Source organism: Stegodyphus dumicola, chromosome 10 (genome assembly GCF_044657685.1).
Source record: "Stegodyphus dumicola isolate Sdum_Otavi_A_Nest chromosome 10, ASM4465768v1".
NCBI classification, from domain to species: Eukaryota; Metazoa; Arthropoda; class Arachnida; order Araneae; family Eresidae; genus Stegodyphus; species Stegodyphus dumicola.
The window spans coordinates 42779364-42851452 of record NC_140777.1 but is presented as its reverse complement, the minus strand read 5'-3'; positions in this window follow the sequence as shown (position 1 = coordinate 42851452).

The following is a 72089-nucleotide window of genomic DNA, read 5'->3' as shown; positions in this document are numbered from 1 at the left end:
CAACACTCTACGGCGGGGGAAAAAACTTTTTATCTCCAGCGGGCGTGGAACTGTGTATCGGAAATTCTAAAGATACGCTCATTTTAAAATTATTTTACGACATTGTTACTGAACTGAATTTTATCGTTTAAGTGCAAAGAACATGATATTTAATAAATAAAAGTAACACACAAAACTTTAAAAAAACGCCCCTTTGGACGTAATTTAAAATCTGAAACCTTTCAGATATTTTGGGGGGCTTGTATTATTATTATTTTTATGTTGTGTTGTTGTTGTGATTTGTCTTACTTGTCTGACTGCACCTGTCATTGGCAAGAGCTCTGAGCACCATACAGGTTGTAAGGTTTTAATTTAAACTAACCAAATTTCTTTTTATTTTAAGTTACCCTTTCCTGTAAACTCTTATTTCAACTTCCCTTCAGAATGAGCGCGCGGTTCAGCTTTATGCTAATTTGTGTTGGAGCCAAGTTTTGTATTTAAAGGTTAGTGAGAAACTTCTCTAGTGTGAGAGAGCTTCTAATCTCAGACCCCTTCGGCTCGGTGGACGTTCGCTAGATTAGTTAGTATTTAACTTCTTACGCCTTAGCGCTATTACTCTAATACTTATTGAAGTGATTTAAGTGCGTTAGTACTTAGCTAAGGCTTCCATAGATAGGCCAATCTCGCGTTTAAGCTCTGAGAACTGCGGCTGTTTGAATTTCTGCTTAAGCTTTACTTTAAATTGTTTGATTGTTCAGTTTAGACCCAAGCGGGGTCATTATTTTTCTGTTATAACTCCCGAGCTGGGAGTAGCTGTAAATAGTGATTTAACCCCTTCGCGCCGACTGTCACGTATACGTGCCAGCAACGAACGCACTTATCTACCGGCCGACACGCAGGCGTGCCAGACCATTGTTGCGTTTTCTACCGAATGTCACGTATTTGTGCCAGTACCTTGGAACGTTTTTCAAACTATAATTTCTGCCATAAGATGGCACTGTATGCCCATATGGTTTCAGATACATGTACATTAGACTTTCTACTCGAAATGAGAGAAGCATGACTCACATACACGTGTTTTTGATTATATAAACAAACGGGGAACTAAATGTTTCCGAATGGCATGATTTATGACGTCTCTTTAAATCGCACTTTATTCGCACGTGTTAGTTGTTTATTGTAAGTAGAAGTTTTATATACGCTAAAGCGTTGAGTATTTCGGTTTACAGTTCAGTTTTTAGAAAATAATTAGATCTTGTTAGACGTGAATTCTTTCTGTTTTTACCGTTTCAATGTCGAAGCGTCGAAAATGTTTAACAGAGCATGAAATAGCAGAAATGATGCAAAATATTTCAGATATTGATTCTGAAATTCTGATATTCTGATATTGATTCTGAAAGATTAACTGAAAGACATTTTCCAAAACTTTGTTCAGAACAGACTGATAAGAAAATGAGACGACGATGCTTCGTTTGTTCACATTCCCGGAAAAATCCTCCAAAACGGCAAATGAGTTATTACGAGTTCAAGGAATGTAACGTAGGACTGTGTGTAGATCCCTGTCTTCAAATTTTTCATACGAAAAGAGAATTTTAAGTAATATATTTAGTTTTCAGATGTATAATGTTAAAAGTCATAAAATGGTGAGTAATTAAAATAAAATGTGTAAAATATGCATTTAGACAAGAAATAAGGTAATTAAAGTATATATATATATCTATATATCTATAAAGCATAAGCCGTTTAAATACTCTATAGCGCATTATTAAACAATGCGTTGATACTTCGGAAATTTCATGGATTTAGTTAGTAGCAAAAAAGCCCCCGGCCCTGGAGAGACGCTCGCGGAAGACACTGCCGGCCTCCGCGATAAGCGCGCGTTTTCGCTACCCAGCTCGAAGGGGTTTTTAATAAAAGGGTCTTTTACACCCTTCTTACGTTGTAGTTCTTCTAGCACTCACAAGAACATAGCTGCATTCAGCTCACTGTTCAAGATCAGAACCTTGATACTGCCACCATTATGTTTGCCAAGAGTATGCATAGAACACTTAGTCCTGACAAGGGGACAATAGGATTTCTCTCAGGTCCGCCCCAATTTTGATAGACAGCATCCCGGGGGACGTGGCCGAGGGTCTCCTACCCCTCTTCCCCTCGGGGGTTGAATCTGGGTTATTACTAGGCAGTACTGGCTAGGATCTGTACTTAGGCATTCTCAAGTACATGGATATACAATCAGTTTTTACAGGACTAGAACCTCCGTTCATTCGGGGAATGGGTCAGGGACCATACTGGTACTGTCTTGTCTGTCCCTTGGCTATGCGGTCTCAAAATTATTAGATATTGTGGCTGTTCTTGGGGGTTTGGCCCCCTTAGGTCCCTTCGGGGGTACCGGCATTTTGGAGGGAACAACTTCATCATTTATTTAAGTAGCGGCCAGGGTAGTGCCCAGTGGCAGTGTCGTCGTTGCACATTGGGGACCACGGGGGCTGAGCCCGCTTAGATAGCCTTCGAAGTCTGGACCCTAATTCCCGAAAAGTAAAAATGCTGGGGCGGTAGTTCGTCTCTGGTGTTCTCTCCCATCTTCCCCTACCACCAACCTCTCGAGAGGACCTTCGACTCGCCATGTATTTAGAAAGATCCCATGCCGCAAAGACACTATACATGTGCAAACTCCATGCCTTCTCCGGGAATCCAGCCCGGGCCGTTTGATATCGCGGTATGCTTCCCTGACCACTATACATTATTATTATTATGCGTCATTATTATTATTATTGCTGTTGTTGTTGTGGTTACTATTAATTTGTTATTATTATTAATTTTAAGTAGTTTCACTGTAAATGAATATACATATAAAGAGAGTGAGAGAAATGTATGTATGTAACATAAGCGTTAATATACAAGTGACTTTAAATAATGAAAAATGAAAAGTGATATGTACAGCATTTTAAAAGTAAAAATATTGATTATGGGAAAGAAAGATATAAACTTATTTTAGACTAGGAAATAGAATGTGGTCCTATAATTTCATGTAATTTGTGTCATAGTAGATAGCATCTCTAAAAGATATCATGCCTAAATATCTCTTGAACGATTCGTCGCGAACCCATGGTTCCATTTACGAAGTGAATTAAACATTATACGCTTTCAAACTAGGACAATTTTGGTTGCATGACGCCTTGAGATCAAAAAAGAAATATTAAACTTAAAATTTTACATATGTCTCATCAAAAAATTTTCAACAACAAAACTTAATAATCTTGGCATCGAGTATGATATCTCGCGTACCTTTACCTTCAAGCGATCAAGGTTAGTTTAGGTTATTTGAAATAGCAAAGAAACTAGGACTATCTACATATCATGTGATCTAAATTAACAGATATATCGATAATTATCATTTTGGGAACTGTATCAAATATTGCTTATGTTAATGATAGCTCCAATACCATTTTGTATTAACAATAACTCAGGTAATTTTGATCCTTTTGCTATAAAAGCCACCCAAGATAACATCAGTTAATCTGGGAGACTATATGCAAATACTACTCAAAAAAGATGCGCATAATAAGTTTTCTAACACAAATTTCTAAGAATTACCTTTTCCATCATAAAAAATTTATAAATGCGTGGGGTGAGATCTATTCATAAAAAATAAGTAACAGAACTCGTAATTTTTCGCCTTAAATTCAAATAAGCTATCAGTGTTGACTCCTAAATCAAATTATAAATTTTTTATTGCTTTTACAAAGTAACAACTTTTATGGCTCTTAAAGGCGAGTTTTTTGCCATTTTTTACGGTACATTAATGTAGTCTAAACCATTTTTGTTTAATTTGAAGTCCAATTTTGCATTTTTAATGCATTTTCTTCTTTTCCTTCCTTGTTAAAATATCTTTAGTTGGATAAGAAGCAGTTAACTAACTACAATTTTCTTTTTACGTTCCATGTAAATGTTTAAATTCCATATATTTTTTATTAAAAATTGCCAGTGTTTTCAAATTTTTATAATTTGAAAGCTTGCATTATTAGTATGTGACTTAAGCTACATCCATGTAGCTTAAGTTGGTTCACGACCAACTTTTCAAGAAATATTTAGTTATGCAGCCTTTAGCACAAACTAAGTACAAACAAAGTGTACAAACTGACATTCTGGTTACTAATGCATAAGAAATTCAAATTTGAAAAACAACGATGAATGGTGAGAGAACGCATCAGTTCAGTGATGCGAATTTAACTTCCTTTAGCCTATACAAGACAAAGCAAGCATACCGTAAAACTGTAAATTAAAGCATCAAGCAAATTTTCAGTAGCTAGAAAAGGATTTTATTTATCATATCAAAGTTTGTAAAATGTTTTCATGATTGACGCAAAAGAATTGGCTAATATTTATAATAAACGCAGAAAATACATTTGTAAATAGTATGTAATCACATCTTTTAATTTAGGGTTATGTAACAGGACAAATATGAAAATAATTATGTAAGTTTAGCTACTGATGCAAAAGAAAAAATTACTTTGTCATCGAATTACACTAATATAAAAATTAATTTTAAGAGAAATCATGGCATTTTTCTTAACTTAGCTTCCTTTATAATGTTTAACCTTATCGTGCTCAGAAGAACTGCCTTCCTCATCGGCTAACTAAATTTATAGACCGAATTTCAGTTAATATACTCACAGTGGGTGTGAGAAAACAAAGTGGGTTAGAGTCTTTTAAAGTCAATTCCACTTTGTTTTCCAAAACGAATATTATCGCAAAGCTGAGGGATTAGCTACACACAGTCGTCTCAATCTTATACTTGCTGATATTTACTAGGACTATTTTGAGGTATCTTTATGAGTAACTATATTTTCGGCTCTGGATTCACTACGTAAGCGAAACTTGTGCGCTTTTGATTGTAATAAGAAAGTTTTATCCTAAATATTATCTGTTATAAATTCGATTGATCAAGCCATTCAGTTCACTTTTGAAAATGAGTCTGACAATACCCTTATCTTCCTGTATTTTCTAATAATCGAAATAAATCTTATTTTAGTACTACTGTTTACCGTAAACCATTTTATGTTTGTTTTCCTTTTCACGCTTTGTCATGTCACTCGGTTAAGCCAAAAAACATTTGAAAAGACCTATTCTTAACTATTATATATTATGCGCTGTCCTCAGAATCTTCGCTTGCTAAATGAACTCAATTATTTGAGATCAGTTGTCATTGACCGAGGATGTTTCTTCTGGTGGTCATTGATAAAGCCATTAGAAAAATTTCATGCTGCCCTTAAAGAAGGCATTTCGCTGTTGTGCTTCCATTTCATCCTTCTATCAGGTTTAAAATTTCACGGATTTTCCAGAAGTTCAATTTTCAATGCATTTTCTCGCCTATTAATAAAATCCATGATTCGATTCTTAAAGATTCCATTTCTGACAAGGTAATTTATAGCATATCGTGTCAGTGTGCTTTGAGATATACTGGTGTGCAAAAATTAAGGAGGAGACGGTTTTTTTCAATATAACTTTGTATAAAAGCTTTCCAAATCAACACATTTAATACCGTAAGATCCCCAATACGTAAGGAAATGAGTAATGTAAGCAACACTTACTAAAAGAGAAATCAGAGGGATAAAAAGAAGCTTTATTGAAAACGTAGCACGGAGCGCAATGCGACTGAAGGCCGAAACATCCCTGTGATGGGTGTCCAGCAAGAAACATCCGGTCTTTAATAGGGGATATGATCTCCCCTGACTGCTAGGCAGGTTTCACAGCGTCTGCCCATGCTGAGAATGAGGGTGCCAATGAGTTGTTGAGGCACTGCTGCCCATTCGTCTTGCAGCGCCAATCGAAGCTCCGGAATCGTTACTGGTGGTAAGGTACGAGCTGCCAAGCGTCTGCCTAGAAAATCCCATACATGCTCGATGGGATGAGATCCGGAGATCGTGCCGGCCAATCCATACGTTCAATATCCTCACTCTCTAAGAGCTGTTCGGCAGCTACTGTGCGATGACATGGTGCATTGTCGTCCATGAAAAGGAACTGCGGACCCATAGCGCCTCTAAAAAGACGCACATATATAAGAAGAATCTCGTTACAATAACGGGTCCCGTTGACTGAACCTGCGTCGAAGATGTGAAGGTCTGTACGACTACCAAGCATGGTGCCTCCCCAAACGAGAACACCGCCACCTCCATACCTGTCCCTTTCAATGATGTTCGAGGGATGATTAGGACTTCCCCGCTCTCTCCAGATGAGTATCCGATGAGAATCGCTACTCAGACTGAATCTGCTCTCATCTGTAAAGAGTACTCGTCCCCATTCATTGTCTCTCCAATTCCGGTGTTCCCAGCACCACAGAGAACGCCTTCTCCGATGGGCAGGCGTTAGAGATACACACCGTACAGGGCGTCGTGCAAACAGACCACCACCGTGCAGTCTTCTGGCCACGGTAAAACGCGATATCGGTCGTCCAGTCGCCTGTGTCGTGTGTCTAGCGATTTCTCCCGCTGTCTGCCGTCTGTTTCTTCTGGCCTGTAAAACAATATACCGGTCATCTGCGGGTGTGGTTCCTCGTGGACGACCACTGCTAAACCCCCGGATAGCTGTTCCTGTAGTTTGAAATTGTCTCCAAAGTCGTGAAACGATGCTGTGAGCAATTCCGAACTCTGGAGCCACACTTGTCAAACTGCGGCCTTCCTCCAACTTCCGAATGATTCGACCTCGGGTAAAAGCATCCAGATGTCGTCTAACAGATTGATTATTCGCCATTTCTCGCTGAGGCAGCAACTCGGTGTGATTTTAACTGCTATACGGCGTGCAATCTCTTTGCCAGAAATACTGATCTTACATCGACAACATGCTTTATACTACTCATACACTCCCCCATTACGTCTACCTGCATATCTACCGTACATCACCTTACTTGATCTCCTGATTGGTCTTTCTGTCCGCTCTGCCTCTTCGTTCAGCTGATATGCTAATTTTTCGACTTCGTCCTTAATTTTTGCACACCAGTCTATATCGGCCATTCTAAAAGAACGTTAAAGTTTCTCGTCAAGGAGCACAAATGTTATATCCGAAAAGGCGAAATTAACAAATCTTCAATAGCTAATCATAGTTGGAAATTTAATCGCAATTTTGACTTTAGATCTGCAAAACAAATTGTCTAAAAAGCTTCTTCCTTCAGTGAACTGGATTTTCCTGAAGCGTTTTACATTTATAAAAATTTACCTTCTTTAGTTAATGACTTTAATTACAATCCAATTCTTCCTAGCTGCTTTCAAATTCTATTAACTTAGTTTTTCAATTTTAATTACTTTGTTTGCCAATAGATGAAGTTACCTTCTCGTTCGCTTTACTACGTTTGGTTATAAAATACAACCGTAGTTTTCTCTTCGTTGCAAATTTCTTTGTTCTTGATAAAGATGAACCTATTTTTGTTTGCCCTTTGAGCTCGATAGAGTTATGACTAAAATGTGGGTCAAATATAAGGTTGCTGCTTTGCCTAGTGTTATGTTTTATTCTGGCATGTTTCTCTTCTCTCTTAAAAAATGATGTACAAGACAACAAAGATGTTTTAAATGTGGTAAAAGAGGACACCTTAACAAAGAATGCAATTTTCCGCAAGAAAAATGTGTCAACTGCAAGCATGCTAATAAGCATTATCATTTGAATTTGGATATCAATCATAGTAGTATAAGTAAAAAATGTGCAAGTAAGCAAAGAGAAATGGATCTGTTAATTAAAAAGATTAATTATGGATATAGTTAAAATAACACAGTTAAATTTACTGCACTCACGGAGTGCAAGTGCACAATTAAATGTTGACATTGAAAATATTCCAAATTTAAAAATAGCTTGCATACAAGAACCTTACCTTATTAAAAATGCGGTAAGTGGATTTCCACAAAAATATAGGATCTATTCTCACTAAATACAAGCAAAAGCTGCAATAATTGTGAAAGAGGGCTCTTTTTCAATCATTCAGATTTTCACAACGGAGGAAATAACAGTAATCAAAGTAGAACGATCGCCCGCTTTTATATTAATCTCGGTCTACTGTCCACCAAGCACAGAAATTGATCTAATATTAATTACATTAGAAGGAATAATAAATGATGCAGGTGATCTTCCAATAGTTATCTGCGGGGACTTTAATTCGAAACATAGTATGTGGGGTCCAGTACCAACAAACCGTCGTGGAACAAGAGTGGGAGACTTTCTAGCAACAACTAATCTCACAGTTATTAATGAACAAAATAGCAACCCGACATTTGTAGGTCCTCTGGGAAATTCATGGATTGACTTAACTCTCCTCAAAGGGCTACAAAGTTTAAAAATAGAAAATTGGGAAGTTGATCCGAGAGACACGTTAAGTGACCATAAAGCAATTAATTTTGAAATTCACATGGATATGAGGCCTTCTCAAAAACTCAAACTGAGAATTGAAAACTCTCAATGGCTTACATTAAGGCAGGAGATAACAGATCTTTCTTGTTCAGAATTTAATTTGAATTCTGATGCAGAAATTAATTCTACAATTAAAGAAATTTCAGAAAAATTAAAGACACTCTTTAAACAACATTTAAGGCATTTACCATCTAATAAAACACACAAAACTACAAAAACTTGGTGGAGCCATGCTCTCACACAGGAAAGAAGACAAGTAAAGAAATTGCGCAAAAACTATCAAAATGCAAGGAATCAAGATAGGAAAGATAAACGTCAAATCTACAATAAAGCAGCGGCGGTTTATAAAAGAAATATATATAATGCCAAATTACAGGCTTGGGAGAATTATTGGGAGAATTTAAAACTGAAATCTCCCTTTAATACTTACTACGATATAGTTAAAGGAAAAGGATATAAAGCCCTTAAACTCTGTAAAATTAAAATGAGAGATGGTAGTTGGACAAACGCAGTTGAAGATACTCTACGCTATATCATTTGTGTTCACTTCCCTCAGGACAATATTGACGATGATAAGGAAGAATACAGAGAGATAAGAAATCGTTCTATGATAACTCCAGACACAGATGATGATCTCCCAATAACTACCCAAGAAATAAAAAATATCATAAAATTTACAAAAAGAGAAAAAGCGCCGGGGGACGATGAACTTTCCATAGATATCGTAGAAGAAGTCTTTATTCCTAATCCAAATCTAATGACTTGAATTATGAACAGATGTTTGGCAACTGGTTACTTTCCAGAAGAATGGAAAATTGCTAATTTAGTCCTTTTTCAAAAAGAAGGGAAAGATGTTACAAATCCAAATGCCTACAGACCCATTTGCCTTTTATCGGCTTGGGGGAAGATTTTAGATAAGCTTATTGCACGACGACTAACTCATTTTTTGATTGCAAAGAAAATACTCAATAGCCAACAATATGGTTTCACAACGGGTCGTAGTACAATTGATGCAGTAAATAACCTAGTTAATGAAATTCATAACAATAGAATAAACAATCTTCATACTTGTGTTATTTCTTTAGACGTTGCATCAGCGTTCAATAACCTTTGGTGGCCTGGATTGCTATCAAGGTTAAATGAAGTCAAATGTCCAAGAAATCTTTTTCGCATAATTCGAAGTTATTTGAGTAACCGAAAAATACAATATAAAAGAGATGGAGTCAATATCTCACATTCTTATCAGAAAGGGGCACCTCAAGGTTCCAACCTAGGACCCACTTTATGGAATATTTTGGCTGATACAGCTTTAAATTTAAAATTTGACACAGGCGTAAAAATTCAAGCATATGCTGATGATTTCTTAGTCATCATTTCTGGTAGCAACAGACTGCGAATTAAAGAAAAGGCTCATAGAGCTTTAGAAAAACTTAAGCACTGGAACAATAAATATCAACTTAAATTTAGTATTGATAAAACCAAATTAATTTTGTTTCCTAAAAGCACTAAATTACATAGATCGCCTCCACGTATTAAGTGGGAGAACATTACCATCTCAAGAAGTTTTACATTAAAATATTTGGGTTTTATTCTTGATCAGAAACTCACATGGATTCCACACTTAGTACATTTAAAGGAGAAAACACAAAATTTAATTCATAAACTAAATCGGATCATTTCTCAAAACTGGAGCAAGAAAGGAAAATTACTTAAAATACTTTATCTCAGAGCTATCGAGCGATTAATACTTTATGGGTGTCCCGTGTGGTTCACGGGAACCGTACGCCAAAAGCAAAAACTTTCACAAATACAAAGGTCAGTTCTTTTATGTATTACCAAGTGTTATTCAACATCTCCCACATCAGCTCTGCAAGTTCTCTCGGGCCTTATGCCTTTAGACATAAAAGCTGAGATGGAGAGAAAATTCTTTAGATTAATTCATTATAAGGAAACCTTGGAAATAAGCAATCTTGTTATATGGTACAATACCTTACAAGAAAGAGTCCCGCACTTTCTCACGCACCCTGCTCATCAAGACATACTTCCCTGGCATAAAAATACTCCAACACAGAAAAATATCGAAATCTTTACAGATGGATCTAAGATTGGTAAACATATAGGTGCGGCTTTCGTTATGTACAACAATGGGCACGAAGTTCATTCAGAAATTTATAGGTTAAATGATACGGCTTCCGTGTTCCAAGCAGAGGTTCTTGCTTTAAAAAAAGCACTCATCTGGATAGGTTCCACAATAACTGACAACATTCCTATTGGTATTTTTACAGATAGTCGTAGTTCCCTTCAAAGTTTAAATAGTGATAAAATTACGAAAAGAAGCATTTTTAGCTTAAAGGAAATCATAAAAACTCTTTTAGATTCCCATTCTCTAGAGCTTAATTGGATTAAAGCTCACACTGGAATCGCAGGGAACGAAAGAGCAGATTCCGAAGCAAAAAGAGCAACACAACAAGATCAGATAGATGTTGAAGTGCCACTTTCAGAGATTTCGGCCAAACATCAAATCTTGCAAGAATCGCTTAAAACATGGCAGCAAATATGGGATGAGGACTCTACAGGCCGTTCGACTTATGCCTTTTTTCCACAAATTTCTCTCTCTCGTATACATTCAGATCACATTTTAAATCAAGTCTTGACAAATCATGGTAAATTTCCGCAATATATGCAAAGATTTCATAAAAAGAACACAAGATGTGGCTGCGGGACATGTGGAGAGCTTGCAGGAGCTCTCCATTACATCACGTCTTGTCCAATAACAGCAAAAGAAAGAACAACTCTTTTTCCATCGCCATTGCCTTCACTGGAAATTTTGGCAAAATGCAATTCTACTCTTAATGCCATGAAGTCAATTATGCAACATATACATGCAAATGACTCAGACTTTATTGTTTATCGTTAATCCTACAATGTTTATGTCATTCTGATTGTTATTTTTCTTCCCTTCACTTCAATGTAATGCTCATTTATTTAGTCACTGTAGTGTTTACTGTAGTGCAGTGTTTACTATAGTGGTGTAGTGTATACACCTGCAGGAAATTGTATATCTGTTTATAAGTTTCTTTGAATTTTTCTCTTATTTTGTTATTATTGTTATTTATTATTTATTTTTGTTATTATTATTATTTATTTGTTATGATTATGCTTATTATTTTATCTGTTATGATTATTATTTTGTTTGTATATATGTTTATTTTAAATTTTACTCTGTAATTAATTGTTCATTTATGTAAAAAGTTTTTTTTTCTTTTTTTTTTCCCTAAATTACGCTAGCATTGTAACTTTACTGGCTGTCCTTCATTTCCTGTTTTAGCCGTCATGACTTCCCCCCCTTTTTTGTTTTAAGTTTACAAAGCTTTCTCTAAGTTTAGCCTTTCCTCTCAGCCCCTTTTAGTGGATAGGCTTTGCTTCATTTCGCCTGTTCCCCTTCTTTTTAGCCGTAATAGCTCTCCCCTTCTTAGACTAGTTTTTGGCTTTTTGTTTCTTTCCTTTTAGCCGAAAGGCACCCCTGCTCTATTAGCCGCTTAGCTTTTTTTTTTTTTTTTTTTTTTTTTTAAGCTCTTTTGCTTAGTTAACGTGCTCTGCTAAGTGTTAGCCTATTGGCTTTTGCCCACTTTGGTAGTTAGCACCTGTCTCCTCCTGCCTAATCCGGAGTGAGATAACGGAGTGGTTAGAAACGTGGATTCCAATCGTTACACTTTAACAATCGTTTTGTAACAATTAGAATAGTTACAAAACACCGCAGTTGCTTTCAGTAGCAGGAGCGGTTATAAGAGTTTGTTGTTGTTCTCTCTTAACACAAAATACTTAAATTTGAAAGAAAGGAAGTAAATTACCTCTTCAAAGCTTGGGATTCAGTACTATCTCTTGGGCTTAGCACTAGCTTTTAACCGATTTAACAAATGATATGCTATTTCTCTCCACACCATACCTACCTAAACCCTTATTTCAAAGACTGGCTGAATACCTTGTAAGCAGGATCTTATGTTGTATCTAAATATTAGATACACTTGTGTAGTATTCATGAGGTTTGTCGAAGTAGGAAACATGAAAAATGTACGGTGCCCTCACCATAGTTCGAACTCCAGCCCCCGTCCGCATCTGCTAACCGGACGGGCTTCCAGTTACACCACAAAAGAACGTGGTAAGGAAAATGAAAATTCCTTATATTCTCCCCCCACTTAAAGTGCCACTTAGAAAGAAGGGACCTAATCGCCAAATCCCCATATTGACGAATTATCGTCACCAAATTTTAGTTCGGACGTCACTATAGACGCAATAAATTCTTGGAAACTCAGAAAAATGAAAAATCGAAAATGACCTCGTCTGACTGCTGGCCAGACTTCCTTTTAATTACACTTTAGAGACATTAGATATTTTGATGCTGGAGACGTGAAAAATGAGCAATGCCTTCGTCGGGATTCGAATCACGGACCTCTCGAATACGCGCTAAGTATGCTGGCCCTTACACTACGAAGGCATGCTAAGAAGGCGGGAGAAATACCTTATAACACCTGAAAGGCAAACGGTGAGGAGGGTAAAAATATCTTACACACTCGCTATTAAAATTACATCATTTGCATTCTATTAAAAACCGGTGGAAAAATATAAAGGACTGAACAGAATTATTGTAAAAACAACTGGTTTATTAAATAAGCATTACGTAATGCCTATTCCTTTAATACATTAAATACTTAAATCAACAATTCCATGCTATATTCAGAAATCTGATTTTAACCTCGAAGAATAAGTGAATTTGTGTACAAGCATTAGCAAATAAAACCGATTTGCCAGAAATTCTTGTTCCATTTTTACATCATTCTTAAAACTTCATCCCAAATGCGCCTACTTTAGGAGATTTATCAGACCCTTACTATTATTATTAAAAATTCAAGCAAAAGTCGCATATCCATCTGTTTGCATGCAGTTAGGGTTTTCGCAGTCACTTTACTTTCTTTGAAAATGATGGCTCGATATAAAAAAAAAACGTTTCCATCTTACTTGGAGAATACTGAGTTCGCTTTTTATGAATATTTGACGCAAATAAGTTTTTTCTATTATGTATATTCAATAAGATATTATTCGAAAGCGAAAACAGATAGGATTCGAAATAGAAAATAGAGTCAAAATCTTAACATGCTGCAAGCTGGAAGTCACTTGAAATTCAAGTCATTCCTTGCCAGAAGATTGGAAACTAAAACAAAGGAAGCATCATAATAAATTTTTTGACGGGTGGTCAGCATCTGACCAAACTGACAAAAACACTGATTCTTTTTCATCTTTTGTGACTGTTTTGAGCAGAAATGGTAAAAGAATATTCAGACTTCGGTTATTCTGCAAAGAAAATAGAATTCCTGGCAACATTTCCTGATATTCTTGGCGTACATCAGTTAAAGACAGTCTGTTAAAAAGTCTGACCATTCGTAACTGTAGTTGAAAATTTGTAAAAATATTAAACTTTAGCTATGTTCTGAAGCATTAATAACTGGCTAGAACAGCACATTACTTTGCTCAACTTCTCATGCTGAAAGACTTTAAATAAAAATATTATTTAGGCCTTAGTTTTAAGCATAAGTATTTGGGACAGAATATAGGTAACTTAATTTGTATTTTGCTAAGTAAATACAACTAACTTTCATTCTTTCACCCTCATTGTTAGATTTCATTATTTTAAAAAGCATGAAAATATAATCCATTTACAGCTTTTTCATTCATGTAGAATTGCATATAAAATTAATTTTCCTCTTGGACCTCTTGCTCCGTAGAGCAATTCCTCAAAGGGGAACAACAACGACATGAAAAAAAACTTCTTTTATAAATAAAGCTCTTACTTTTAACTAAACTTCTACCCTAATAATATAGCAAGTTCTATCTTTCTAGAAAGTGGCTCACCAGGGGCAGAGCGGGAAAGTCGCTGAACACTGGTAGCTCGATTCGAGGTTCAAATCCCGCGAACGGCCTGGCTGCGTGGGCATTTTCGTGGTTTTCCTCGTGTGTAACGTGTATACAAGCTAGTTTGCCTTAGAAAGTCCTCCACGAAGACCTGCCTTCCCTTACGCAGATAACTCTCGAGTCTTTGAAACTTCATTTTTGAAGTTATGAAGTTTTTTGAAGTATTCCAGGTACTAAATATAAAAGACTAATACTTTTAAGTTTAATCTGAAAAACATTCAATAGAACCGAATTATAAAAAGTTCCGAATTCAGTTGCTGATCCAAGCAAATTATCTACATTTTAATACTCCTCGTAAAGTCGATTAATGTGGTACACAATCTGAAACAAAGTAATGCAAATTAGACGAGTTAGGACACGCAGTTCGCTGTGAGTATATAGAAAAGTTATTATCAAATTTTCATTGTTCAATGCATTTAGTTTTCTGCATGAAGTTTTACTCCAAACGCTAAAGGTTACTATTATTTTACATTAAATACTTACCTTATGATATAGATCTTTATTGACTTTCTCCTTTCCGTTTGCTTACCAGAATGTAAATTCAGGTTAAGGCTATTTAAGCTGAGGTTTTGTAAGACAAACAGTGTTTTTGCCTCTCGAGGTTACGTTACTAGGTTTCACTAGTTCTGACATGACTATAATTCTTCGGAATTCAGTTATAACAGCCACGCCAGTGAGAAAATTTGAGCCAGTTTCGCGTTAAATCAATGTGTGTAGTCTTTAACTACCAGACATAATTTCTAAATTTAACTGTTACTTGAAGCTACCTTGCCACAAGTGGTGGTGAGCTTTTTAAGCACGATTCGTGCATTGGTATTCACGTTCTGATTTAATAAAACAGTTTGTTAAAACTTCTTAAGATTTTACACTTATTTTCAGACACAGCGTTCTCTCTCTAAGTCTGATAGAAGTTTGAACCTTAGCTAATGCTGCCAAAATACACGAAATTCTGTATGCTAAGTAATAAAACATTCAAGAAATGTATCCAGAATTGAATTCAGCGAAGAACTGGAATGAAATAAAACCCAGAAAAACAATAAAGAACGCAACTTTATAGTAAATGGAGGCTTGCAAATTTTTGGTCTTAAGATGGCAATGCTTTAACGTACTTTAATGTTAGTTAACCAGTTATTATGATTTTTAATGTTTACTATGCCTTCTTCCTTTCGTATTCCTCACCGGAATGTAAATTAGCTTTTAGTATAAAAAAGGTGAAAGTTCTGAATGATGGTGACAGAAGTTTCTGGCACTCGTGCCGCACTGTTAGAATTTCGCCAGTTCTATCTGAAAAGTGATTATCTTGGCATTTGCATTCTCATTTCGATCCCGGAATGTTGTCCCCGCGGGGGGTGGCTCGACGTAGCGAAGCTACTGGCTAGGATCTGTATACCTAGGCAGTCTCGGCCACGGGGGTAGAAAATTTATGAACTTGGTGGTTTTGAAGGTCACGGAAAGGTCACCTATTGGCCAACCCGGTGGTTTAACAAGTCCTAGAGCGGTGTGGCTCTAGTAGCCCGGGAGGTAGCAACCCTTGGATTCCCTGGGTAATGTCCCACTGCAACGGGCAGCCTGAGCGACTGGCAGGTCGCAAATCGATGACCAGTGTCGTCTGGCCTTGTCCCAGGTGGTGCGTCTCTCTCTCCAAGGTACGAGCAATGAATTTCTAAGGACGGTGGATGGATTGCCCCTTTAAAATAAGCTTCAGGGAGATACATTATGTGTCTCTTCGATCTGACGGAGCATATTTGCCTTGGGGAACCTTTACTTCTCTTTAGAGGTTCTTTGGTACGAGGGCGGAGGTTGAACCTCTGCGCCTGGTTCTGAGGGTGAGGGAAACTGTGATGCGGTTAAGTCTGCGAGGCAGGGAAGCTCTAAATTGCTATTGATTGTTGACTACGTTATCAAAGTAATGAATGTTGACTACGTTATCAATTTTTTTTCTGTTTTTGTTTAATTTATATTGCTACGAGAAGTGGATTTTTGCCCATAGCTCAAGTGGTGCCTGTTACGTTAAAATTTCATATTAAATATAAAGATTATTAAACATTTGCAAGTCCTTTATTACAATATTCCTGAGACAGCGATACCTCACTAGCCTGTCTGGTATAGTTAAATGACTTCAATTCACCTTCCAGCGCAATTGCAAGATTACAAGAATTAATATTAACAATTGGATATTTACGAATGCATAACAAAATCTACTTCAGACTGATACATAAACATTATTTTGAATATTAAAAAAATCATTTTCACTACATATAAAACAATCTTAGAAACTAAAAACTGAACGTCGTTCAGAGAATTAAGAAATCGCTTTGAATATTCAGTTTCAGACATTGAATGTAATATCTGTATTACTTAATAAGCAATTTACTTGAATTTGATTGAGAAAAAGGAATATCGCCAATTAGTCATTAAGTTCGCCAAGATGGCAACTTCAAAACGCGCTTTTCCCCGGTCTGCTTCAGATTGCAACGCATTTAAAAGAAAATGTAAAAAATTGCCCAGTTAATATTTCTTTATCATTTTTATTTTTAAGGTGGGCTAAAAGTTTGTTTCATAATATATGAAAATACCAAAACTTTATATCAGACTATTTAGTAACTAAAATTTTAAAATCTTAAGCGTTAAATAGTCTAAAATATCAAAAGCAAGTTTCAAAAATTCAGAAAACAGGTTAAAACTTTCACACAAGTTTCATTGAAAACATTTTTTCCACTTTTGCAAACAGTACTTTTTCTGATGTTTTATGTAAATGAGGCAGAAACAAGTATTTAAATTAAAGTCTAGATCACTTCGCTAGAAGAGCTTAGAAGCGTGTGTCGGCCTTCCAACTACGTTGTTGTTAAAGGCCTAAACTTCTATGATTCAGTCATATTGTTAGGTTCCTGCCAGTATTTGCCTGTAATCTTCAATAAGGGCCAACTCTGTCAGTTATTTATGTGCAGCTTCAGCTAGTTTTAATTTAGTTAGTATTAGATTAGTTTCTTATTTTATACCCTAAATTAAAGCTCAAGTGGAGGTTTCTTGTAAGCCCGAGAAGGGACCATCTGTGCAATTATTATGAGTTGGAATAAAAAGTGAATTTAACCCTTCTTTGCACTCGCCATTTGGGTACGAGAACGCTGCTGTAAGTCGCTACATATACTTAAGTATACTTAGAATACTTAAGTATTCTAGCTTACAAAGACTACTAATTTAGCAAGGATATTACAAATAAGTAATATTTAACAAAGTAGCGAAAGATCGTATACAACAAATAAACAGAACCATAAGAACAGATACATGAACAACGAAATAAATAACATCAAAGGAACTTAATATATTAATTTAGTTAAATTAAAACTCATTTAATAAACTCCACGTAATAAATTACAAATATGCTATAATAATGTGCTTGCAAAAGAAAACAAAGAACATATTTTTTCCTCTGTTTGCAGTAAATAGCACAAAACAAAGGAAAATTTGAGACTATAGAAGAATGGTTTTAAAGACACATGTTCAATTTCTTGCATAATTAAGTTTCATTTATTTGTTAATTTCCTAAAATGGTAACTCTCGTTTAATTCTGAAAGAGCACTTGACATTTCCTAGTACTTGACATTAACCATTTTGTTTTTCTGTCCCATGTTTTTTTAATTTATCCCAGTTTTTTGCTTTAGAAATATGTGAATTTAAGGTTTAATATAATCGCATTTAAGAAGACTCCAAAATAGGATTTATTCGACTAGAAGAAGAATAGCTTAGATCTTATTGTATCTTGGAGAACTCTTCAAGTCTTCACCTATCGATAGTTAGTTGAATGGTGAGTAGTAGTCTTATTATGACTTGTAATTCTTCTATACGTATAATCTTCCTTTATAAGCAGAGCTGTTTGAAATTATTTACTTTAGTTCAGAAAACACTACACCAGTCAGGTAGGTTGTTTGCTTCCGGGGTTTAGTTTATTAATATTATATTTGTACTTTTATTTTTTAATTTATGATTGCCTTTTATTACTGAGTTAAATCTAGCTACTTATTCTCTTTATGTTTTCAGTCTGCAAGTATTTTTTTGTGTTTCTGTATTTATTTTCAATTATATAATTCGCATAAAACATTTGAGAAATGACACCCATTTGAATAGCTAGTCAAACAGATTTCCAAAATGGCATTACCTTGATGATTTACCCCATAATGATGTAATACCACCCTATTATAAATAGCTATAATCTGTTACTTTAAAATAAGCATTTTAAAACCCTCTCATGGGCCGTGGGAAGATTACTTCCCACCTACATGATCCTGGGAAATACACATGTGGGAAGCGCAAAACCCACTATAATATATTGGCTTTGGTATTATAACGTTGGGAACTCTAATTCCCACTTCAGTATTGTGCTGCCATCTGTGTTCAATCGATTGAAAACTGAATTACCACATTTGTTTTGAAAGTTCGAACGCGTTGTGTGAGATCTGTTCCACTGAGACACCTGTTTTGATTTGACATTTGCATTGCTATACGATTCTGCTAGAAATGTAAGCAAAACACTATTTTTATTATAATAACGTTCTCTTATTTTGCATATTTCTGCAAGAACTATCTAATATTGAATAATAAATAATGGGTGAAAAGTGAAAACGCTATTGCATCGTGTATAAAAGCCACGTGCAATAGGTATGTTGGAAAAATTAGAATATTTTTGAAAATACATTTTAAAATAACATTCAATTCTACTGAGAAAGAAAAGGATTATTTTGGCATGATTTTTACGGAGGAAATTTTACAGAATATTGTTGACGAAACTCATATGCAAAGCAGTCTGAGAAAAGGAAGAGATTGGGTAATACCACAAAAGACATTATCCTGAACTGGAAAGAAATCACATCAGAAGAATTGAAAGCATGGGTAGGTATGCATATACTCATGGGTATACATCAATTGCCTGAACTGAAAAACTACTGGAGCACAGACCCTATTCTCAGTGTTCAATCAGTAGCAAGAATAATAATTGCAAAGCGGTTCAAAAAAGTAACTGATATTTTACATGTAAACGATAACAGCACAAATCCATGTGGGCAACTTGGGCATGATAAACTAGATAAAATCAGAGCAATCCTCTCACAGCTCAATGATTCCATACCTAAAGTCTACGAACCTTCGTCAGCATTAGGAATAGATGAATGTATGATAGCTTTCAAAGGGAGAACTTCATTGAAGCAATATATGCCAATGAAGCCTATAAAAAGAGGTTACAAGATGTGGTGTTTAGCAGACTCTAAGAGTGGATATATTCAAAAATTTGAAATTTATTGTGGAAAAGAAACTTCTGATAATAAGGGTAAAATATTGAGCTTAGGGGAAACAAACTAAACTAATGGAAGATGTGAAACAGGCAGGACATCTCTTATAGCCTATGATAACTATTTGACATCTTTTAGGCTTGCAAAAAGTCTACTTATAAGTGGTCTGTTTTCTGTGAGGACTGTGAGGCCGCAAAGGAAAGATCTTCCACCAATGCTGAAGGCTAATAACAAACTACAAAGAGGGAAATCAATGTTCCTAACTAAGGAAGGTGTTGTTGCAATAAAGTGGATGGACAAAAAGGCTGTTACATTGTTGACTACTGCGCACAATTCAGGGATTATTACATCTGTAAATCGTACATAAAAGGATGGTACTATAACAGAAGTACCTTGCCCTAACAGCTGTTGCCGTATAGCTGTTGCCCTAAAGCTGTTGCCATATATAACGATATCATGGGAGGGGTTGATTGCTTCGATCAAAGAAAAGAAAGATACCAAATAGGAAGAAGATCTGTAGAATGGTGGCATCGTATTTTTGATTTTCTTATTGATCTTGGCATCGTAAATAGTTTTATACTGTGGCAAGTAAACAAGAGAAACAAAAGTTTAGACCGCTTAAATATTCCGTATAGCATTAGCTCGTCAACTAATAGACGGACATTCCTCGAAAAAGGAAAGGCCGTCCTGCTAGCTTCCAAGCAAAAAGGTGTGCAGTTCCGGATGATATACGCTTATCCAATGTGGGAAATCATATGCCAAAGATGGTTTCCAACTATAGACGATGTAGGAAATGCAGCACAAAGGCCCAAGAAAAGAGGACCCACTATATGTGTGCAGTATGGGATGTACCCTTGTGCATTGCAATATGTTTCTCATTTTTCACAGCAAATAATCGCCTTTAAATTGAATTTTCTCTATGACCATAAAAGGTCTCGTGGAAAGTATACTTCCCACCCCTAGAATTTAAATGTAAAAAAAAAATTTGGCAAAATAAAATATATTTCCTTAAATGCTATTGTTTAGTTGATAATAAAACATAAAAAAACGGGAGAAATTCAAAAGAGAAATAAATGGCCCACGAAAGGGTTAATGTCGTAGCGACCCTCTCCTCGTTTACGATCGCAACATGTGTCATTATTATGTCACAGAGGGAATTAGGTGATTTTAACAAATTAAAGAATTCAAGATTTTTTTTCCGCAACAGTCATTGCCATGATTATTAGTCATGGTTTGTGGGGAAAGAGATTGCCTTGAAATGTCTATTCTAAAGTAACAATCTACAGTAGAAGCTGACTGCTAATCCGAAACAAAGGCTGTGGCTCGACTGTTGCATAAGGCTTGGAAGTATTGTAGAGACATTAGGATATTTTTTGGAGGCCGGAGATATTAAAACTTAACAATGCCTTCTCCGGGAATCGAACCACGGACCTCTGGAATACCGGCTCAGCGTGTTGAACCACTACACCACGAAGGACGCTTGGAAAGTGGGATAAATACCTTATATACTCCCCTTTTTAAAGGGCGACTAGGGTTTTAGGGAACCTAGTCGCCAAATCCTGGGTGTGGAGAATCATCATCCACAACCCTTTTAGTTTGGGCGCCACTTGTAGAGACATTAGGATTTTTAGAAGCCAGAGAGATGAAAAATATGCAACCGCCTTCGCCGGGAATCGAACCACGGACCTCTGGAATACCGGCCCAGCGTGCTACCGTTACACCACGAAGGCACGCTAGGGAATTGGGAGAAATACCTTATAGTATATGCAGGTTGTTTTTTTCCTTTCCACTAGTGTGATATCTGTTTCCTTTTGTGGTGTACCCTCGACAAATCTTTCAATGAGGAGAGGGCTAAATGTTCGAGTAATTTGACTTTTCAGGCATTTATGCTTAATTTCCAAAGGTTCGATCATTAGAGATGAAAAATAATACTAATAGTGTAACGACGTTTGCATGCATACAATAATTAGTAAGTCAAATTTATAATTTATATGCTTTAAAAACATATAAACTTAAGAGTAGAAAGATCATCTAAACGTTAATAAAAGTATTACATCCAATAGTGATTCATTGTTGTGAAGATAATATAATAAAAATAATGACACATAACAATAAGCATTCACTGATAATCATGTGCAAGATAAATGAATTGGAATTTAAGTATCCTAGAGAATACTTATCAAACAATCCGCTATCATTTCATTCAGGACAATAATAAACCATACTATTATCTTTCCTATATGTTTACGTACACGCACTTTCATTCGTTCTTGCAATGGCTACTGAAAAATGATCGACTTCACACTTCGCAGCCCACAGACCACCTCAGTACCATCACGAGCCCACTGGCGGCACGCTCAAAGCCGCCATTAGACCCTCCTCGCGTGCTAGAAAGAGGTTAGACTTTGGACAGGCAAATGGTGACAAACGACAGCTCCCTCGTCCCAGGCAGGGACTACAAATGTTTCCCGAGATCCAATTCAAACTCAGAGAATGTGCTACTCCAGACCAGTTGAGTCATGACGCAGGCTAAGCACGTAACCCAGATGATATCCCATCATCCCTCTTTACACTGAACAGAATTTTATTCAGGAAATTCTTTTTCATGCTTGGTATCTTTACCTGCCCCTCCCACCCTTTCTTTAGCGGTGCCATTTTTTATAGTCACTATCTTTTTCTCTTCGCGGATTGGTCGTGGATCGAAAAATAAAACATTAAATATGGTCGCAGATGGTTATCGATAGAGGAAAAAATAAGCGATTTCTCTTCCATCTCTTAATCTGTTGATAGTTGTGCATGAAAAGCAGATTTAGGCTGTAAAAACAAGGACAGGATCATATTACAAGATTCTGTAAAATTTAACTTTCGTTGGATATTTAAATATGTAACTGATAAATCGTTTTACTATTTTAATTTATTTTGCATGATTTAGAGAAATAAGAATTTTTCTGATTGCTCTGAACAAAATAGAAAGAGGAGCAACACAAATGTAAAGAACAATCATATGCGACTGATTTCGTTAAAAACAAAATATGATTTCTGCGTAAAGTCCTGTCTACATGAGAAAATATATCTCCGAATAAGTAAGTACTTCTCGTCTGCACCAGTCAGACTAGATGATGAAACATATCACCGGCGTGTCAGAAATACGTCTGCAGCGCCTGCGTGCTCATTGACTATATTACGAAGCAATGTTAATGGATATTTATTTGGCAACAACCAATGAAATTTCGTATGAAAAATCACTTGTTCGAAGAATGATGGGGACTATTTAATCTTGCTCACTGAATAACATATGCAGCGAAGGGCTTGGAGATTTTGTTTTTATTTTAACAAATTAAATTTTGTATGCCAAATTTCTTTCCGGTCCTAATTTCCTGTGGATTTCTTTTATAAAAGATAAAATGATATTTTTCCATCTTGATACAAGCGATTTTTTATTTGTAGGCTATACAGCGATGTTAGTCTTTACCCTCATTTGTTTGCGTTAACTGAAGTTGCTAGACTATGTTTTTCTGTTTAAGGAGATTACTGTACTTTTACATTTTGAGAAACTTACCAAATAAGAAAAGCTTAATTTACCATCTATTTGAATTTGATCACATTTCTGTTCTTTCTTCTGTTCTTTCTTTTTATTTGCGCTTTCTTTTCTTTATGTTGCACTTCGCAGCTTTAGGTCTGCATTTGCCACAAAGTGACTGTGAGTTCAATCAAACTGTGAGTTCGAATCTAAATGTGTTGTTTTCTGATTTTTACACTGAAAATACGCCTGTTATCACTACTATAACAGAATTCTATTAATAAAAAGTTATTAAAATTTTTATATATAACGTATGATAATTTTATATTATTTTATTGTTATACACAAAAATAGGATTTGTATACTAATTAACTAATTATTTACGTGAATATTTTATATTAGTTTTATTAATATAATTATTAGATTTTTACATTATTTATAAATTAATAAAATTTATTTTTCCTTTTTCGTGTATTTAAAGTATAGGCTTTATAAAAAATCTAATTATCAGCAATGTATGATATAATATTTCATGCCATATATAAAGTAATCGATTTATTTTTCTTCTTTTATGAAAATAAATGATTATATATATGTAATAGGTTTGGTATATATGACTATAATGGATTGGAGATGGTTTATCGTGTAAATGTAGGTTGGCAAGGCTTTATTGAGTTGCAGACAGACGTGGCCGCATTCAACATAATTTTAATATTGGATAAAGCAATTCCGTAAACATAATATTTAGATCATACATCATTTTGTGTGCAATATGCATCCACATTTTCTGATAGCTTAGCACATCTTCAGACAATGGACGATACATAGAAGCGAGAAGCCAAGTGTGGTAGCCAAACGGAAGCAAAAGCTAAAAAAAATTCTACGGATTCAGATGAAGAGCGAGAAAAAATTTCAAAAGTTTTGGTTCTTGGTTGAAATCTTCAACCTAATTAGAGAAACGATATTTGCTTTGCTATGTTATGTAAGCTAGTATGACGGGGATTGATTTTGAAATATTGTAGTTTAGATTCATAAAATATTACCAATTACCATATTTAGGGCCAAATCATCCAAATTTAAATAAAGACGGAAGACTATTATAACCTTAATTTTACAAAATTAAGGTTATAATAGGTTTCTTTCATATTTTATATCTTACATATACATACACATGTATATTCGTATATGCATATATAATGAGATATTTCAAATTTTCAAACTAAGTAGATATATATTACTAAAGTCGCGCAGTATGCTGCGAATTTAATTAACCAATCAAGAGATAAAAATTAAATTATAAAAGTTAAATAACAAAAGATGTGCTGTTATCCAAAAGGAAATACACAAAACAAAATATATATATATATATATAAAACATCCCAAAAATCTTTAAAAATTATAAAATATAAATTATATAAAACTGAAAAATGTAAAATGTAGATTTAAAGTCTTTGATTTAAAGCCAAACGTGTTGGCTCCTGTAAGCACAAGTTTGGTGTCGTCTGTTAACTTTATTTGGATTAATAAAATGGTCCATTGCACCCTTTCTCTGTCTCTGTGGTATTTGCAACACAGCGTGAAAAGTCACTAGTTGTCTTTCAGATTTCTGTTCTAATTTTATGCTATATATCTTATACCTTTAAGCAAGTCTATTTCGTCACCAGCTAGAAACCTGTGTTCTTATCCGGAATTGTGATTTCAATTTTAAAAAGAAATGTGTTGTTTCCATTCATTAGATCAAATAGAAAGCCTCCATAAAATATCTTAAAAAATCATCATCAAACCGCTTTGAGCTTAACGCTGTAATATCTGATTCGCTGAACGAACGCTAATTTATGGACAGTCTTCATGCGTCATGCTTATCTATATTAACTTGCTAATGAAAATTTATTGCCTTTGTCGTCAGTTTTGGAAATATGTCTAAAATGCATACTTAACAATAGAATTCCAGCTCATTCGCTTCTTTCTTTGGCTTCAAATGTTCACCAGAATAAAGTCGATAAAAGTCGGAAGTCTATTACCAAAGACAAGTAAAAAATATCTATAGCATAAAAAGGATTATTTTCACAAGTCATTGAGAAACTTAAAAATGGACGCGAACGCTAGCTTATATACCGCGTGTCTCAAAATAAAACTGCCAGAGACCGATAGTGCATTTTATAACCGAAGGAAAGAAAAACGTGTCTTTTGAACATATAAGCAGGAAGACATAGTTTATAAGTTGCGAAACACTGAACATCACTAACAAACAGTGAGAGGACTGACTGCAGATCCTTTGAACAACGTTCTGGATATATGCTGCTGATATTTGAGAAAGAAAGTTTATGGATAGTTAAGAGGTGACATTTCACCATAGAATACCTCCTCGTAATAAAAGTTTTAGAAGTTCCACTATAATTCCACTAACTATTTTTGGTTTCTTCCCCAAAGAAAAACATGTTAATTTTCTTTCAGACAATCCACCGAGAATTTGGTAAAATCTAACACAAGTTAGTTATCCTACTTGGAAAATAAAGAATGAAATTAAAATAGGAACTGCTACAGAACTTGAGAAACCTACCTCCCTCGGAATGATCAAAGAAATATATAGTTCATGTTTATTTGTTTTCGTGATTGACAGATGTGAACTAATTTGACGGTTTCTAAAGCTAGCAGAAATATAATTACGGGTTATTAAGAGCAAATGAAATGTTTTTGTTTTGATGAATAAATATTATTGTTTACATCACGTGTTTCAATGCGCATGTAATGGTACAACATGAATTAATTATGATGCATTAATTAATTGTGCCTGTAATGGTATAACATTAATTGACTTGTGATTTTATATTTATTTTACCGGCTCATCTGTAACTTAAGGAATTGCATCAGATTTCTTGGCAGTAGATTTTTATCGCGACGTGATTTTAGTGACAAGAAGTTACGACTGTTCAGAGACTTGATGAATTGACCTTCGTCACTGCTCTGGAAGAAATTTGATTGTTATAATTTCCAAAATTGCAAATCTTTACTTTATATACTGTGTATCATGGATTTATAAACTTCAGCAACTAAACTCGTTGTTGCGTGGGCAATATTACGGCCCTGATTTTCAGTGCTCGTTTGGTTATACTTGTTATTGATAATCACTGATCAAAAGCAAAAAAAAAAAAAAAAAGAAAAACTGACCTCATATTAGATCACTTATAAAAGAAATATGACATTAGTAACATGTCCTTAATATAAATATATGTTCATTCCCAATTTTTATTCTTATAATTGATAACTCGGTAAGTCTCCTAAGCTCATTACCTATCTTTGTCTAATAAGTATTGCTGCATATTTCAGTACGCTTTTCTTGGTATGTTGCCTATTCTTTCCATTATAACAATAGCTAATCTTAATAATAAATATAAAAACGAATTAATTAAATTTAATGTGCATGAGATTTAAATACATATGAGAAACTAAAACTTATGAGACTAAAGCAAGTTCAAATACTCATCTCTTTGATGGATATTTGGTTTAATTTTGGTTCATTAACTCTTAAGGATCTAACTCATATGGGGAGACTTCGTGCGATTCCTTATGATACGTAGAGATGTAGGTATTAGAATCTCTCAAGTACTTACCTACCGTCAAATGGACTAATTATATGTAATGCATGAATATAATGGAAATAATTCCTTTAAAAGCACATGAAATAGAATTTCGTTCCTCGTTACTTCGTTGTGAAATTAGGAAGTAAATATCAATTCGCTTTGTGTAAATAGTAGCATTAGCATTAACATCATAAGGTGGGAATTTATAGTCAGAATTAATATTTTAAGTTATGATATCAAAGGTATCTTTAAGATAATAATTAAAACCACCAAACAAGAAATGCATCAATACATTATTCGATGATATATTTGTTGAACTCTAGCTAACATGCATAAAACAATAAAACTTTGCTGAAACCTTTTAATATACCATAGTAACTCTCATAATAAACCTGATCTTAAATCAATTTAATCCTATGTTTCTTCTCATGTAATAAGGTAAGGCATATACATTTCACTATTTAGACTCTTAGACTCGTTGTAAAGTACACCTTTGAATTATCCCGTCGAAAGTGTAACTAACTCTCTCCAAGCAGCCCGATTTAGCGCCAGTAAATAGATAAGCGTGGCGTAACAACGCAACCATATTTTGTCCGCGCTTTCGTTTGATGTAACCGCGACTGATCTTGATAATCTAGCTTTTGTTTATATGAACAAGGATATTAATCTATTTTTCTTGCCTTTTGAAAAATAAGAATAAAATTTAGGACCTACGTTCTGCAGAACAGCAAGCAGTGGATAATTTTCAAAGTTATGGGATCTTACCTCCAAGAAACGCGCGTATTAATTCGCCCGAGAAGATTCGCTAAATATGGACGCCAAAACAATAACAGTTTGGAACAATACCCTGTGGGAAGGAAGTTTGTACTCATACGTTTTGACGCCAAAACAATAACAGTTTGGAACAATACTCTGTGGGAAGGAAGTTTGTACTCATACGTTTTAAACAGAGATTCCGTTAAAATCGGAAGGCTTAGCAAATTAATAGAAATCGACGAAAACCTTTTTCGAAATGCAAACAAAGCCGGTCGATACTGGTTGTTTGTTAAATAAAGAGGCTTCAGTTCCTCGAGAATTCCATAGGAGCAAGTTGGCTCTACATAATTTTCTTCTATGTGACATTAACATGCGGCAGTTTCGTTTAGAAAATTCTGCACGAAGATGTTTTCTGGAGTACCCGCCCTCAGATGCTTTCTTTCACTTCTTAAACAAAAACCCTTAACCAAAAAGCCTTAAAAAACTCTTTTTCATTTTATAGAGACATTAGGTTATTTTTGAAGCAGGAGATATGAAAAATGTGCAATGCCCTCGAAGAGACTCGACCACGAAACTCTTGAATACGCGATGTGCTGACCACTACACCATGAAGGCATGCTAAGAAGGCGGGAGAAATAACTTATATACTCCCCCGTTTCAAAGGGCGACTGGTGATTAGAGGACCGAATCGCCAAATCCTGGTGGTGGAGAATCATCATCCACCACCTGTTTTAGTTTCGACGCCACTGTAGAGACGTTAGGTTATTTTTGAAGCAGGAGACATGAAAAATGTGCAGTGCCCTAGCTGGGACTCGAACCTCACGAATACTCGTCGAACGTGCTCACCACTACACTACGAAGGCATCCTAAGAAGGCGGGAGAATTGCCTTATAACTTTTCTGAGTATAATAGTATTAGGATAATATTTAACACTATAGGAAGAGTAGCATCGGAAGAAAATACTGTTATGGCCAAACTGCATTTTAGGATAATGGCAGATTAGCATAATCATTTCATATACTGTTTAAAATTATTAACCTTTTTTGCATAATATACAAAATACAACGTACTATAAAATGTGCATTAAAACTGTTTCTGCATAAAATTTTAATATTTTAAGCATTGTATAATTTAAAATTTAGTGCTGTTATGGCCGAAACTTAAAGAACAATATCTTAATCGACAATGAAGTTATATATTTACTAAAATTAAAACATCTCATAAGTATAGTACAAGGTCTTCTGAAAGTTAAGCACGCAATGATAAAATCAACAAATATAGGGCAAAACGTCTTTGATTAACAACAAATTAAACATGAACGTAACAAATATGTCCATGCATAAAAGAAAACAAGCATTATGTACAAAGATGAATACAGTATTTAATTTTCGTAAATAATATGATAACGGCACATCTGGCTAATTAACAAATTGAAGTTTAAAGCTAAAAACAAACAAACAATAATATGATTTGTGACCACCCCGACCTTCACATAACTTTATAGCGATTGCCCATGCTTTCAGAGGAGTGATCAACCATCGCAAATGCTAGCAATGACCATTGATCCATTAAGGTAGTTTCTAACTGTCTGACACTGGCTGGGGCAGATAAACGTGCAAAAAGAGCGCCCCTGAGGATATCCCAAAAATGTTCAATGGGATCAAGATTGAGAGAATAAGGTAGACACTTTATGTATGATATGCTCTCACTCTCCAGGTACTCCAGGTTAAGGTTGTTGACTCGATGGGGACCCAAGTAGCACAGCAACGTCATAATGACATTGCAAACTCGTCAGCGGTCATGTTGCAAAAAAATTGCAATATGTCGTCTTTAAGACGCTCAGATGAAAGCGAAACTCCACTGCTTTGCAACCGTTGCAGAGATTTCTTTATTACGTCTTTGCAGATGATATTTTTGTCGCTTAGACGTCGTTATTGCGTCTTTCTCAGGTTATATTTCGGTTATGAAAGCATCGTATCACAACGTCTTAACGACGCTTAAATGTTCGTAAAATTCCACCTTTTTTATAACAGTTGTGAAAACGTTGTTATTATCTCCTTGTGTTACATATTGATTTATGCATAAAAATAAGCTTAATAATTAATATATTTTTCTTCTTTTTTAAAATTTTGTATTCGTTGTATTTTTCTAAAGTTATAATATTTTATCATTTCCTGAAAACCAGAAGATAATACAATTTTTTCTCTTTAGACTAAATATGCATAATTAATAGTAGCATAGTTCAGTACTTTAAACTATATTTTTTAAATAACTTAAATTCTAAGTTACAATTATTTAAGATTTCATCATTTTTTTTTCTTAATCCTTTAGTATGTAATTATGAAAGTGGTTATTATAAATATATAACAATAATAGTCGGTTTTATGTAAATAAAACTAAATCAGACATAAATAATAGTTAAGCTATATATGTGGGTAAAAAAAAGAAAGTTTCTGATTTTAACAGCATTATCACATTCGTCTCTGTTAAATCTCAGAAACAGTGAAAATTGCCCCTGTCATGATAAATTAGGAAGCGGTTCTAAAGGTAACATAATCAGTATTTTACCTGAACTCACATATAAATTTATTCGCGTTTCATAGTAAAAAATATAACTATTAACTTCTATATCTTTACGATATGCAAATGAAAGACTGTATAAAGTAGTTAATAAATGTAATCAAAAATATTTCATACAAAAATATACTTAAATCTAATAACCAAAAAACACTTCCCATATTTATATCTAAAATGAAATAATAACCTAACAAACAACATACATGACAGCAATATTTAAAAAAAAACATGAACTAGCAGTATTTGAAAGTATAAACAGCAGAAGGAAGGTAACAGAAGGAAGCAATTAAAGTGCAAATATTTATGAATTGCGGTATTTACTAGTAATACTGATGTTTCTTAACACGATTTCTTTCGATCATATATTATCATATTTACTTATTTTTAGTTTCTAAATTTTAGAATAGAAGTAGATTATAAAGATTATTTCAGGCACTTTTTATAATCAATAACTTTCCTTTTGATACTGTACAGAAGTAATTTAAATAATACAGTATACGATAGTAAGCTAAGTTCGTTAAAGTAAGCTCTTCGTTTAATAGCACATGATGAAACGTTTTGTTTCTATCTATTATGAATTTCTTTGTTATCACAAGCACATGAAAAGAAGAAAATAGAATATACTTAAATTTAATAAAAAATAAAACCTTATTTTCAACGTTCATTTATTGAGATAATCTAATAAACATACATAACGGCAATATTTTAAAAAACGCGAATTACGCAGTGTTTGGAAGAATAGATACCAAACGAAAAGTCATAAAACTGCAACTTACAATCAATAAAAAATTATTTTGTGTTTTTAATATCACACAATTAAATATTACATAATTATAGATTACAATATTTCATAGTAATAGTAATGTTTCCTTAGAACTATTTTTTCGATCATATGCGGATGTATATATACATTTTTAGTTTCTGCATTTTAGGATAATGGCAGATTAGCATAATCATTTCATATACTGTTTAAATTTATTAACCTTTTTTGCATAATATACAAAATACAACGTACTATAAAATGTGCATTAAAACAGGTTCTTCTTTAAATAGCATGTCAATGCTAATCCGTGTATCCAAATATTGCACTACTGGAACTACTGAAGATTTGAAAACACCATTATATAATTTTAATCACTGGAAACACACAAAACACCAAAACAGAACACTATTTCGCTCTATGAACGATTGTAGCACGTCGCATCCGATATTTTCTAAACGGTGCATCCAAAATTAAAAATTTTGGTGTCGTCTTGTAGACCAGATGCTCACAAACAAAGTAAGCACAAATTCGATATACCCACGATGATTTCTCCTCAATTCAAAATAAACTGGCCATCATTATATTCCTGTACACCGTCCTATGTCTGTACTGAAGCTCTCCAGTATTTCATTCCGACAATGAATTAGAAAACTGAAAAAAAAATTCACTAAAATAAAAGGAATCTCAACTAAATTGCGCAGTTAGCAACTTGTTCGAATTTGGCATTTAGACAAAGCGCGAAAACCTCGAAATATTCGTTTATATAAGCATCCAGTAAGTCATTGGTATAACAGCAATGCAGTGTAACTTTCAGCGATTTATACGACTGCATTAAACCTTTCGACGGTTCTTCTGATAATTTAATGGAATCTTTTTTTTTTTAAATGGCCTAGAAGAATTATTTCAACTGAATATAATTACGAATAATGCTCATAAGATTATATTTACAAAAAAATATTTCTCGGGCTCGCTAAAACATTTGTAATGTCAATGTCACCAAATCTCGAGTGTACCGTATACTAGGATTAAACTAAGCATTTTTGAATGCATGGAGATGGACAAAAACAAAAAAAAAAATATAACAAACAGTTCATCAGAATTTTATAGGTAATGAATTTCATATTTTTGTTGACAGTTTCTCTAATTTTGATGTCAACATTTATTAGAAATTTATCAAATCCATTAATTTCGTCGTTTTCCATGATAAGTGTTAATATTTCTTTCTCCTTTTCCATCAGTTTTTTCCGTTCTGCTTCTCCTGACTGTCGTCACATATATTGAACAACCCGTAAATATGCATGGATTGTCTTTTAACGTTGGACGCTTTCTCGAAATTCTTAAAATCGCCCCATTTTTATCCGTGAATACGTCTTCACGCACAAGCATATCTTCGCGAAAATTGTACTTTTTGCACTGTATGCGGTAAAGTGTTTTATATTATGTCAAGATATTATTTCAAATAAATTCGTCCTTACTTCAAAAATAATAAATAAAGTCATATTTCAGCAGTGAAATAATTGCTAACATGTGATTTGCATTGATTGCGGAAATAGGATTTTTTTTTAATATATAAAATGCATAACTTAATAACTTACTGTATAGATTAATTTCATTTTTAACGATTTTGCTATAATATTTATAAAAAAATTTAAGTATTAATTATTTTAACAAAATTTTAAACAATAATTTAGCACGTATTTTAGTACTAATTAAATTTAATAAATCAAAGGTATTTATATTAAATTTATATTTCATTAGATGAATCTACTTTAGATTAATATATTTAGATGAAATAAAGTAATGAAAGATTGCAAAATAAATCTTATGCGAACTTCAGATTCTTCAAAGGGCAGATTTAGTCTCTTTTCATTGTAAAAGTAACGCTGATGAACTATGAAAAAAAAAAAAAAAAAAATGCTATAGCGACCACGTCTAAAAGCGATCATATCATGACGTTTCAAGGACATCGACAAATTGCCAAGATGCAACTTCAAATATTTTTCCTCTTCGCTGCGTTGTAAAGAGGTCGTAAAAGTTAACCTCTCGGACCAGTTTGCAACATCTTTGCTACGTCATGTGCTACTTGGGGAAGGGCATTATCATCCATAAGGAGAAATTTAGGATTAATTGCTGCTGTATTTAATGTCAAAATGGGGTGTCATTCCTAAAACGCACAACCGTCATAGAACCATCTTTAAAAATTTTTAGCTGGATGCGATATCTTATTGAAATCGCAGAGCATACAGGATGCTTCCTCTGAATGCATGATGTTCGATGATATTTTGGAATGTGCTTCGTTCTCTCCAGACCCTTGCACGCTTATCTTCTGATTCCAGAATGAATCTTAATTCCCCCGTAAACAGAACGTTGCACCAATCTCAGACAGTCCAACTCAGATGTTGACAGCACTAATTTAATCCTGCTCCTTTGGATTGGGCTTATAGTAGAACAGAAACACTTCGCACTCGGTCATGCAGACCCTTCATGTGAAGCCTTCGACACTCAGTATTGGCAGATATTATCTTACCAAGTAATGCTGCAACCGTTGATGTAACACTTGTAAAGGTCGTTCTTCGATTCCGCTTGGCTACTATAGCAGTATATCAGAAGAAACGGTAACGCTTAATTGACCGGGTACAGATCTCTGCCAACTGTTTGATTTGTTCTGATTTGTTTCCACATTCGAGAAATTATCGAATAATGAAAGGTAATGAAAAGAGGGACATTTTTGACTGACTATCCTGCTTAAATGTGACAGACAGCAAGACAGGGTTCATTATCTGCCGTTTCTTTTCTTTCAGCCATAGAAACACGAATCTCATGAAAAGTTATAAAAACTTTGTATCAGTATTTAAATGAACCTTCTCAATTCCTGCAGAATACTAGCGTCTTCAACGGCCGCCTAATTCGAATAGTCAATCATGATTGAGTATAATATACGATATATGCAAATTGTCATCCGTATCTGCAGCGATTTTCAACCACTCAAATTCAGTACGCTTTCTAGAATTACTAATTTTAGTGCTTAACTTCTGAGAGCCACTGTAATTTTTTCGACTTGAATAATGTATCTAAGAACCTATACATTTTAAAAATTATCTTTCATTTTAATATTCCTTTCCCCCCCCATAAAATTTAAATGTGATTAGAGAATTCAGTCTACCTTTCTTTTAATTTATAGAATGTAATAAAAAAACTTTATTAAAATTAAAAGATAACGTTCTATGATGCCACATTGCAGTAGGAAATAGTTTGTGTGAAAACAGAATGCCGGCGTAATAAATCATCGTCATTTTCTTTTTAAAACGATCATTTTGATTGGCCTATTTTAATCTTAAACAAACAGCATACTAAGAGTGGTCTTTTATTCTGTTATTCTTCAGAAAATAGAAATCTAATTTATAACCATTATAAGCACAAGAATGATGTATAAACAAGCAAACCTTTCTCTTTCAACAATATTTTGTTCTGACTTCCTTTACTATGCATAAAAGGATTATTTCTTCTGCCTCGTTGTTTGTCTTCCCATTTACTAAGTTCCCTTGGAATTACAAGTAATCAAATTTTCCCCATAATTCACTACATCAGGGAGCATGTTTAAGCTAGTCCCCATTTTTCAATGTGCAGCCAAAACGAATTTCAGATTCTTACAGGATTAATGCAGTATGATGCATTTATACTTAACACACCATTAAACTCCGCCCAGACGGTACAGTGGCCTACCGCGGTACCGAAGAGCACGGGTTCGAATCCCAGTAAAAGTATTGATATTTGTAAATGCATAGTGTCCGTCGGGCATAGGGCACTCGAAATGTGCGACGAGCCGAAAGTCTTCTTGAGAGGTTGATGGTAGGGTTGGGGAAGAGGAGTGCAAAACCTCGGACTCGTCCCCTTCCAGGGGCGCTCTGTCAAAACTGGAGGCGGAACTCAGAAAAGTCTTAGTCTTAGAAAAGTCTTTAGAACTTAGAAAAGTCACCTAATACGGTGCTCAAGGCTGTTGCCAGCTACAGGAGCAAACTTGCTCTCCTTGCCACGATGAATTTCGTGTGTTTGTTACTGTCAGGCAAGTGTTAATGTTACTGTCAGACAAGTGAGATAAGTCACAGCACAGCAACAACATAACGTAAAACTTTGTAAAATGGTTATCAAGAAGGGAACATGTAGAACTTGAAGAAGTTTCAGATTATTATTGTTCGCGATATAAATATTACTAAAATTCAATTCAAAATTAAATCTCCGCATTAATTTGTTGATGATTGCTTTTAAATGAACTCTTATATAGACTTCGATACTTATAAAGAAAATTAATTCATTATTCAGCGGCAGCTGGTTAAGATACTTAGGATTTTGTACACGTTGAAATCTTCCGCTACTGTAGCCTGTGACCAAACCTTTGATGAAGGCTTAAAACGGCTTATTATTATGTCTGAAAATGCAAGAGACTTGGAAGGGTGTAAAAGACCCTTTATTATAAACTAAAATAGATATACAGAAGGGCCGTCTGGCGCTTAAAACTACACCAGCATTTATGGCGAAAACTCAAAGTAGAAATTCAGATAGAAAATCAACTTTAAAATACTAATAACCAAACGCTACACAGAGTAATTTATCGCGAAGTTGGCTCGAACTTCGCCGGCATGAATTTTAACTATCGGCAAGTATAATGCAATGCCGAAGACAGGAATTCTTATTACTTCCTTGTATGAAGTAAAAAGGAAGTATTGTAATCGCGAAATATTTCGGGTATCATATTTTCAATGAAAATATCCATTTTGACTGCTATCGAATGCAATTTAACGATGTTTTTGCGTGACATCTGTACGTAAGGACAGAATAAAGGACTCTTTTTCTCCAAAACGAATAATAAAATTGATTTAAAATGGATGCAGAAGAAATTTGTTGGTCTTTTCGTGGTGTCTGTCTAGAAATCTTTTCGTGGTGTCTGTACGTGTGTATCTCGCATAACTCAAAAACCAATAGTCTCAGAACGTCGAAATTTTGTATGTGGCACTGAAATTTTGTATGTGGCTTTTGTATGCGGCACCTCTGTAGATGTGCACCTCCCATTTTGGTAGCAATCGGCCGCACAAAATGTATACAAATATATGTGTATGTATATATATATATATATATATCCATTCTGTTACTCAGCTCAGTGAGCTCAGTTTTTTTATTCTTATATGTTTGCAAATTGTGCATTTTTTGCTTTAAATGATTGAATTATATTGCCTTTTATTTTCCGGTTAAGGATTTTCTGACTTTAGTTAACCTGCATGTTATAGTTGTATAGTTATCAACAATTTAAAAGTTGTTTAAGTGCGGCTCAGAATTTTTTTTTACCATAGCAGCCATGTTGGTTGACATTTGAAATATAGCAGAATAGTGGATTTGTTGCCAAACTAGAACAACTAAGCTTCGCAACAACAAAGTAACGTCTTCTTTTATTATTGCGAATTAAATTATGCTTAATCTATTTTAGAGTTATCATTTAAATTAATAAAGTATCCCAAACATTGACTCAGCATAGCGTTCACAACAAATTAAGTCAGTTTTCACACATTCAGTGTCCTTTTTGCCGAGTGAGACCAAAAGTGAACTTTCCGTTTTGTGAACCAAAAAAATCTGTCTTCTTGCCCGCTGCCCGAATTGCTTGTTTTTTGCGTAGGAACTGTAATTTGAATTATAAAAATTGTTCTTTTTAATTTTTTTAAGTGTATTTGGTGTTTTATGTTTTTTTATATCTTTAAATTTTTAATGAAGATATTTTGTGTTTTTATTATTTTTGCCTTCCCGCAAAGTGAATCAACTAAATCAACTGAATGAGAAATACATCTCTAATGAAATTCGAGGAAATAAGTGTTTCATATTAGCAGAAAATACTGTCGCCAGTCTGTTTTGGTCAGAGCAGAATGTTTATGAGTAGCGCATGCGCATTAGCTAAGCAAAGCTGAATCGTCTGTAAATAGCTGTGTACCTTTTATTTGTTTAATTTTTTTATACATCGTTTTAGATTTAGTATAGTATTTAAATAGAACATGTGGCAACGATTAGATAATTCTTCTGATGATATAATTTTTTTCTGCATTCTGAATTGTAAAATGAATGAGATGTAACGCTGCTAAGTGAACCTAGCAAATAACATTATTCATCTTTCCAGAGATATTAAACAAATTTTTTAAATCACTTCCTGAATGAAACATCTATTTACGACCTACATTATAAAAGCTCTTTGTGTCTACTTAATTAGGGGCTAAATGTAGTAGCAATATATCCCAAAATTTCAGTGTTATGATTTTTTTTTCTGTTTAATGCTTAAGTAACTTTTAATCACAGACTTTTAGACTTGCTTAATGGATACTCCATCATTTAAGAGAGATTTTTACTTTTTATAAGATAACTTTCGCCTTCAAAATTTACTTAAGCTAAATAATGTTTTTACGCTGCTTTGTTCACATCATCACTCAAGTTCTACACGGGGCTGTATTAACACTCTTTTAATGAAGTTAACTGAAAATAAAAATTTATTCGTTGACCAAATTAAATGTAAATTAAATAATGCTTGTAAAATATTGTTCCAGTGCAAAGCTTTCATACCACGAAAGATTGTAAGTATTAAATTCTTCTCAAATTAGTATCGATATACAACTCTCACTCTATCGATTTAACCATTAACCAGTATACTACGCCCAGATATTTATTTATTTCCGATATTTGTAACTTGATTTCCTCGAGAAACACTTCCTGAAAATTATTGCGCTAACTCTTAAAATATTCGTTATTTGCTGTTAATTCAAACCTGTGTAGTTCCTTTAAAGAATTATGTAACAGTTGCGCTTTAAAAATATAAATTTTGTGATGACAGAGAAACATATATGATTATCGTTTAAAATTTAATTAATTTTTATATCAATAAATGAAAACATTTTATACGAAACATATTGAAACACTTTGAAGGAATGTTTTTTCGAGATTTTTGTTTTTAATTCGCGTATCGTGTTTCCGACACAATAGAAAATATTGCCACCTGAGGAAAACATTTGTTTTGAGCCTCACGCACAAAGGATGCAGTGAAATAAATTCTTAACAGCATCATGAAAACTTGTTTTCTTTATTAATTAAGAGCACAATTTTCCATAAGATGTAAATTTACGATGAAATAATAAAGATGACAATTTATTTTCTATCAATTTGCTTTGCTATTATAAGCAGCTCATTTCGAATGCAAGATTTTATATTTAATGTATTTAATTTCTTGGGAGAACATTTTTAAATTAACAGATCCATCCTAATTCCTTAGCTTTAAACTGCTTCAAGTGTTAAATGAAAATATTCATACCAAGATCAGATTGAAGTTTCCTTAAAATCTTAGACCAAAAGGGCAATTTACCCAGAAGAGCTATTAATTTCGGTTTGGGAATTTTGCGTTTTTTCACTATGAACGGCGTTTCACTTTTCAAATTGTTGCCACCAGATATTAGAGCCCTGCATTATATTTAAAGATACTAAATAATGAAGAATCTGCATGAATGTATGTATGTTTCTTGCTCTGTGAAAAAACAACTGGTGTCCGCCGAAAACATCGCGGAGAAAACAACGCAAGTCGAAAACGTCGTGGTACAAAACATCGTGGGAGAAAAGAAAGCAAAGAGTTCTAAAACATCGTGTCGAAAATAAACGCTTCAAAAACTTCGCAGTTTAAAAACATCGTCGTCGAAAATATCTTGGTAAAAAATAAAGTACCTACAAATCATCGCATGACGATAACATCGCACACATGAGTTTTCCAGTTTTTAAAAGCTGTAAATCCATTTTCGCATAATGATTTGGGAACGCAAGAAGGGAAGGGGGATATTTTTACTTTCACATTTCATATTCGTTCATGAACTAATAAATTTTTGCTGAAAAAGTAAGAAGGAAACTTAAGCATTTAAAAATTGAAAATGAGGAGAAACTTAATGCAACTTATAGCATTTAATTTTAAATTACATAGTTAATTAACAAATGACATTAATAAATTAAACCTTTTTATAAAATTTTACTCATAATTTTTCATTACAAATACAGCCTAAAAATGCTTAGAAAAGGAAGATAAATAACTGCATGAGGTTACCTCTATAAAAATTGCTTACTTAATTCTCAAATTATTTTCCTTCACATTTGTTAATTTGATATTGTTTTGGTGGAAATTATATCTTGTTTTGTTTCCATTTATTCTTAAGTGCCGTTAACATTTCTTGAGCTTCCAAATCCTTACGTTAATATGCATTTACGACTTTTAAAACCTGAAAAGCGCATGTGTGCTTTGTTATCGTCATGCGGTGATTTGTAGGTACGTTACTTTTTACCACGATGTTTTCGACGACGATGTTTTCAAAATGCGAAGTTTTTTAACCGATTTATTTTCGAAGACGATATTTTGCTGTACGATGTTTTAGAACTGCGATGTTTTTCCTTTTCTTTCTTTTCTCCCAAGATGTTTTGCACCGCGACGTTTTCGCCTTGCGTTTTTTCACCCTCGACGTTTTCGGCTGTAAACATTAAAGCCCTGAATTATATTTAAAGATATCAAATAATATAGAAGTTGCATAAATGTATGTATGTTTCTTGCACTTTTATTTCATATTTTGTAAAACTTAACGAATTTTTGATTAACAAACTCAGCGATTTCAAAGAGAGCAATAGCAACACTGTACAAAAAAAAAACATTTTTTTATCTCCAGCGAGCAAGATTGTGTATAGAAAAATTCTAAAGATATGCTCATTTTAAAATTAATTTGCTATATTGCTGTTCAACTAAATTTTATAGTTTGAGTACGTAGAACAGGATGTTTAATAAATAAAGGTAACACACAAAACATTAAAGAAATGCCCCTTTAAAAGTAATTTAAAAATGTGAAACCTTTCAAATTTTGGTGTTATTTTTTTTCCTTTTCTTTTTCTTTTCCATGCATGTACCGAAACCACAGACACCGCCCTATAAAACAGCCCTTATATTCCATTTCATTAAATCTCACGTACAGTTTTTAACTAAAGTGACAAAACGTACCAAATTCTGCAGGATTGTCCATTTTCAATGCAGTGTCCTATTACATGATATGTCCAGGAAAAAGTTATGTTTTCTTTAAATATTCCAGAACATTGTTGACATAGTTGACATGCATGTTATTAATGGTGATTAACTGGATGCCTATGTGCGATCAGAAATAAATTTAATAATCAATTGTTGTATTTTCTGTAGGCACATGTTAGAGAAATGACAAAGCCCGTAATTTCTCTATTTCTGTTCTAGCTACGTTTGTTATAAAACAAATAGTAAAATTAAAAACCATCTGAAAACTTTTAAATGTATCATATTTTGAAAAATGTTCAATGTGGTTGCATGGAGGAAAGCTTAATTTCCGAAAGAAAATATTTGACAAAAATGATCATCTAATAACAAATTTTTTTCACTGAAATATTGTATTTAGAGAGATATGAAATACCCCAAAAAATTAAACAATTATGCTTGCATAAAACTAACATTTAGTGAACGGAACAAGATAACCTTAATAAAGACAATCATGTTTCCTTCAAGCCATTAACTTTAGAAGAATTACAGTAAAATTGTTTTTATATTTCGATAACACGTATAGTAAAAACTACCATGGAATTCTCTTATAGTAAAAGCTCGATGTCTAAAAGTAGGTATCATTACTGAGAACCATGCGAGTATATAAAACTGATGTTGATTATTAGAGTTATATTCTCTAGAACAATCCCCTTCACATAAGGCATAAATTGTTTAGAAACGTCGAGTCTGTTTAGTTAGCTTCACTATAATATAAAAGAAACCAAATAAAACTAACTAAGAGCATTAATTGTTTGTGATAAGATTATTCTTCCATTAAAGTTTTTCTTTTCTTTTAGTAGCCTAAATTTTCTCCCAGTAACTTCGAAAAAATGTTGTAAGCTTAAGCTGGAAAAAGCTTTTGAATTTTTTTATTGCCATTGAGAACTAATATTCGAGAATATAAAATAAATCATCTTTTAAATGCGTTTAATTATAATTTTAACGCCTTTTTCTTATTTGCCCGATAACGTATAACTCCAAAACTAAATTATGTAGTTAACTATACAATAACTAGTTAGTCCTAGAACGAGGTCTCACCAACATTAAAAAAATCAAGCTATCATCCGTTAATAGACAGTCACCCAGATATAACCATCATGTTAATTTTAAGATGCTACTAAGAGCGGTTATTCTGTGCAAATAATACTGTAATAAAAAAAACATTAAGTTTACTTTTTTATCCATGTGTTTATGATACAATGTAATATTATGATAATAAAGCTAGTCGTTTCGAAAGAAGAAGAAAGGGAAAACGATTAAGTAAGCAGAGCATTTACATAAATTTATGTAATGAAAAATACTTAAATTGAATGTGAGAAAGGCGATTAAGCTGTTCTGTTATAGGGGTAATGACGTTCTCACTATAAAATCTTCTGCTTTATGATACCCATCTGTTACATTTCGATGACGTGAGCTATTATGTACAATGTTTTTGCAGAGTTACTTAACTATAAGGCATTAGAATCAATTTGCCTCAAAACCTACATTCTCATTTAATGGCCTAGAATTGCTATGATATTTTATCAAAGTAAAAGGAAGTTTCTTTCGCCCCTTACTTTTTATTTATTTTTACAAAGAGAGGATTTAATTGTTACTGTTTTTAAGCGGTAGACAAAACCCAGAGAAAATTATAAAAAAATTCTTAATATTCTTAATTTAGGTTTTATTTAAGTAATTAAAAAAATTAAATTATGCTAAATGGTTATATTATAAATTCACCTCGTACAGCAAATTTTATCAAAAGATAAATATAGGTTTTCAGTAGCAGTAATTAGAAGTTTAAGAAGTTAATTAGTAGTTTCCACAGCTGCAAAATCTACACTATTTTTTCCGTCAATTCTTCCGCTCGCACCAAGACATTAGACGAAACGATATCCAGAAATTAATAGACTCTATAGACAGCCTATATCGTTACGTTTCCCTTTACAAGTTCAAGGGCTATTCTGTCAATAGATAGTGCGAAACATATAAAGGAAAAATCTTTTTTCTAAGCTGCCACTTATAGTACATTGCCACTCACAACGATTTTTTTCCCAGGATCGCAGCCATTCATGCACAAAAAAGCATTTAATTTCAAAGAAACGAATATTCTTTTCCATCATGCCTCTTAACCAGCTCTGAAACGATTTAACTCATTAAATCGATAGAAAGCTAAAAGCTTTAAATCTATCGTTCTAAAAGAAACCAAAAAGAAAAGTGTTTGGAAGGATCCTTTACCTCAAGGCTTTTGTCTTAATCTTTTGTTCGAGTGTCTTTAAGCTTATCAAGTGCCATCGCAAAGTTATTCATCTTCACTCTCAAGGAATCAAAAACAGAACAATCAACATTATTTCACCTTATTCGAGTGCCTTTAAGCCTCACCAGTGTCATTGCAAAATATTTCGTCTTTACTCTCAAGGAATCGAAAACAGAACAATCAGCATTATTTCACCTTCTCTAAAGCCAGATTCTTACATAACAATGTATAAGCCATGAAAAGGTCTTTTTAAATTAACTGCCTTAATGTGTGATTCGAGAAAAATTTTCATGAGAGGTGGCGATGATGGCGCCAAATATCTTTCAGAACTGAAATAGTAGTAGTTTTCGTCTACGAGCATTGAACTGTGAGTGATGATGGGTTTGAAGCAAGAACTTTAGTTAACTGAACTAAAATCATGCTTAATGTCCAACCACAAATAGCCATGCTTTTCTGCAAGCTACAGTGTTGTCAACTGTCACTAATAAACGGCGCCACTACGACCAATTACCATGAAAATCTACATTGAAAATCACTACAGATTGACAATCCAGATTAAATTCACTGTGGAGCAACTGAAAACCCGAAAGCGATTAAGCTGTACTCTCCCAGGACTTAAGAGAGAAGGGCTAGCTCATAGAGCTTTTCCCCCTGAAGCAGAAAGTGAGAAGTGATGACGTAGCCATGATGACACTGACCGCGCGAATATAATTCACAGCTTGGAAATTAGCGTTTTTGAACCAGCGTTTAAAATGAGCTGTGTGTGGAAGATAGCTATAATTTGGAAGAGGCAATGTTACTGCTTTATGCATTTTAGACTCAATCATTAAAAAATTTAATAATGCTTACTCAATTTTAAAATAATAGATAAAATGTGCTACTCTTTTAACATAAAGTTCCGTGGGTTTTTTTAATTTTTATTTGCAGGTTTTTTATTTAATGCACGTTTATTTCTAATCATTTCTTTATTTGCATGCTAACTGAGAGAATTTTTATACTGCTTCTAAGATAACTATAATAGCAGCTATTTAAATTTACTCAAAAAAAAAAAAAAAAAAAAAAAAAAAAAAAAACTTTACATTGACATAGGTTTAAACATATATGACATATATGGCAACATTTCTGCTAACCTACGTTTGATTTTTTGACTAATTGTAAATTTTACATTGTTATAATTCTCTTCCGATTCAATATAATAGATATTTTTTAAATAATTTTGTAATTTATACTTATATCTATATTACAATGAAATAAATGTATATAAGATTGTTACCTTAATTTTGACAAAATAGCTTTATTCAGAGTACCTAAAACAGTTATTTAATTTTTCAAAAGTGTGAGTAAAGGAAGCAGGTCTTTTTATGCCAATTACTTTGATGTTTTATACTATTATATTTTACGAGAATCTAGAATATTCTAGAATAATCTCGTATCTAGAATGCTAATCTATCACAAAATCTAATCAATAATTAGTTACAAAGGATACAATAAGAATAACTTTAACAAGTACTTAACAAAATTAGTTTGTTAAATACTTGTTATTCTTGTTGGTATTATTTTGGTACTATTCATAATACCGAAGATATTATCGATTAACTCATAGAAGTCAGATGCTTTCTGATTTCCTGTGGAGTAGAGTATACCTTTTGCGGTACTTTTTGAAAATAATGTTTTCTCTGGAGCGACTTTTTTCTCTCGTTTCCTTTGACCATTAAATAATTTGGTTTTAGTTTGTGACACAATTTGATTTCTTCTCAATCTCTATTTAAAACCTCTTTAATAATATCAAAATTTAAAACAGTTACATCTCTAAAACAAATCCTCTATCTAAAACGCGGTTTCTCAGTAATTTGAGGCAGAGCGCGAAATGAGACCTCTGATTAAAACAAGCTGCACATTTTGAAAAGAACCAACTTAGTTCAGTTTAGAGTCATAGCAGAGTTTTCAATCTATATGCATTTCGTCGAAACTGAGAACACATATTTTTTCTACAGAATACAAATATTCGCCTCTTTCCTTCTTTAGAGTAAGAACATTACTTTGAATTCTTGGACTACACTAAAATTTAGAAAACTCTAAAAAAATAAAATAAACACCATTTCTTTAATTTGATAATACTATGTAAAGATATTCCAATTTTTTTCTTAATTTTTTTTCTTTCCAAAAATCATAGCTTTAAGATGAGAGAGCTCTTATGACGATGCAACGTGAAATATTTTCACTAGTCCACCTGATTTTTTCTTCTTTTTCAGTAATGCATTAATATACGTCTTTATAAAAATAGGCTTTAGACATTTTTCCAAATTCTCCGATTTGTGCTCCCCTCCCCAAATTTCGCTATTTGAGATTTTAATTTCTGATACCAATTTCTGTTTAGATGTCGTCCACCTTCTTTGTCGCTGAACAAACATTCTAAAATTTTTCTTTTCTCTATTTTTCAATACTTAAATACAATTTAATACGATTTTCTAAGGATATTATTTTGTTCTTCAAATTATCAATGCATTCTTGTTTATCATTAAACATTCAAGATGATCTACGTTTTCATTTGCGAGTTTTATTTCAAAATCATTAAAATTTGATTTATTATTGTCATCATCAATTTCGATTTATTATTGTCATCATAATTTACTTTCGGCACAGCATTCCATTTCAACAGTTTCTTTTTGTGGCTATCCAAACAAGCGATTTTTCGTATCATCTTCATAAACACTGCATAGAAAATGTTCGCTGCAGATTTTTCCGCTCTTCACATTAATAGAATCTTCTCTTTGACATTTGTGTATCCATTCTTTCGTCAAAAGCAAACTCTCATTTGGATCCTTTGGTCCCATGAAATAAAATATCTCATCCTTTCATACTTCTGTAAGTGCTACGGCACGTTACTGCAGCGCAAAAAGCCATATTACGTAAACGATACTTTACAATATAGAATTTAAAATCAAAACTGACTAAAATTACATATATATAAATTATTTTAAATATATACATTATTAGAAAACAGATATATATATATATATATTATTAAAATTAATTTGGGATATGTAACCTCTAGAAAATCGTCTCGCAGCTCAATGAAACTACTGTTTTAAACGCGGGAAATCAGGACAGGTGGCATCACAGTGACGTCAGATTATTGCCTGTTACGTCCCCCCATTAGGCTCGCGTCGGCGAGGAGTCGAACAAAGAAATGAGCTAGCCCTTCTATTTATCCCTGGTACTCTCCGACGTTATTTTCCCGTCTGCTAACCGGAATTTGATTCAATCCAAAAAAAGAAGATACTTTTCTGCTTGTATAACTCATTTTTATATATTCTATTATGCACAGCTGAGGACTGAACCATCGCTAGATATTTTTTCTTTATTCTAATATCTAATAAATATGCTTTTTTGTGTGCTAATAAATAATCATGATCTTGTTCCTTACATTCGCAGCATGGATTACGCTTTAATAAGGTAAGAACTTTGATTCTGTTTTATTTATCTGCTCGCCTCGAATAAGCTGCGTTTCAATAGTAAACAAATGAACGAGATAACCTTCAACATTCACGATCTAGCTGTTAATTGCCTTGTAGTCTGTTTCCTTCCTACACATTGCAGCGTACCGAGACTCTTCTTGTAAACTCTTCTATTCATCAATAATTCAACCTATGCTCTCCAAATTATCAGGCCTCATAGTGTAATAGGCTAATTCACGCTGTAGCTGTACTCTCAAAGTATCGTACTACTCATTGGAAGAAAACTAGGGAGCGATCCCACTTACTAGGGGGAAAGAAAAAAAAAAGACATTTAGCATTTGGTCTCGCAGCATGCTTTCAATCCATTCTATAAATAATTGGCCTCCAGACTTAAATTCCGCAACCATAGAGCTTTCAATTCTCGATGACAAATGGCTTAGCCAGTTAATCCATCCTGAAGATAAAAATAGCCGATCACTGCATTTTGGTGACTCGGATCTTATGTGAACTCAGAAGTAGAATCAGCATCCGTGGCAACGCTCTAAGTTTTTATGACAGAATTCCATAGTGGCGCCATCTGTCGAAAACAATTGGAAGTAACATTTTTCATCCCGAATATCGAGCCATTGACGTGAACATTTAGAATACGGATGCTAAGTACGCCATGTCTTTTCTTCGAACGAGCAGTATCCCTGAACTATCATGTTAATGTACAATTTTTTTCTTAGGATTTGTACCTACAAATATGTCGATAAGATCTCAAAATAAAAAGCAACCTTTTGAGACGACTTGTCAGATATATAAAGGACGTCAAATGAAAATTAGCGTTTTGTGTGTTACCTTTATTTACTATATAAGGTATTCTGTCTCCTTCTTAGAATGTCATCGTGGTGTAGTGATCAGTGCACTCGGCGTATATTCAAGAGGTCCATGGTTTGTGTCCGGGCGAGAACATTCTCATTTCTTCGATTTCCTTGCTTCGAAAAATTCTAAAATGAATCAAAAAATGCCTAATGACTCTACAGTGGCGCCCGAACTAAAAAAGGTGGTGGATGATAATCCTCCATCACCAGGATTTGGCAAATGGGTCTTTTAATCCCCAATCGCCCTTTAAAAGGGGGAATATATAAAGTATACTTCTCCCACCTTCTTAGCATGCCTTCGTGGTGTAGTGGTCAGCACACTCGGCGCGTATTCGAGAGGTCCTTGTCTTGAATCCCGGCGACGGCATTGCTCATTTTTTTCTCTCTCCTGCTTCGAAATAACCTAATGTCTCTATAACTATATATCCTGTTCTGCGCACTTAAACTATAAAATTCAGTTCAACAGCAATATCACAAAATATTTAAAAAGAACATAGCTTTAGAATTTCCGATACACAGTTTCGCGCGCTGGAGATAAAAATATTTTTTGGCCGTAAAGTGTTTCTATTGCTCACTTTGATATGGTTCAGTTTGTTAATCAAATCAGTTTGTTGTTCAGTTCGTTAAAGATTTACGAAATAGGAAATAGATAATGAAGCAAATTCCAAAGTCCAAATTTAAGCTTCCAGATCCACATATTTGAGTGGAGGACGACGTTATTCAGAAACTGATGGCTCTATGTATCGTTGTTTTTTCACATTGCGAGAAACATACATACATTCATGCAGATTCTTCATTATTTAATTTCTTTAAATATAATGCAGGGCTTTAAATAGTATTTGTGGCAACAGTTTGTAAAAGTGGTTTAAAGTTTTACAGTGAACCAATGAAATTAATAGCCCTTCTACGACAATTACTCCTTTGGGCTAAAAACGTGGTTGAAAAGCATAATCTGGGCTTTTAAAAGAACGTAATGTTACTAGGTTGAAACATTCGGAAACTTATCCTTTCACTTTTAAGTCCGTAGCAAAACTTTAAAATTTTATGCGCTCATTAACAGTGAAAAATTAAATTTAAAAATTATTAAATTCAAAACTTGAATCTAAAAATTAGAGTGTTAATGCCATTTATTAGGTTTTAGGTAAGCGATTTCAATATAGGTACATAAAATTATTAGAAATCACATGATGTTGACTTTCTTTTTGAATTGAATGAAGCCACAGAAAGGAATGAAAGCGTTTTTTGCCATTGCAGCGCAAATATTTTGTAAGCATATTTTGTGGCCCTACAGCTTTATCAGCTGTTATTGTAACCACAACAGTAGTAATCACACCCTCGTAGTGCAATTCGCTTCTTTAAAGACTAGCTTCAAAGATTTTTGAAATTCATCATCCGTGGATGTATTAACAATGGTGAATTTTGAATCAAAATTTTAAAGAAGAAATTTATTAGAATTGAAAATTTTTCTGTATATCATTTCTACTTTATCTGTTATTTCAAAGTTCTGCTCATGGCGTTTTTATCTTAAGCTATAAAACTGAGAATTTGATTGTGATAGAAAATTTAAATATTTAGTCGAATGGCTATTTTGATAATGAAATAGTACACTGAGATCAGACTAATTTATTATGAGCCTGTTTATTGCATAGTATGTCATATTCATATAATTGTTTTTACCGAAAATATATTTTCTGAGGCAAAAAAAAATGTTTAATGTTTAACGAAACTGGGTTGTTTAATGTTGTACTTGTGTCTTATCAGAAGTGACAGATTTTAAAATAATCTTTGCATAGCAGAAAGATTGCATTGCTGATTCAATGGTGAGAAAAATGTTTCGGTAAATTTTCGTAAAGAACACAGAATCAAATTATCATCATACAGTGCATTGAATTTGCCAGTGAAAAGAGTATACATTCACTTTAATCTCTGATTACTCTACGAATTGGGCAAACAGGGTTTTCCCATTCATAAGCGAACAGTGGTTCATTGGCATTAATGTCTCATAAATTATATATCATCAAGCTGGAAAATGAGTTAACCTGCTTAATATGAGGTTGGCTACATTTCGAAATATTAATTCTTTAGGTAATGGATTATAAATTGTATGTAAAAATTGATATCAATATTCCCTAACAAGTTATACTAAAATGATAACCAGAAATATCGTATAACTATAGATAAAAATATAAATAATGAAACAACGCGACATCTTTCTCCCTTTTTGGATGAGATGTTTCTTACTTAAAGGAAAAATTGAGATAGTTGGTAGTTGTTCAAAGAGTTCACGATTTTTTAAAGCAATTTTATGGTGGGACAATTCAGAACACTAGATATGTGTATCTATAACTACTCTCTCATAGGCTAGCATTCTGTTAGTACTTTGGTGTCCTTTCCCGTCAGATGAGGGCAAAACTAGTACAAGCAAATTACACAGCAGAAACCACTACCGTTATTATAAATCACCAGTATTCCGCGTGATAAATAGTTATAGCCAATCGTCACGGATTTCCTTTCGCTTCTATTACCAAAAACCCTACCGAATCATCTTTTCCATACGATAAAGACAGAAATTCAAAAAAGTAAGAACGGTTATAAAACCAGCAAAGCCGAGGCCAATATTCGCCTAAGAATGCCTTCTGCGGAACTTTAAGTCCGAACTGGATATATTTCCTGGATAAGGTATGCCGGACACGTTCTTTGCCGGTTCCGGATCACGCCTTCTCTTTCCTGGAGGCAACGAAATTGCTCATAACTTCCTCCCGTTCAATTTTGTTTTCTTCTTTCCCAATTCCTCGTTTTTCCCCCTTTTTTTCTCTCTGCCTCTTTTCTCTTTTTAACGAGATATTTTACAAATCGCAGCTTCCATAAAAGGGATCTGTCAGCCTCAATGGTGGAATATTCGGCGGATGTTTTCGAAAGTTTTGTGACGGGCGGGATAGCATATCTGGAAGTCAACGCTCCAGGGTCTTCTACCCCCTGGCTCGTTCTAAAGCCTTGGGAAAAGTCGCGTTCGATATGCTTCTTTTATTTTTGACTCCCTATGGTAGTTTTTGTCGTCTCTTTTCTTATATAAAAAGTAAAGAAACTAATCATACGACGAAGAAATATAAAATGATCCATGATGAAACTGTAGTCGTGCCCTAAGGGAGAATCTCACGATGTTGTAGAACATAGTTCAAAATGTTGCCTAATGCAGTTTGAAAACTCGTAACTGGGTAAAACTGAGAAAGTCTCCCTCAAATTTTCAAAGCTTCATATAAAATCATGAAAGTAATTTTAAATGGGAAAGTGTTTAATTGATTTAGAACGAAATCGATTCAATTGGACCTTACTATTCATTTTAAATTTCAAAATTTTTGCAAGTTTTCTTATTTTCTGATAATACTTTAAACAACAGATCACTCCTGAATTTCGAATGAGCTCAAAATGAGTTAATACTGTATTTGACTCAAAATAATAAAGCAACCGATAGTTAATATTAGCAAAACTTTAATCAACTAGGATATGATTTTAAATTCTAATAGGTATCTAAACGTTAACCATTTTGTGTTAAATACGGATACTTCTTCTACGTAAGCTTTTAAAACTGGGACTTCAGAGCATAATTTGTATCCCAATATGTAATGGATTAAAGATGAAATATTCTGTCTGCTGCATCAAGTGTCACTTATTATTTTCTGAATATTTAATTCCTTATTATGATATTAGTGAACTTATCTCTTCTAGTTGAATAAATGTAGGATTTCTCAAGCTATTTAGCCTCACGACCTATTTCTGTATATCCTTAACCCATTTTTTAACGTAATGTAATTTCCTATATTCGTAGTTCGTAATTAACGTAATGTAATTTCCTATATTCGTAGTCCGTAATTAACGTAATTTTCTAATATTCGTAACCCATTTGCATATAATTTTGCATATATATCCTATATTCGTAATATAAGCATTTGCATGTATTTCCTATATTCGTAATTAACATAATTTCCTATATTCGTAGCACATTTGCATATAATTCTTATTTGTTGCAACCTTGATCTATATAGTTTCTGGGGAAAAAGGCAGGGGAAAAATATGTTAATTTTTAAGGGAAATTAATGTAATAAAGTAGAGATAAATAAACTTATATTACTATTAACCTTTAACTGATACTTTTAAATTAATTCATAATTATTAGTAGATATATGCATATACTTTAATTAAAGAATATTTCAAAACTATTCGCAACCCACTAAAAATTGTCTCCTGACCCAAATTTTGGAAATCACTATTCATTTTTAAACTATAAAGATAGCAAATTAAATAGATGTTTAGCAATGATGTTAATTTTATTTATTATTTTGTAGAGGGTAAACTGATAGCATATGAAAAGAAAATTTCACGGAATTTCATTAACTAAAAGCTGTCGAAAGTTGCCTCCAAAGAGAAGAAACACAAACAAAAAGAATGGACATTTCAGTTAATTACATTGGGAACAGTGGTTCAGTTTTAAAAAAGAGACATTTCGACGTTGGCTGCAATCCTTTTAGTATCATTTGTGATTTTGTGTAGATATGTAGTGTTTTGTAACTACGTTCGTTTTCGTGTTGAACACGTATACATTATGTGAAGCAAAAGTGTTTTCTACAAAACATAAGCATCAAATTCTGCTTGATGGCTTTCTGCCTCTTAAGCTCGTCCCGAATTTTTAATTTTAGGACGGAAAACGGGTAAGTGGAACCTTTCTTCTAAATTTAGAATTTTAAACTGAAATTGGAATTTTTACAATTCTTAAAAATTTCATTATAGTTTTTCAACACAATCATATAAGGCTAGGCTCCTGCTGATTACCTGGTAAATTTTCTTACTATTAAATTAAAGCACTCATCATAAATTTATCTCAGTAAACTCCCACGCAGACAGACAGGCAGTTCTCGTTTCGTTCTCATTAAACTGTCTCTCTTCATCCTTTCGAAGAATCTTCTGTACTGTTGCAGTCTTACTGGCTCCCTCCAGCCTCGTACCACCACCAGCAGAGAGTCTGAGTGGTTAGTGCCGCTGAATACAGAGAGTTCAAACAGGATTTAACTCGGGTTTGATATCAGGAGAACGGTCTGGTTGTATGATTAGTTTTTGTTGTTTTCCTCATTTATAAAAGGAACACGAACTATGTTTCCTTAAAAAGCTATCTATGAAACATCCATCCACTTCAGTAGATAGACCTTTGGGTAATTTGCCATAATCCAATAACTATCAACTAATCTCGTACCTCGTACCAGCTAATGTAAACCTTCGATCTTAAACTGCGGTTTGCGGAGTCCTAGAGGGTCAAGAGTGTTCCATGAATGATATTTCAAGCTAAAATTTTATTTCTTATTTTATTTTAATACAAAAATTATAATAAAACTACAATGCAATTCCAATAAATCTTTCACTACAGTTAATTTCTACGTTTTTGCATTTATGCAAATGCGATAAATTTAATGAAATACTTTTTAAGAACTTCGACGATGAATCTGCCGATAAAACTTTTAAAAACTCGTTTTTTAGCATTTGTTACAGGAAAAAAAAGGCTTTTCCGTGCCCCATGTATGTTTGAAAAAAATATAAATAAATAAAGGTTTTAAGAGGAAGTTATTGTTTTGTTTTTAAATAAAAATCGCTCTAAATTTTTATACTTTAGAAATATAAAACAAAAATAAGCAAAGCTTTACTTTTATAACAATTAGACTCTGGAACCGAATTTGATATGGAAATAAAGAAACAATTAGAGGGGATTCAATGGTTTGATTCACTTATCTTCAAAAAAACCGAATATATATATAAGTCTCAGATTAAGTTCAAGCGCTTGTGTATTTCAGTTCATTAATCCCTTTTTACGGTATAAATCTATACTATAGCTTCTCTTTTTCATTTGCCTTTAAGATTATTCCAAGCGGAGTTTTTGAAAGTTTTAGATACAGAGCTCTGGCAACTAAACTCTCCAGCTCTACTTTCCTTCTTCCAGTTCTGTTACATTATTATTCCGACAATAACCATTTTGCTAGCCTAAGTTAAGGCGCGCATTTAGTAATTTAAGCTAACGCTCAGTTAGACCAGTAATCTGTGACTGTAGTATCCAACTATAAATCCACTTTAATTTTTTAATTCAAGTTTCTGTTACCTACTATCCGCCATTAGCGGAGTTCAGTTTGCACGCACCATTTGTGCCTTTAGTTAAGTAAAAAGATTATTTAAAAACCTTCTTACGAACTTTCGCAGATGGAACGATAACTCAGTTGTCAATCTAAGTAAGGTTTAAAAGAGAGTATGTTATATTTACACTGGAGAGAATACATAAATAAGGAAATTATAAATAATAAGCTTAGTGAACATGTCTTTCTTCAATTAATGGTACATATTTATATTTTGATCATTGTAATTACTGACTGTTCAAAATACTATTATTATATTTTTAACGCTCTAAGGTAGAAGAAATCCATTATTATAAGGAAACAAGTAATGGTTTTAGCTTGTATTTCCTCAGAGATAAAATATTTCTTAAAGGAACAGCCTCGCAGGTTCATTCATCTAGCAATAATTTATTTTATGGTTAATTAAACTTAAAGTCACACGTTGAACTTTCCGACGGCTTGAAATTACAATTACCATCTGCACTTCCTTAACGCATCTTTGTTGTCTGTCTAAAAATGCTTCCCCTGAGACAATTAATACTTTGTTCTTCGTCGTTGCGATTTCAACAAACGGCCTCCAAAATATTAAACACTTTTTTAATATTTTCTGAAATATAAATTTTAATTAAGTGTATATGTATGCTTGAGTTTTAATTAACTGTTTATGAAGAGAGCAGTAAATCTTCTCCTAGTTAAATATTCAAATTTTAATTTACCTGCTTAAACGTTTGGCCAAGTGTAAATCAGTAAATCAGTAGATAGAAACAAAAGCGGCATAAAAAGTCATATCTTTAGGTATATTCGCACAGCACCAAAGATACCCCTGATATTTTCACCAAGGATCAAACAGCATAAGATAATTTCAATCAGAGTATTTTAAAATGTCCAGAGAAATAAGGTTTTGTTAATTTACAGCACATAAATTTGAAATGAATTACATTACTTAAAGCGAACCAGCTGTTCTTCCAGCGATAAACAATAAATAGTTAGAATTTACTTCGAAAATTTGTATGTATTTGATAGATGCAGGTGCTCATTGATTCTTCTGGACTTTAAAATTCCCAAACTGATTCAAATTAATTTAAAACGATATTTTTTTCTTCATACCTTTACGTGCTCTTCTGAAAACCATTGTCTAGTAACCTTATATTTAAAAAACGAATTACATCATTTATTATAAAAGAACATATACTATTTACTTACTTTTTACTTAAACTATTATTTTGTCATGCAGTAAATGTTTTAAACATTTACTGCATGATAAAATATATTTACTTGGTTATTTACCTACTTTTACAATGAAATATGCCATTTATACTTTTAAATAACTTTCTTCTGAAAATCTTTCAGTTTCTCAAAGATATATACATGATTTCTGGGAACTAAGTGATTACAAAAAAGACAGATGTATCCCAAATCAATGTGTTAATTGCATTTGTGGTTTATGTATCTGAAAAGAAAAACTCCGTAAGTTTCGTTTACCGTAAAGACTGATGCAAAGCGGACCTGACCTCTTTAGATTTGCGCCCCCGAAATACGGAGACTATAGTACCAAAGAACATGAATTGTACTTACATAGATGTATGTATCTACATACATGTTGTTTGATTAAATAGCACTACGCCACAGTGCTACAAATGCCGCTCACATAGAGGTGTACTAAAACTTGCTGAGTTCTTCTTTCCAGTTACGAAAATCCCAATGCAATAAACACATTGATTTCGGATTATATTTCATTCTTTTCACTCACTTCTTTCTAAGGCACATTGTTTATGAATACCTTACATTCAACTCTTTTTTTTTCTAATATGTTATAAAACAATTTCAAAACGGTGGGTTGTATTGTATAAGAGCATCCATAGGCGTTCCTTTCGGATTCTATCAATATTTTACAATGCGACAATCTTTTTGTGACATTTATAAAACTCATGTGACATTGTGTACTACAAGCAATTACGTTCCCCACATCATGTATCAACCAATGGATGACGTCTTAACATCAAATATTAGACTATTCATAGATGCCTATTCATAACATTTACTATTTTATAATTCAGCAGATTTCGTAACATTTCGTATTTCCCGTGAGTCCAAGTTTTTTCAAGATCTCTATCCAGTATCCTGAAGCTGAAGCCTTTCCAAACAATTTTCGAGACAGTTAATTTTGAATTGCCGCATTTGTTTTTACACATCGTATAGCATTTTGTTGAATATTTGTCTTCAGTAAGAATGACTTAATCTTCTACAGGTAATAAAATGTTGAATCGGAAAGAACATCTTACATATGAGATCTCTCGTTCAACTTCATTGGATAATTTGAATCATTGTCACTCCTGATCTTACTGATACTATGATTTCTTTATAAGCTTAATAAGACATTTTTGCTTCAAGTTCTTGTGGGATCTATTATTGTTCACAAATACTAGATCTTGAACTAATGACATTCAAGCAATTAGTTCATGGTGCTTCAGTTCTCCTACAGAGTATTATCAAAACCGCTAAATTCAGAGAAACTGTCAATGTTTTAACTATCCGTCGTGACTGGAGAGAGTCAAACAAAACATGGTTCGGGAAATGTACAAGTCGTAATCGAAAAATATGGACACGTAATCTATCATGCCTTGTCAACCCTCGTGCAGCAACATCCTTTCCAAGAGTATCAGAATTCACAGAAGTCGTTCATTGAAACAGATCAATGCTTGCCGCTGGAGCAACAGTATATGTATGCTCAGTCTTGAAATCCGTTCTGAACCTCATTATTAACTTTTCTCAAAGAAGAGTCAAAGGCCCAAAAGGCCTCTGATTTTGGACCTCTGATTTGCAAAATACGTTTCGGCCTGATTTGCAAATTTTATTTTGCAAATTAGATTTTGTCCCTTTCTTGGCCGAAACGTTACCTGCAAATTTCTTTGAGCTACTGGAAAGAAATCATATTTAAAATTCTTCAATTTCAGAAACTTGAAATCGATCACATAGGAATCTGCGCAAGGGTAGTCTTGAGAATGTGGCTGTAGCACTGATTTTGAAGCAGACGAAATGACAAGCTTATTGAAGGCATACGCATCTAGCTTCGGCGTTATCAGGATTAGCCACACATATATCTTCCACATTATCAAAAACAATCGAAGACTGTCAGGCAGATAAGTAAAAGTTAAAACGCTTTCAGGAGTTACCAGCACCATTGCTCAAACAGCTTTCGAGCACGGACGGAAACGTGAAGCCAGTAAAGATGAGGCCAATCACTTAAAGAAAATGTGAAGCCAATCACTGCAAAATAAAACGTGAAGCCAATCACTCCAAAATAAAACGTGAAGCCAATCAATCCAAAATAAAACGTGAAACCAATCAATCCAAAATAAAACGTGAAGCCAATCACTCCGAAATAAAAGATCATCCTTATAGTTTCAACAATAATAGTACGAATATATATTGGCATTTTTATTTTTGCTTCACTTTCTAATTAAGATACAATCTTATACCAAAATTCATATATTTTAACTGCCAAAATCAAGGAGTAAGACTAGAAATCTCATTAGACATGTCCAAAGAATTGATCTCTCTTTAATCCTCTCGTGTCTTCAAATTTCTTCCTTTGTAATTCTTTCAAAATGAATGAATTAATAGTCTGATTAATTTCTAACATACAAACAAGCATTACTTTTCTGTCAATGGAAATTTTAATAGATTTAGAGTCAGTCAGAATTAGAAGGATATTATAGCTTTAAGGATTACACATAATGCTTGGTCTTATACTCTTCGAGTAATTTAAAATTTTTTGGAGATGAAATGAGGACTTCATTGCAATAATTTAAGGCTTGTTGAAATACACATTTATAAATTATGTTCAGAGTCTTCCTTTTGAGATCTCATCTAAAGTCTGCTAGACGCTTAAAGATTAGAAGATGTTCATCACCCTCTAGTTTAAAGACTTAGTGAATTTTTTTACATTATACGCTTAAGATCAAATACATAACCAAATCTTGATAGTATCTAGTGTTATGTGGTTACTCCTTTTTTTTTTCAAATTATTTTCTAATACAGTGAAAAAATTATTTTAAAACTTTTTCGTATAAAATAAAATCTACATTTACATCAGTAACAAAATTTAAAAGGAAAGGTTTATCCATTTTGATTTATATAAAGGCACTACAACTACATTTACCATTCATTTTTGTAACTTATTTCAATTTAATAATTTTTTTCCAACAGTGGTATTGTCAGATTCAAGATTTCAATAGTAAATTATCCTTCACCCAACATTTATTATAAAAGCAATATATAATTATGCAACAAATGACAAAAGCCACAAATAAAACCTGTGCAATCAGTTGATTAGTTGTCTACTAAATCTACTTACGTTGACTTTTAATGCATCATGAGTTTCCAACTTTTTTCTGTCTCATTATAAAACAAGCTAAGCAGTAATTCTAGGAAAGCATTTTTCTTATATAAATAAGGGTAACAACATGCAAACTCTCACTTTTTATAATATACTCCCCTCATTGGGGTAAAAATGTTTATTGCTTCGTAATACAGAACATAGAGAAAGGGCAGCCTAATCTATGTCAACAACATCAACATACCCTAAGGGACAAGTTCTTTCACTTTACAACCATGCACTTACAATAGACTATTTAATCCTTTTAAGGCTGATAAGAGGAGCACAATGCACTGAAAGGGGGCATCAGACAAACAACATCCAGGTACTCACGTGAACGGAGTGATGTCCCTTGTTAAATTAAAGGTTCAACAATCCTTCCTACCTCTACTTAATGGGAAATGAAAGCACAATACCCTTCTACTGAGCAACATCCAGAAAAGGGAACTAAATATTCGAAACTCGCGTCTGCCTTCATTAATAACCATTAACTACGCTGTCCCGGTTAAGGTTACAGAAATTCCCTTTGACAGCAGCAAGCACCGTTTTGTTAACTTCTTTTCTGAGACGGTGTTTTACCGAGAAAGAACATAAGACAGCGACTAATTAAATAATTGTATTTAATGATTATTATTAAATACTTAAATAGCTTTACATTAAGATTTATTAAGTCCAAAATTATAACTATAAATCTTGCACTTAAAATGGTTTAATCATTATGTTTTTTTTTTTTTTTTTGTTTTTTTTTTTTTTTTTTTTTTTTGTTTTTTTTTCCCCACAAGTAACATTTCTTTTAAACAATAATACTCGTAAGTGTTTGGAGACTATATGCATGCATTAATATGCATTAAGTCTCTAAATACAAATACGAGTACATATATACGAATGTGCATGTCGGTAGAGGAGTAACGAAATTACAGCAATTTTTACTGTGTTTCGATTAAAAAATATCATAAAAAGTTAATCAATCCTCATTTATTTGTCTTTCTAATTAAAAACCCTCAGGTCAAAATCTTAAATTATCTACAACGTAAATGCTGTCATATATTCGTTTATAATATTGTAATATAAATATAAGTAACATAACAGAGACATGAAACAAAAATAACAAATTACTGTAAATATATTAATAATATATTGTATATATAAATATAACTGAAATTCCACTAATGAAACCCGCGATGATTAAACCGATGCTGTTATCTTGTTTTCACTCTTTACAACTAAATTCTTGAGTTATCTAAACAGTTTATTACAGAGATTAGCTTAAAAGTTCATGTTAAACTTAGATTTCGGAACAGACTGCGAAACAGTAATCTTTTCTTCTCTTCAAGAAGAAGGCAGTCACAGCTGAAAGTACCTTGCTTTCGATAGGCAACATTTCTACAGCAAATTTTAATGCTTTTATTGCGTTATTTAAGACGCTATATATCTTAATATGTGAGAAATCACTCATAGTTTTTAGCTAATTAGAAAACATTACAGTCTGCTTAACCTTTTTGATACTTAGTAATTAGATTTCTAAGGTTTGTAGAGTCATTAGGGTTTCTGATGCCAAGACATGTGAAAAATGAGAAATGCAGTCGCCGGGACTCGAACCTGGACGCCCTTTTTGGTGAAGAATCATCATCCACCGCCATTTTTGTTCGAGCGTCAGTGTAGCGTCATTAAGATTTTTTTTTTTTTTTTTTTTTTTTTTTTTCTGGAGACGTAAAAATTGAGCAATGCCTCGCCGGGACTCGAATCTTGACCTCTCGAACGGGCCGAATGTGCTACCGTCACACCACGAAGACATGCAGAAAGGAGGGAGAAAATACCTTATCTGTCAAACTTCCAGTGTCGCTTGATTGCCATGTACTTGCCAAGTATTTGCTTTTTTAAAGGGAGCTTCGTATTCCTAAATTGGAAAACCTATATCATCAGATTGTTGAATATTTTGCTGCTTCATCGGCCATCTTATCTTCCCTCTTAGTAATACAAATCCAACAAACATAAAATTTAATTTTTCGTTTGACGTTACTGATTATTTCTTTTAAATAAAGAACATCGCGTTTTAACCTTCTAAAGGTTTAAATTTTAGCAGAAGTAACACCCTTTTTTTAAGTAGTATAATTGCACAACATAGACAGATTTTGAATATTTCAACTAAGATTAAACCGATATATATATTATAATATGTTTGATTATTACGAGCCTATATTTTTCTGTGACAAATTTATATCTCAATAACTTATTCAGATTCTCGAATAAAACTTTTCGTGTAAATTGCTAGCTCATGAAAATTAAGACGCTAAAACCCTATAAAATATTTTCTCTCTTATTTCCGCGTGCCTTGGTGGTGTAAATCTGGTACACAATAGGAAGGTTCGGAATTGAAATCCCGGTAAGCGCATTTCGGATTTCTTCGATTTCCTCGATAAATTATTTTTCCTTCTACAGATGAGATATGAACTGAATAGCAATGACATTAAGTTTTGACTAAGGAAATAAGTCTGTAAAAATTGTAATTTTATTTTTAGACATTTTTAACTTTCCATTTATTAGTGCTCCGCCGTAAGGCACTATTCAGAAAAAAAGAGATGACCAGTAGAGGACTTTTTATGGGAAACTGCCTCGTAGCCACTTTACGCATGGAGAAAACCACGAAATATGACCATACAGTCACCCTTTGCGCCTAGAATCCAACCCGGGACTAAACTTATCAGTGCTCAGCGGCTAGTTGTGAGTATTTAAGCTCAGGTTTTTTGTTTTTGAGCAGAGTGTTGCTGCCATAGCGAACGTACTACGTTAGTTTCTACCAGCTCTAGCAATTGTAGTTATTCGACTTTGCGATCCTTTCGCCGCCGGTACTTTAACTCTGACCCTCCGGTAGAATTATTGAGCCAGCTTCTAGCTTAGTACAGTGGAACCTCGAGATATGAGTTTAATTCGTTCCAGCATTGAGCTCGTATAGCGAGTTTCTCGTATCTAGAAACAAACTTCCCCATTGAAAATAATGGAAATCCAGTTAATCCGTTCCGCACCCCCAAAAATATCAGCACAAAAATACTTTTTTCTGATAAATAACACTCGTAAATAATATAACCGTGGTTTACCTTTATGATAACTTCCGACAAATGATAGTTTCCGACACCGACCTTAACTGCTTCTCGTTACCACTAACAGCAGCTTCTCAACAGCTTCTAGGAGTTTTGAACGGTGCTTGGAAGTAACGGCAACTCCTTTGCCTACATCAAGTTCCTACTTCCTTCCTTCTTCTTCAGAATACTGCAGATCGTCGATGTCGAAAGTCTTCGCCAATTTCGTCACTTTTACACCCGCTTATGTTTATCTATGATTTCTTTCTTAATTGCAACAGCCACGGCTTCCTTATTTTTCTATGCAGCACTGCCTGAGGCAACAATCTTCTTGGGTAGCATCGCGAAATAACTATTTTCACGTTAAATTTAATAAACAATTAACTCACAAGCTCATAAACACTTAGATCAAAGAACACTAAGTGATCTGACGAGGGGATTCCTTTAGTCGAGCCGGATCGGGATATGACGCCACATATACCGACAGCCTGGCTCATTGCTCGTTACTCTAGTCAATGCTCGTATTTAGAGACAAATGTTTCGCTCATACTTTCCTCGTATCTCGAGATTTCACTGTATTTAAATTGTGTAGTTTTTGACTAATTTAACACATTTAATTTAAATTTGACTATTTTTTCCTCTCTCTCTTTTTTTACATCACCACGAGTTGTATTATAAGAGCACGGCCTTATGTTCTTTTAAATTCTATTTAAATAAAAAGGTTGTTCTTATAACCTTCCTAAGACTTTGCATTGTTCTCAGACCAAAGCGATAATTCGCTTCACGTCTGTTAGGGTTGCAGGACTTAAGTACCCTTACCAGATAAAGTGTAAACCTATAACCCTACATTATGTACTGGTAGGTAATTTTCGTCTATCTATAATAGAGCTTTGTATAAATGACCCGGTAGCGATGTCACTGGAGGGAAATTTTTCTTTTTACCCACTTATGTTAACGCAGCAAAAGCTGCAATCAATCTATTTTCCATCTTCGATTCATCAAAGACTATTTTCCTCCCATCAAGACTCTTGGTAGTTCAGCCAATATTAGTTGGAAATAACGGATGTTGACTGAATAGTAAAGGGCCTATTTCTTTAGTATTCACGTTACAATAAAATAGTACATTTTTTTTATTTCTTCACTATACTTATCTAATATATGTCTGCAATTTTTTTATTCCAGTTCCCTTTAGTTATCTAATATATGCCTACAGATATTTTATTCCAGATTCAATTCCATGTGACGTCATACCAGTTCACCGAGAACTTAAAATACCGTACTATGCCTTCAGAAATACCAAATTCTTTGGATTTGAAGAAATTTAATCCAAATATTCACTGTACAATTATCTTTCTACTTACTTATAATACAGCCTTGTAGCTTAAGCCTTCCTACAGCTTCCAAATATACACATTTCATTAATTTTATTCTGTTTCCTTTGCATTTTTGACCAGTTTATTTCCAGTTGTTAAACAGAATCGTTTTTGATCTAGAATGGCTGACTTGCAGTTTCCATATTTTTAAAGTACTTCAGCAAAAAAATATAAAATTTCCTGTTAAGAGTTTTTCAAAAATTCTAATTGAAAGATTGTATACTTGTATTTAAATTTTATAGCAGTTCTTTAATTTTGAAAGGTTTTGCTTTCAATTCTTGTTTCCACTTACAACTCCTTACCAGAATGCGTTTTTAGAATCTCGTTGAATGCAAATGAGTTAGAAGAAGTTTTTAAGGAAAGTTCAACTAACTTCGATAGAGAGTGTTAGGTGTCGTTAGTGGCGCGTATTTGCCTTCTGGCTAAGTCACTCTTGAAGCTGTTGCGCTCTTCCATGTTATACGTGCCTAGTGATGTTCACCGGATAGTTTAATTTAATTTCCAACTACGTTAGATAATTGTTTCTAGCTTTGGCTAAGTCTCCTTTAGTTAATTATAGTTTAGTTTCTTATTTCTTATTCTGAGTAAAGCCCGAGTAGAGGCTTTCCTGTAAACCCGAAAAGGGGCCACCTGCTATTCTTATTTGAGTGAATAAAAGGATATTTTAACCCTTCTCGAGTCTACGTCTTAATTGTTTAAACTCAGCGATAAGTCGCTACATAGTTCACTAGTTTCCTCGACGTTCATCTTAGACAAAGGGTGAGGAACCGTACAAGAATATGTTTCTACATAGGATAACAAACAATAAATTACTGCAGAGTAATAATTACAATAATACGCAAATAAAATTTTGAATAAAATTTTGATAACATCTACACGAACATAAATTAAATTAAACACTCTAAAGATGACACATTTGTCAATAGTTAATTTCCTAATTTTAACTAAATATTTTTTAATTACGTAGATATCTGCAATTACAAAACAATTTTTTACGGTTACCAGATTATGATTCTAAAGAAATAAAACTTCGTGAGAATTTTAATAACGTATTTTTTTTTTTATTTTGAAAATATATAAGTACTTGTGCGAAAATTCTTTCGGCATACCAAATGTAAAAACTGTTATAAATAAAGACACCAGTAAATGTCATTAAATTACTCTTAAAGGGGGAAATCAATATCAAATCATCCTAACTGAATTATTAACCGACCACTCAATGTAAATTTAAAATTATTCAAATAATACAAATTTTGAAATTAAATATCTAGGTCAATATCTTTCGTACGGGAATCAAACGTTTTTTTTTTTCTTTATTTTCTATAATAAGTATAAAATTTTCCTCGTTGTTGTTGTCTTGTCCATGGAAAAGGTGCTAAATGAAGCCAAAAGTCTGTAGGACAAGCCTTGCCATGTTTGGAGCCTGAGGACTTTGTTCCCATTGTGACCTATGGGGCAGCTGTTTGGAGTCAACCAATGCAGGGCCGTAAAGTAAGGTCTCTCCAATCAATCCAACGTTCTTTTCTTCTCAATATATCTAAAGCCTTTCGAACGACTTCAACTAGTGCCCTACAAGTAATAACTGGTCTTCTGCCTCTCCATCTCCGAACGGAACAGGAGGGAGCACGACAACTACTTAAATTGCTAAATCAACAGGTCACCTTCTATGGCGAACATTATTCTCCTGAAGATTATGAACGACCCTACAATCGACTACGTCTCCATCCAGCTACTTATGGACTTGGTGTTCATGTAACATTACGTGAATCTACTCAACTGCTTGATGGTGATTATTACATTTACACTGATGGGTCAAAAATAGAAGATAATACTGGTTGTGCTTTTGCAGTTTTTCACCATGGCACTTTATTGCATCAATGGAAAGCACATCTCCATGGACATAACAGCGTGTTCCAGGAAGAGGCCTTTGCCATCGTCAATGCCACTAAATATATTCTGGAACATCAAATATTGAACTGCTGCATTGTAACGGACAGTCAGTCAGTCGGTCTTGGCTGCTACAATGAATCCTGTGCATCCATCAATAATAATTTCGCAACTTCAAGAACTACTTCGATTATGTGCTCACCTTAATATTCAAATGTTTTGGACTCGTGCTCATATGGGCACAACTGGAAATGAACTTGCTGATGAATTAGCTAAGCAAGCAGCCATGAACGATGATACTATTAATTCTCCTTTAGCTTGGCCCATATCACATTTTCTTCGGAAACTGCACCTGCAGTCAGTTATGCAATGGCAGGTCCTCTGGGAGGAAGAGGATACTGGCCGCAGAGCGCATTATCACCTGGGCTATGTTGATGAGACTCGTCTTCTTGCCAATTTATAATTGGTAAGATATGTCACAGGTCACGGGCCTTTTCCCATATATTTTGCCCACTTTAACATCACATCAACTGATCAATGTGTTTGTGGCCGGGCGGGTACGCCTGAGCATTATGTATCCTCTTTGAACTTACACGAGAACTGCATATCCCTTTTCCTGCTCAACATCAGCAGGCTTTTAGTAAGTTTTTAATCAAACAACGACATCTTGTTCGGAAATTGACTGCCATCATGTCAAAACTTATGCATCTTGGTACCGACTTATGTCAACCTGTCTAATTACTTGCTGTTCCTACACTTTTTTTATTATATGTCAAATTGTTTCATTTACTGCATTTATCAATTAATTTAGCTGTATTGTTAACATATCCTTTGCATTTTGAATTAGTATGTTGTCATTTATTGTCTAGTGTTGTTTCAATACTGTTAGTAATACGAATTATGCTGCACTATGTAACATAATTTATCTGTGATTTCTATTACTTGCACATATTATTTACTGCATACTGAATTTGCAGTTTCTTCTGTATTGCATTTGTACTCATATTTATATCATTTGTATTAGTTAAGTACTGGTTCATCATAAATGCATCTGTTCTGTACTGAATTTGTGTTGCATTCATATTTAACAGCATATTATAATTTTTGTGTTGCATTCATATTTGTGTTGCATTTATCTTCAATAATTTGTGTTGCATTTATATTTAATAGTATATTATAATAGCATATTTAATAGCATATAGAATTATATTGCACTCATATTCAAATATTGCATTTGTACTCATATCATCTGTATTAGTTAAGTAATGGTTCATAATATAGGCATCTGTTCTGTACTGAATTTGCGTTGCATTCATATTTAATAGTATTTGTATTTCTTATGTGCTGATTTATATAGATTGCATTTTTACATACTGAATTAGTAATGCATTTGGCGTGTCCTGCCCTTATCCTCATATTATATTCTTCATTTTTATAATGTGCTGATTCATCCTGATTGCATATATTATGCACTGACTTTGTATTATCTATTATATACTGAATCTGTATATATTTCTATTCACAGTATTTGTTATGTGCTGAATTTATTGATCACATTGTTATATACTGTATTTGTACTGCATTTGTAGTGTACTACCCTTATCTTTCTATTTATATTATTCATACTAGATATGTGCTGATTCATCTTGGTTGCATTTATTACATACTGAATTGTATTACCTCTCATATTCTAAATTTGAATCGCATCTGCGCTGAAATTACATTACCTGTTATATATTGCATTTATATGAGTTCATCTTGATTAGATTAATTATGCACTGAATTTGTATCACTTATTATATTTGTATTACTTGTTCTATACTGAATTTATAATGCATTTGTATTTATTTTACTCGTATTTGTTCTGTGCTGTTTTATCTTGTTTGCATTTGTTTACCTGTTATCTATTGAATATTGTCATTTGTAGTGTACTCTTTATATTTATATTATTCATATTGGTTAAGTGCTGATCCATTCTGATTGCATTTATTACGCATTGACTTTGTATTACCTGATTTATACTGACTTTATATATATATATATATTGTATTGTATCGGTTATGTGCTGATTAATATTAACTGCATTGTCATATACTGAATTGTTCTATACTGAATTGGTAACGCATTTATAGTCTACTGCCCTTATACTTACTCATATTTCTATTACTTACATGCACTCATATCTTTGATTTGTATTTGTTATGTACCCATGACATTACTTTATCCTTCCTAATGTACTCTGGCCTATTTAATATATTTAATTTTGATTCAGATTTAGTATTATTGTGATGTCATAAACTAGTAATAGGCCTATTCTGTCTATTCTTATCGTGATGCCCTTAATTTATAACACGCCTTCTGTGTTATGTACTCATTTTCCTGTAACTTGCTTTATCTTGTAATCTAGTAATCTTTACCTCTTATTGTTAAATTTGTAGAATCCTTAATATATTATTAATGTACTTTACTCAATTGTATCTCTCTATGCCCTTGTTTGGCCATGTAAATATTTCTTTAACAAATCTGACGCCTGGGCGACGGGGTATGGGTCCCCTATGGGCCTTTGGTTCGTTGAACTGCCCTGGGTGGATCCGGCGTTGGGCTTGGTCTCTCTGTGCGCGGCTCTCGTGTGGCCTCTTTAGCTGCTCTAGATCTTGTGGGGGCGCGGTGCTGAACTGATTCACTCTATGGTAAAGGTATCAGGTTCGATGTTTCTTCTAACCTTCTTCGGAAACATACAAGGACCTGACTAGAACAGAGAGCTTACTAAAGCTATGTTCACTAATTGTAGTAAGTAGACAGGATACAGACGAAGGGTATACAAAACCCTTTATTTTTTTCTTTATATACAATGACTTCCGTACTTCGGAATACAATGACCCTCCACTCGGGGTCTAACTTAAAAGATATCAAAATAAAACTAAACTCTAATTTAACTTTAGAATAAGATTGGCCTTATAATAACAGAAAGCGTATGTAGCACAGAGACTGTGAACACTACAATACGTTTAATTTATCAAGAGGATTAAAACCTCTGGCCTGGAAGGCAAAGTAGCAACTGCGTAACTTCTAAGGTAAGCGGCCTGCTTCGAACTCACGGCTTCCTCTCTTCTGCTTGGCAAAAAGGCCACACTTAAATACTTGGCGTTCGCCAGACAATTTTGCATAAACTCCTTCACGCTTATAATTCTGGCCGGAAGTAGAAAATAAGAAGTGATAGTAAAGATTTAAAATAAAATAAACGTTAGTAAAACTTAAGATCCTTACATACTTCCCGCCAGAGTTAATTAGTTTGAAACTGAGGTCTAAAACGACCTTGTTGAAAACTTTTAGCTCTAGAAACTAACGCGAGGCCAAACTTTTACAATCATAACTTAGCTAGAAACTAGAAAATTTTAAAAGAAAGAAACTTGTTATAATAGCAGCTCCCGGAATATACAACAATCTTTTTTCTTTTTCATCTGTACTGCATCAAAACAGGAGCTTTATTCAATTCTGGTTCCTTCCAGAGATCTGGAAGGAAAACTAGTTTAATGAAATGTTACAGAATGACATTGCAAATAACATATAGAATATACTTTTCTTAACATTCTTATGTCATTCATGACTATTTTAATTATCTCTCCCCGTGCTCTCTGACATGTGTTGTAAAAACACCAAACACGAATGTGTTTCTGTCTATGTGTTCAACACTTCCTCCTACAATCAAAACACTAACGTGTTAAAATTCAACATACGAGACCTCTTAACACACCCTAATTTCAACTCTAGACCCTGAGGTACTATTCTGAAAGTGGCTAACTCTAAAGTGTAGCGTCAGAGAGCCTAACTACATCATTCAACCCTTAACACATATTCACCATGATTTAATCTTTACAGTCACACGAATAACAAATTTTTTAACATTACTTTCACTTTTACCATATCACGGTATTTCTAAACATTCAAAATAATAGTTCACATGTATACAAGAACATATCAAGATGCCGTTAATTTTACACATTTGAAAACATACATTAGTAGTACATTGTTAACTTCTATTCTTTTCAAAGCAAGTGCCAATTCTTTCTACATTGAAATAATACTACATTTCAAAAAGTCTTTCAGACTAAAACTTCTTTCTTGTTAGAATGTTTTAAATAAAATTTATACAATAACTTTTTACAATATTTAAGTCTTTATACAACGCTATTATACATCAACTTTAGTTTTACGCGCGAGTAATTGAAAAACATAATAAGAAAATCGGTCACAACTCATTTCTCGCCCTTTTGGCGATAAAGGTAGACCTCGCATGAGGTAAAACTTCTTGAAATCTGCCACTTGCAGTAAGAATGAAAGATTAACTTAAGTTTGTAAAGTAACATAAAATTTTACTTATCTTTGTAATATTCAGACATCCTTTTCTGGGCCCAGTCTTTAAAGGTGCTGCAGACCGTAGCTTGGTTGATCCTCCTTCTTGTACGGGCTCGCCCTTCAGTGCTTTCCTCTGGAAGCTTCCGTTTTTCACCACTACGGCCACCCTTGAACATCTTCCTTCTGTCCTCTGCTTGTGGTCTTGGCCGTTTGAAGGCAGCTGGTCTTGGTGGAACCGGGAAACTTCTGTCGTGATCCTGCTTGGACCTCGTTGTTGGCCGTTCAAATTTTTCTTGTACTTTTTCCTCCGCCGCTGATGGCCCTTCCGCAGTTCGGCGACTTTTGCTGCGGAGAGTTCTGTCGGATGAGTCAATCTTCCGTTTCACAGCCGGGTTATAGTTGCCGTCCTTTCTCCCGGTCTTTTCCACATACGTCGTCCTTCTCCCTTCTTCATTCTGGGGGTGTTCGTGAACTCTGTTTTTTGGACGGTGGAACGGCTTCTTTTTCTTTGTACCTTCAATTTTTCCGCGGGGCAATTTTCTTTTCACTTGCTTCTGTCTCTCATTGGCTTGCCCTTGTACTTGTCGTTTTCCCACCTCTGGAACTTGTACCTGCGGTGTCTGCCGTACCGGATCCTGCAAAAGATCTGAAAAGATTTGCATTTTATTACGGTCATAGAATGGTTTTATCTGGTCAATGTTTGCGGAACAGGTTTCACCATTTCTTGCCTTTAACACTACAACAGCGTGAGTTATTTTTTCTATAACATATGGTCCTTCAAAGCGTGGAAAAAATTTGGCAGTTTTATCTTCTGGTGCTGAAGAAAGTGAATGCTTAATTTTTAGTACTTCATCCCCTACTTTATAAGTTACTCCCCGTCGTTTCAAGTCATAATACAATTTTTGTTTTCTTTGTGCTACTTCCGTATTCTTTTTTGCTTCTTTTATTAGTTTTTCTATATCACCCATTTTAAATTCTGGGGCTCTTTGTTGCACATAAAATAGTTTATCTAACGGTGTTATAACCTTTCTGCCTAGAAATAACTCAGCAGGAGTTTTGCCCGTTGTATCATGTTTTGCGGTCCTAAGGGCGAAAGCAAATTCATTGACATAGTTATCCCAGCTTTTATGAAAATTTTTAACATAACTACGGATAATTTTCACTATATTTCTGTTGACCCGTTCCGCTATATTTGATTGCGGCCGATACGGGACCATTTTTAAATGACGTATGCCCAGTTTTTGGCACATGTCCTCAAATACATTACTTACAAATTGAGGACCATTATCCGATATAACTTTTAGGGGCGCCCCGTATTTTAAAATATATTTATTTAAAATAGAATCAGTAACTAATTTCGCGGAGGCTCGTTTTAAGGGAACAATTTCGGTCCACTTACTAAAATGATCAACCATAACAAGGAGATAGCGACTTTTATTTAACTGACTTTTTGGGAAAGGGCCCAATAAATCGATGCCAATTATTTCATTTGGAAATTCGGATTTAATACTATTTAGAAACCCGGCCGGGCAGAAATTAATATAATTAACTGCTTGACATGTTGGGCAGGACTGGACATACGCCCTTGTTAACTTATGCAGTTCAGGAAAATAGACTGCCAAGCGTACGCGTTGGATAGTTTTCCGAATACCAGCATGAGAAGCTAAAGGGCTGTCATGGAGCTCCTGCAGGATATTTAATCTAAGACTAGCTGGGATAACAGGTCGAAATTCGTTGTTGGAATTTGTAGTTTTTGTATAGAATAATAGACCATCTATTAGTTCGTAATGGGCCGCCCTATTTCTTATCGCCACAATATCTTGGTGGCTAAAATTTTCAGGATCCTTTAAATACTAATAAATGCTTCCAAACTCAGGATCCTTACCAACTTCGTTTATTACAGTTTCTCGGGAATTTATTGTACATGCTGTGAGCATTGCCACCTTTACAGTATTACCTTCTTCATCTATTTTAATTCTGGATAGGGCATCTGCTACGATATTTCCCTTTCCGGGGGTATGCTTGATTACCAGATTATATTCTTGTAGCTTGAGTGTCCAAATTATTAACCTTGGGGATAAGTTTTTCCCTGAGTACAATCTAGTTGCCGCCGCATGATCAGAGTACACTGTTATTGGCGCCTTTCGAAAACAGACTCGGAACTTTTGCACTGCTAACAGAACTGCAAGTGCCTCTCTCTCGGTCGCGGAATAGTTTCTTTGTGTTTGATTTAAAGTTCGGCTAAAAAATGCCACTGGCTGCTGATTTTGCGAAAGTACCGCTCCTACCGCATAATCCGAAGCATCCGCTGAAATTTCTAAATTTTCATCCTTTTCAGGAAATTTCAACACAGGGGCTTGCGTTAATGCTTGTTTTAATTTTTCGAAAGCGCTATTGGCTTCGGCCGTTCACGAGAATCTTGCCTTTTTCCTTTTTAATTTTAACAATGGCTCAGCGATAGCCGCAAAATCTTTTATAAAGGACCTATAATATGAACAAAGTCCTAGAAAAGAAGAGAGCTTCTTTGCCGTGTTTGGAGTCGGATACTTTTGTACAGCGATTATTTTTGATTCATCTGTCTCGATCCCTTTTTGCGATATTTTGTAACCTAAATATTTTAATTCAGGGGCTGCAAATTTGCATTTTTCGACATTAACTTTTAGACCGGCCTCATTTAATAAAGAAAACACCTGTCTTAAATCCTGTACATGTTGGTCTAGATTATCACTAGTAATAATGATATCGTCTAAATAGATAAATGTGGACTTTCCGAGAACAGGTCTTAACACAATGTCCATGCATCGCTGAAATGTTGCTGGGGCGCCTGAAAGGCCAAACGGCATTCGCAAAAATGCATAAGTGCCAGACTTGGTTATAAAAGCAGTCTTAGGCACGTCCTCAGGCCTGATCCCTATTTGAAAATAACCATTCGTTAAGTCTAAAGTTGTCATAAATTTGGTTGATTTTATGTTCCTTAAAATTTCCTCTATAATCGGTAACGGATATACCGGATATTTCGTTATGGAATTTAATTTACGGTAATCAATAGCGAATCTGCACCTTTTTGGATGCTCCAAAGGATAATCATTATTTTTCTTACATAAAACCACTGGACTAGCATAACTACTTGAGATAGGCGTTACGATCTTTTTACGTAGCATATCGGTAATATGCCATTCTATAATTTTTTCCTTATTCCTATCATACCGGTATGGTTTTTGACGAACCGGCAATGCATCTCCGGTGTCAATACTATGGTTAGTAACCTGGGTAAATCCTGAAATATCACTAAATAAGGAAGCAAATTCACTTACCACTTGTCGGATTCTATCTTGCTCGTCATTAGGCAGGTGGTCGAGATTTAACCTTGGCGGTTCAACCTTTTCTACACGCACTGGTTTCATCGTCAGCTTAAGAGACGCTTCATTAAAATCCAGTGTAGCTTGTGCGTCTGAAAGAAAGTCTATTCCTAGTATTAAGTGTGCTTGCAAATTCTTTACTATAAAAAACATCACCTTTACTTGTTCGTCCTTGATACGGATGTACAAAGGTACTTTACCTACGCACTTACATTGTTCTCCTTGCGCCGCTAATACTGTTGTATTATCCGCATTATATATGCGGTATTTGCGAAAATACTTTCTAAAAAAGACTTCTGCCACACAGGAACACTGCGCGCCGGTATCCAGGAGTGCGGTGGCCGGGATATTATTTACCAAGACTTCAATCTTCGGAAGAGTTAAATTTTTCACCATTACTGTATTTAACTTGTAGGAAGAGGGGTTTTCGTGGCCTTCGGATTTCCGCACCCTCTCGTCAGCAGAAATCCGTTTTAGTTTAAATTATTTTTCCTTTCGGTGCTTTCCATCTTTCTCCACTGGCCTTGAGACTTTTTTCCTGGGTTGCTATTGAACTGTCGACGTTCGCCGGCTGTTTTTGAATGCTCGGGTTTCCTTGCCCACTGATTCGCTTTTTCTCCGTAGCCATGTGCTTGAGTTTGCTGTAGTCTTGGCGTACCAAATTGGTTTCGCTGTTGATATTGGCGTCTTCTTTCGACGTCCGCCGTTCTTCTACTTTCAAACTGGATTGCTAGCTCAAATAATTTTTCCAGTGTAGTCGGATTTCTCAATTCAATAAAGTCTTGCACTTGGGGTAGTAACCTCGGCAAAATCACTTGAATTATTTCAGGATCCGGACGGTTTCCATACAAGAGCTTGAAAACGTGAATTTTTCTTAAAATAAAACTCGACATGTTTTCCATTCTTTGTTGATATATACTGAAAAGTTCTGTTTCTAATTTCGCACGATCCCTTACAACAGGGAAGGCTTTTAGTAGGGCAGTCTTGAAATTTTCGTAGGTATAGGTGGGACTTCCTGCTTGACCCAA